Genomic DNA, 72089 nt, shown 5'->3' with positions numbered 1-72089 from the left:
TATATAGCCACCTTGTGTTCTGACTTTAGTGTACAAGTTTATTAAGTGTGAAATTGCATGAGCTGATATAGGTGAAGGAAGAGAAGAAAAGTGCTTCAAAACAATGACTCATAACTTCTAATCTTTTGATTATGAAGATCTTTTTGTGATAAGTGAGTTATGATACTTTCTTGAGTTCAAGAAGATACCTTATTCAGTCAAACGAAGGTTTTGCAGAAAGGATTGATCAGGTTGTGTCTATCTTGACTTTACTTTTTCGTGTATGGTTTTACACATTACTTGTTTGTACACGAATTTTTGAAGGCATGCTAGAATAGGTATTTCCAGTTTGGGCTAAGGGTAGGTTTCTCTGAGGCTTTTATTCAGAAAGGACCCTAGTGTTGGGTGCCTAAGTCTCTTTTTGGGGAACTAAGATTGCTTGTAAGAATTCTATATGCATAGTGGAAATCAAATTCAGATTTAAATTAAATAACTATATTAGCTTCTCTAGTGATAGAGAGTGAACCAGTATAAAAAGTTGTGTACTTCTGCTCTTGATCTTATCTTTCTTTCTCATTTTGGTCTTAATCAGTTTACTAAAGGTTCAAGAAAATATATTTTTGAAAGAAAGAACTTTATCAAAGGATATTGTGCAAAGGGCGATTGATTCAATATTGATTGAGTTTGGTTTATCAAAGATTTATGATACGATACGCGCAAAATAAGTTTTCTGTAATTCGGGTTTTAAAAGCTTGTTTTGTTTTGAAAACCAGTTCACCCCTCTTCTTAGTATCAGAGCTACGTCTTGTAAGTTACTCAAGATCACAGTTTTTCTAAAGATGGGCTCAAAACAAATCACTTTCAAAGAGGGTGCATCTTTAAATTGACCTCCTTTGTTTGAGGGTAAACATTTTTCTTTTTGGCAAAACAGAATGGAAATATTTATTCAATCAATTGATCCCGGTGCATCGAATGCCATTGTTAAAGGTCCTTTTATACCAACTAAAGAAGTGAATGGTGAATTGGTACATAAAGAATGGGATGAGATGAAAGATGATGAGAAAAGAAAAATGCAAGATGATCAAAAACCTAAAAACATTTTAACTTCTAGTTTATCTTCTGATGAATTCTTTCATACTGCAAGGTGCAAAAGTGCAAAGGAAATTTGAAATATGCTTGAAGTCACTCATGAAGGCACATCGAATGTAAAAAGAGCAAGAAAGCACACTCTTGTATCCAAATATGAAGTTTTCCGAATGAAGAATGGAGAAATCATTTTAGAACTTCAAACAAGATTCACCTGAATTGTGTATCATCTCCTTGGTCTAGGAAAAATGTTTGAAGATGATGTGTTGAACATCAAAATCCTCAATTGTCTTACAAGAACTTGGGAATCAAAGATTACAGCAATCAAGGAATCCAAGGACTTGGCTACAATGACGATGGAAGCTCTCTTCGGTAAATTGCTTGCATATGAACATGAGCTGATTCAACAATATCATGCAGAAGAAACAAAAAAGAAAAGAAAAGGAATTTCACTCAAAGCCAACTCTTCAAAGGAAGATTACAAAGAAAGTTCCAACAATGAAGAAGAGGCAGAGAATTTCAACTTAATGGTAAAGAAGTTTGGAAAATTCCTCAAGATATCCAAAGACAAAACTTCTCTAAATCCTCCAAGAAGATTGAAAGCAACAAAACCTTCACATGCTTCGAATGTGGTAAGCAAGGTCATATCAAATCTGAATGTCCTATCTACCTTTGATAACAAGTTGGTGAAAAGAAAGGAAAGAAGGACAGAAAACAAAAAGAAGCCTACATAGAGTAGGAAGATAATGCATCTACATCCTCCTACTCTTCTAGTGATTAAGAAGTTGCAAATGTATGCTTAATGGAAAAGTCAATGGATGACTCATCAACCATTGGAGAAACTAAGGTAAATTCTGAATTTGAAGAAGTTTTCAAAGCATTTAATTAAATGCATGATCAAGCTCAAAGGCTTGTTGTTCTAAACAAAAAGCGATCTAAAATTGCATATCACTAAATTGGCTTGAACACAAAGTGAGCTGAATAAATTGAAGCAAGAAAATGAAAAACTTGTTTCAAGCAATAAAGCCACTAATTGTGTTTGTATCTCTACTTCTTTCAACATGGATGATTACAAGTCTTTGCAAACTAAATTTGAAAATTTCAAAAAGGATCACTGTGCAAAATGTATGAAGTTGCAAACTGAGCTTTCCTATCTTAAAGATCTTTTTTGGATAATTGAACAAAGGAAAGAGTGATCTCAATCAAATGCTTAGTGTGCAAAAGCATACTACTGATAAGATTGGTTTGTGGTACAAGTCCAAACTCACTGACTTTGTGTCAAAAGAAGGAGGATATGTCACTTTTGGAGACAAAAATAAAGGTAAAATTATGGGTGAAGGAAATATTGGAAATCTGTTTAAGACACAAATAAAGAATGTTATATATGTTGATGGACTAAAGCATAACCTCTTGAGCATTAGTCAACTTTGTGACAAAGGCTTCAAAATTGAATTCAATAGGAATTGTTGTCTTATTAGTGAAGCTATGTCTGGTGAGGTTGTCCATATTGGCAAAAGGATAGGTACTATCTAAATGTTAAACATTGGACATGCATCATTTCATGAGCTTAGTTGTTTGGTAAGTAAGATTGATGATTCATGGTTATGGCATCGCTGGGTTGCACACATAAACACGCATCATCTAAATCATTTAGCTAGAAAAGACTTAGTAATTGGTCTTCCAAAACTCAAGTTTGAGAAAAATAAATTGTGTGAAGCTTGTCAAAAAGGGAAGCAAGTTAAAAACTATTTCCAAAGTAAAAACGATGTTTCTACTTCAAAACCCCTTGAACTACTTCACATTGACTTATTTGGTCCCTCTAGAGCTATAAGTTTGGGTGGTAATTACTATGGCTTAGTTATAGTAGATGATTACTCAAGGTTCACATGGACTTCGTTTTTAAAACCAAAATGAAGCTTTTGATGTTTTTTGCAAACTTGCCAAGGTGATTCAAATTGAAAAAGGTCTCAACATTGTTTCACTTAGAAGTGATCTTGGAGGAGAATTTCAAAATGAGTCTTTTGAAAAGTTTTATGAAGAAAATGGAATTCACAACAATTTTTCTGCACCAAGAACACCTCAACAAAATGGTGTTGTGGAGAGGAAAAAATAGATCCCTTAAAGAAGGAGCAAGAAACCTTCTAAATGAAACAAGGTTACCTAAGTACTTTTGGGCTGACGCTGTACATACCATTTGTTACACTTTGAACAGAGTACTTATTAGACCTATTCTAAAGAAAAATCCTTATGAGCTATATAAAGGAAGAAAACCAAATAAATCTCACCTGAGAGTTTTTGGTTGCAAATGTTTTGTTTTGAATAATGGTAAAGATTCTCTTGGCAAATTTAATGCAAAGGCCGATGAGGCTATTATTCTTGGTTACTCATTGCATAGTAAAGAATAAAAAGTATTCAATAAGAGAACTCTAAGTGTGGAAAAATTTATTCATATAGCATGTGATGAAACTAACTCTATTGTTCAAGATAATCCTTTAGAAGAAGATGCGGGTTTTAAGGAAAAGGATTCTTCTCTTGAAGATGAAATCAAATTTGAAGAACTTGAACAAACCATAACTCCAAAAGACTTTCCTAGAGAATGGAGAACTCAAAAAGACCTCTCCTTGGATAACATAATTGGAGAAATATCAAAGGGTGTCTCTACTCGTTGATTTTTGTGTAATAATATGGCTTTTGTTTCTTAGGTTGAATTAAGAAACATTGATGAAGCTTTGTGTGATGAACACTAGTTGATGACAATGCATGAAGAGCTAAATCAGTTTAAGAGAAATGAAGTGTGGGACTTAGTTCCTAAACCAACCTCTCACAAGTCAATCGGAACCAAGTATGTGTTTTGAAATAAACTTGATGAATCAGGCATCATAGTAAGAAATAAAGCAAGATTGGTTGCAAAAGGTTACAACCAAGAAGAAGGAATCGACTATGATGAAACCTACGCTCCAGGGTCAAGGTTAGAAGCCATAAGGCTGTTGCTTGCATTTGCATGTATCATGGATTTCAGACTATTCCAAATGGATGTGAAGAGCGCCTTCCTCAATGGTCTCATTGAAGAAAAAGTGTATATGGATCAACCACCAGGTTTCATGGACTACAAATATCCTAACCATGTCTATAGATTGAAAAAGGCTCTATATGATTTGAAACAAGCACCAAGGTCATGGTATGAGAGATTGAGCAGTTTTCTAATCGAGCAATCTTTCACAAGAGGCCTGGTTGATAAAACATTGTTTATTAAGAAAGTAAACAGTGAGTTGCTAATTGTTCAAATATATGTTGATGATATTATATTTGGTGCTACTAATGAAATTTTGTGTAAATAATTTTCCAGTTGTATGCAAAAAGAATTTGAGATGTCTATGATGGGAGAGTTAAACTTCTTCCTTGGACTCCAAGTCAAGCAAATGAAACACGGAACCTTCCTATGTCAAATCAAATACTGTACAAAACTAATAAAGAAATTTGGCATGGAAAAATGCAAAGAAGCATCAACTCCAATGACAACTTTAACCTACATTGACTTAGACGAGAAAGGTAAATCAGTGGATGAGTCAAGATATAGAGGTATGATTGGATCACTTCTTTACTTAATTGCAAGTAGACTAGATATCATGCTTAGGGTTTGCTTGTGTGCAAGGTATCAGGCTAATCCTAAGGAATCTCACTTAATAGTTGTCAAAAGGATCATTAAGTACCTTAAGGGCACAACCAATGTTGGTTTGTGGTATCTCAAAGGTACCTCCTTAAACCTAACAGGCTTTTTAAATTCTTATTTTGCAAGTTGCAAACTAGATTGGAAAAACACAAATGGGACATGCCACTTATTAGGAAGCTCTCTTGTATCTTGGAATTGCAAGAAATAGGCTTGTGTAGCACTTTCCACTACAGAAGCAGAGTATATTACAATTGGAAGTTACTGTGCTTAGAGTCTCTAGATGAAACAACAACTAGAAGACTTTGGAGTAAACCTTGATCACATTCCTCTAAAATGTGACAACACAAGTGCGATCAATCTAACTAAGAATCCTATCATGCATTCTAGAACTAAACACATAGAGATAAGGCATCATTTTCTTAGAGATCATGTTTTAAATGATGACTTCTGCATTGAGTTCATAGATAGTGAGCATCAACTAGTAGACATATTAACTAAACCACTTGCTAGAGATAGGTTCTTCTCCATTAGAAACGAACAAGGCATCTTACATGGATCTAGCATTGATTGACGTTTTGTTTAGTGCATATAATCTGTTGCATATTGCAATTTATATCTCTTGATTTCTCTTGAAGTATCTTAGTTTGTTGACATGTATGTTTAGTAATTTGTTTTTCTAATATATACATGTTTTCCTTGATTAGTTCATGATTTCTCTCTATTTTAATCGATTACTCTTCATTTTAATCGATTACTGTGTGTTTAAGTATATGATCAATTTTAAAACTTCCTATTTTAATCGATTACGCCTTGATTTAATCGATTACTGTCAGTTTTGAAAATCTTCTGTTTTAATCTATTGCCTCACGTTTTAATCGATTACCGTTTTTGCATTTGTGGTGTTTTGGTTTAAAACTGTATATTATAATTGATTACCTGTATGTTTAATCGACTACATGCCTGTAAGTATGAGTTTTGTGTTGATTTCATTCTGTTTTAATCGATTACTTAACATTTTAATCGATTACCATGGCCTCAGGGGGAGTTTTTCTAGCATAATTAATCGATTATGCTTATGTTTTAATCGATTACATATATCAGCTTTTGGTTTATGTGAAAACGATAGAAACTTGCTAGAACTTTTGGCAAGCGTACCAATTGTCGTTGTAGGTTTCACATTTATAAAAGAGTTTGTCTCCACAAGGACTCGAGTTTACTTAATTCATTCGGATAAAGGTTATCGGTTCAATGGTTATGCACAAATTTAATCGAATGTCATTGGTTTTGGTTTGATCAACTAAAGATAACTTTAAAGTAAAAGAAAAGTAAAAATAACGGAATAACGAAAATACGGAAATAACATAATTCAGTGCGTCAAAAATACGTAAATTATGGAAATAATAATAACAACTTAAATTAATTCAAGAAAACATAGGATTGAATTTCATGATTCATACCATTAGTATCCTAATAAGATTAACATATATGAATCATTTTCCAACATTACTAATGCACACATTAAATTATCCCAAGTCGATCCCTAGCACTTGGAACCTAAGAATATATACTAAATATCAATCCCTCGCATATGTAGAAAATATCCCAGCATTACAATTATATTCTCGTGCTTTTTGCAATCAAAACATTATGCTCTATTCCTAGCAACGTAACGTAAAGAGTAAAATCATTCGGTTCAAATTCTAAGATTACTTTCCAGTCTCAATTAAAATCCAATTTCATGACACTAGTGATCAAATTGAATCAAGCATTACGAGTAGAACGAAATTACCAATAATGAGTAGAAAAGATTAATACATATATAATATCAAAAGGGATACATAAGAGTACAAAGATTATATCCAATCCTCAAGAAAAACTAACCGATCATTGCACAGAGCACAAGACTAACAAGAGAAATGATGAAGGAAGTGATCCACGATTAGAACTCTGCAGCGCCTCGGCTCCACTTTTCCTCTTCTCTTTCTTCTTCCACGTTATCTCTGATATTTGAAGGCTACTGGATTCCTTTCTCCTTCAACATTCATGGCTATTTATAGAAAACAACCTAGGAGAGCAAACAAAATCGCCTAGGAGAATTTTACTGGTGAAGGCATCCACTCGCCCAGGTGAGTTGTAGCTCGCCCAGGTGAGTTGCCTGCTTAGGGCTGAAGTTAGATCTTTAGCTCAAGCGAGCTGGATGCTAGCCTAGGCGAATTTGGGGTTATAAATCTTTGTGAAAAGACCATTTTGCCCTTCATTTTGGCTTCTAGATCTAACAAACAACCATCAAAAACTACAAAATCATGGATGAATCCTTCATATTTAAACAACAACATTAGTAAATGTACAATATATATAAACAACTAGATTTAAGGGTGGTTTATGAGAAAACTATTACAATCAAAGGATAAGTGCCGACAATTTAATCCTAAAAATAACTGAAATTTGGCACTTATCAACTCCCCCAACCTAGAATCTTGTTTGTCCTCAAGCAAATTAAAGAAAAATTACAAATAAAAATAGTATAAGTAAAAAATAAATATGCTTAAAAAATTATGCACATTCTTTATAAAGAATGAATCCCCAAAATAATCAGAACAACATTTTTCAAAATGCAACAATGAGAAATGAAAGCACAAAGATGGAATTCAAAGAACCAAAAAAGAGATTAAGATCAATTCACATTTTGTTTCTAAAGAACATTAGAGGAAACACTGGTTGCATTCAAACAGAGGAAAACCTCTCAAAGGTGTATAAATCTCACACAGGCAAGTGTTTCATCTCAATTCTAATCACTGATATGTCATAAATCAATTTTGTAAGTCATTTCCCATCAAATCAAAGATAAATTGCATAATCATCATGGATCAATAGGTCTTTTAAGGTTGGGCCTGGTTTTGAAGGAAATCTTGGTTTTTCTGGATATTTAAACATACCTTGAGAATATGAGTATACATAAAAATCTAGCTAGTAAAATGAACAATCACTTCCTATCCCTTTCTCGTTTCAACCAAGTTATCACTTCTTTCTATTCAAATATTTACAACAACTCTGATAAAATGTACATGATTCAAACTTTTTATTTATCCATAAAGAACTTGTTTTTCCTTTTTCTTTTACTTTTCTCTTCTCTTTTCTTTTCTATTATTATTTTTTGTTTCTTTTTTGTTTTCCCTTAATACCCCTATTAAAAACAGAGTATTTACATCACATTAGCCACCAAATGATAGAAATCCCCAACAAAACACCTTTGCTCTCCTAACCTTGGGTAAGGTAGGAAACTTTTATCCTAGGTTAGTGTTCCAACAAAATATCAAGTGTTTGGCTCAAAGGGTTTGCAAATGGCAAAAATAATATACATTGGAATAGCTTTTTGCCCAGTGACTTAAAATGTAAAGAAAGAAAGAAAGCCTAAATCATATCCATGAATCATATGTTATGATAATAAGAAATTTATGCAAAATCGACTGTAGAACATATCAATGAGGACACTCAATGTAAAATCTTTGGTTGCACACAGTCACTAAAGCGTAAGGCCTGTTTCCATATTCAAATCAAATCAGTGTTTCAAAAGTTGTTCTTTTAGTAAGTCCATGCAAAAATATTTGAGTTCATTTGGTATTTGGGAAAGTCCTTCATTTTTTTCATTCTCAGTGTTTTCCAAAAAAAAATCCTTTTGTTCTGTTCTGATCCAAAAATAAGTTTGAAAAATATTGGTTATTGATTCTTTCCAAAACATGTTATGTTTAAGAAAATTTTTCTGTTTAAGTCCCAAAAAGAGTTATAATCTATAACTATACTAACAGAATATCAAAACACACATAAATTAGTCAAAATAAACTCGCGTAGGTTTTTCAAAAAATTCAAAACAATAAATAAGGTAATAAAGTAATGAAATTTAATACAACGATAAATAAACATAAAGACAAGTTCATGAATTTTTTAAGATCATGGTCCAGGAGCTCAATCTCCTTCAATGAAATAATCAATAGGATCTGCCATGTCTTCATCCTCCTCCTATCAAATAGGCTTGTCCCCAGGCCATGCAATGATAGCTTTAACAAAACAGATTAGAAATTCAAAAACATAATTTGTGAAGAAGAATTCTCCACCAATAAACCACCACTGTTCAGAGGCATAAAATATCATTACTGGAATGAGCGAATGATATCTTACTTTGAATCCATTCATATAGATCTGTGGGATATGGTGGAAAATGGAGATTATGTTCCATATGATGATCAATTGAATGAACTTTCTAGAGGACAATGGACGGAGGAGCAAAATCTTAGATTCCTGATCAACTCGAAGACACAGAATGTGATGTTGTGTGCTTTATCAGAAGAAGAGTGCACCAAGGTACACAACTTCAGAAGTGCTAAACAAATGTGGGACATTCTGGCAATAACATACAAAGGAATGTCACAAGTAAAGAAGAACAAACTCAATCTCCTCACTCATAACTATGAACTCTTCTCTATGGAAAAAGGCAAAGACATACAAAGTATGTTTGGGCGCTTTCGAACCATTCTCAATGAACTAAGATCCTTAGGTAGAATTTATGATAATGATGATCATATTGACAAAATTTTAAGAAGTTTGTCTAGAAAGTGGAGACTACAGGTAACAACACTAAGAGCCATAAAGAATCATGATTCTACGTCCCTTGAGGAACTTATTAGTACCCTCAATGTCCATGAACAAGAACTTCAGCAGGACGAATGACCTAAAAGAGAAAAGTCTTTGCCTCTTAATAGTTAGAAGAATAAGAAGGTGTCAGCATTCGAAGAACAAGTCTTGAGAAGTTCGTCCAAAGCTCTTAAAGTTGATGATTCATCTGATGGTGACTTTAAGGAAGACTCTAATGCAGATGAGCTAGCCTTCATTTCATGAAAGATCCACAAAATGTGAAGCAAAGGTGGCTCCAAGTGGAAAAATTCCTCAAGAAAAATGCCCAAAGAAAAGAAAGATAAAGAAAAAAGCTCCATAATTTTCTACGAATGCAAAAAGCCTGGACACTTCAAATCTGATTGCCCAAAACTAGAGAAGGGTCAGGACAAGAAGAAACACTATAAGACCAAAGAAAAGAAGGGTCTTTTGAGTACCTGGGAAGATCTGGATGACACTTCGCCTAATGAAGATGATGAAGAAGCCAACATATGCCTGATGGCAGATACAACTTCTGAGGAATCTGAATCAGATTAAAAAGATTTTGATGACCCTAAGTCTCTTAGAAAGACTTATCATGAACTTCTGTCTAACTTATCTATTCTTTCAAAGCTTACAAAAACTTGAGAAAAGATTTAAAAAATTTATCCAAAGATCATTTAAAACTTGAGAAAATCCTTTAGGATCAAATAGATATTTCACTAAACGAGTCCACTCAGACATGTGAAGCTTGTATAACCCTTAAAGAAAATGAGTTCAAGCTATGTCTTGAGATTGAGACAACTACCAGGGAAAAAGCTACTCTTCTTAAGAAATTTCAGGAGTTGGAAAACAAACTGAAAGATCTTTAAAAAGACTTGAAGGATCTGAATGAACTCAGTGATTATCAAAACAAAGAAAGAAATTATCAATGGAGATAATGTGCACAAGAACACAGATTATGAAGACCTCAAAATGAGTAAACATAATCTTTGGGTGGAATGTGAGGAACACAAAAGATCTGTGAAAGTTTTTAATGATAAGCTTTTAAAGAATTAAGAATTTAAGGGTCAACCTCAAGATGTTGTCAAATGGCTGACTTCGTATCATGGTTGAACAATGACAGATGAAAGGTGTATGTTCCAATGGCTGACTTCGTATCATGGTTGAACAATGACTTTTGGAGGAAATAAAAAAAAAGAAGGATAACCAGAGTGGGTAAGATAGGTATTCACCCCTACCCTTTACTGATAATGTTCTATTTTTTGAAGGTCTTAAGCATAATTTACTGAGCATAAGTTAGTTAAGTGATAGTGGATATGGTGTCTCCTTCAACAAAGAAGAGTGTGTCATTATATGTAAACATGAGTCTTCCCTATTCTTTGCCAAGAAAAAAGGCTACCTCTACAAGATCATACTAGGATAACTTAAATCAAAAGGTGTCATGCTTACTGTCTATTAAAGAAAATCATTGGCTATAGAATAAAAAACATACATGCAAGTTGGAGGCTAATCTCCAAACTTCAGAAAACAACCTTGTAAAAGACCTACCAAGTATGTCATATAAGGATGATTTACTTTGTGAGACATGTCAAAAGGTGAAACAGATCAAAAACTCTTTTTCTAGTAAAAACATTGTTTCCACCTCTAAACCCTTGCAGTTACTACATCTTGATCTGTTTGGTCCAACCAGAACTATGTCCATTAGTGGAAAAAGGTATAGACTTACATAGTGGACGACTACTCTAGATGGACATGGGCCATGTTCCTAAACCACAAGGATGAGTCTTTTGATATCTTCTTTAAATTCTATGAATGTGTTCAAAATGAAAAATGAGTATGCAACTATTCTGTGAAGAAAATGGAATTCTTCACAATTTTGAATATGACAAGTTTCAACTGTTCTGTGAAGAAAATGGAATTCTTCACAATTTTTCAACTCCAAGAACACCTCAACAAAATGGGGTAGTTGAAAGAAAGAATAGATCTCTACAAGAGATGGCCAGGACCATGCTCAATGATAATTCAACCCCTAAGAACTTTTGGGCTGAAGCAATGAATACTGCTTGTTATCTTCAAAACAAAATTTACATAAGACCTATCCTTAAAAAGACTCCTTATGAATTTTGGAAGGGACAAAAACCCAACATATCATTTCTTTATGCATTTGGATGCAAATGTTTCATTCTCAACACAAAGGATAACTTAGGAAAGTTTGACTCAAGAAGTAATAATTGAAAATTTCTTGGATACTCTGAAACTTCTAAGGCATTCAGAGTTTATAGTTTAAGAACCTTGGTAGTTGAAAAAGCTATTCATGTGAGATTTGATGAAAACAAGCCTAAGAAATAATAAAGATTTATCAAATCTAGATGAGTCTTTTGCTAATCGAAGATTGGATGACAGTTCAATAAAAACTAGCTTGTCCAGATAGAATTTAGAGATAGAAGCATCCAGTCAATAAGAAGTTCAAGAAGAGGTAAGAGAATCCATTCGAGGCATCATGAGAATAAATCATCCAGAAAGTAAAATCATTGGAGACCCAACAGGAATGGAACCCAAACACATTGATGATGCAATGCAAGATGATAACTAGATTAAGGCCATGTAAGAGGAACTTGATCAGTTTCAGAAGAATGATGTTTGGAAGTTGGTTGAATTTCCGAAAGGAAAGAAAGCTGTTGGAGCAAAATGGTCTTTTTCAACAAACTGGATGAAAATGGTAAGGTTGTATGAAATAAAGCAAGGTTAGTTGCTAAAGGATACTCACAACAAAAAGGTATTAATTACAAAGAAACTTATGCATCTGTAGCTCGTCTAAAGGCAATACGCATTTTACTTTCATTTGCAACTTATAGCAATATGAAGCTATATCAAATGGATGTAAAAGTGCATTCCTCAATGGTTTAATCCAAGAGGAAGTTTAAGTTGAAGAACCTTCTAGATTTGAAAGTGAACTTCTCCTCAATATGTTTTTAAACTCAACAAAGCCTTATATTTACTTAAGCAAGGCTTGGTATGAAAAAATAAATTCATTTCTCTTGAAAAATGGCTGAGCGAGGAAAGGTTGACATAAATCTTCCGCAGAAACTATGCTTCTCAGTTTTTATTAATGCAAGTATATGTGGACGGCATCATTTTTGGTGCTACTAATGAAATGCTTTGTAAAGATTTTTCAAAGCTAATGTAGACAGAGTTTGAAATAAGTATGATGGGAGAGCTGAAATTTTTCTTGGACTACAAATAAAGCAAACACTCAAAGGTATTTTTATTCACCAAACCAAGTATGTAAAAGAACTGTTGAAGAAATTTAACATGAACAATGCAAAAGAAATGATAACTCCAATGCATCCTACAACATACCTTGTATAGGACGAGGAATCAACAAAGGTGGATGAGACTCAATATAGAGCAATGATTGGCTCACTGCTCTATCTCACAAAATTCAGGCTCAATATTATGTTCAATGTTTGTTTATATGCAAGATTTAAAAAAGAATCAAGGGAGTTCATCTAACTACAATTAAACGTATTTTTAGATATCTTGTTGGAACTTCTAATCTTGGTCTTCTTTTTTAAAAAAGAGAAAGTTTCAGACTCACAAGCTTCTATGACATTGACTGTGCTAGTGATACAGTTGAAAGGAAAATCACAAGTAGAAGCCACCACTTTATTGGTGGTAACTTGGTTATGTGGATTGCAAGAAACAAGGCTTAACTGCATTGTCCACTATTGAAGATAAATATATGTCAGCAACAAGCTATTGTGCTCAACTTCTATGGATAAACAATCAACTTGAAGACTACAACATTTATGAGAGTAAAATTCCCATCTATTGTGATAATAAAGCTGTTATTAGTCTTTCAAAAACTCCAACAATTCATCTAGAGCTAAACATATAGAAATTAAGCATCATTTCATAAGAGATCATGTTTAGAATGGGACAATGGATTTACAATTTGTACCCACTGATGATCAGCTTGTTATCATTTTCATAAAACCCTTAACTAAAGAGAGGTTGATTTTGTTAAGAAATCGCCTTGGAATTATATTTGTTAATGAATGAATTAACTTCTATATGTGATCCATTGTTGCATCAAAGAACCTATCATCCAATTAGTATTAGCACACACTCACAACATTCAACATGTGGATGCTTAATCATGCATTTATTATTATTTTGCAAAATGCAGCATTTCTATATTAGAATATTGTAATGCTCTTTGCTAAGTCAACTCTTGGGTGGCAGGCTTAATGATTGCTTTTCAAAGCGCATAATAAACCTCAAAGACTCTTGGCATTAGTCTCATCTCTAAAACACTTCATCTACCTCTCTAAAATCTAAACCCTAACTCTCAAACTCTCTGCTATGGCCACCTTTGACTCCTTTGCTATTGAGATCATTCCAACCCTAGAGATTACAACCATACACACTGATAATGAACCTTCCATCCTTGTTGAACATTTTTCTGACATACAAGAACTAAAAGGTGGGTCTCAAGCTCAGCGAGACACTTCTTTTTTGTGGAGCAAGACATTTCTTTAACGAGCCCCAAACAATATACCCAAAACTCATCAGAACCTTTTGGAGGAATGTTGAGTTTGTAAACAAGAAGGTCATATTATCCAAGGTTCTAGGAATTAAGGTGTTGTTGTCTAGAGACTCGATTGCCAAGGCAACTGGTTCATTTGTGAAGGAAACACATATCAAGAGGGATGAAAGAAGAACTATGACTCTCATGTTACAAGGGCATTATACAAGGAGAATGCTGAGAAGCCAAGGGACCAGAAGATTATAGTATATGACCTTATGTGTGAGAAGGCCAAGATTTGGGCCAACATTCTTAATGATGCAATCCTCCCAAGGAGGGAAACCATCACCAGAGCCATGGCTAGGAGACTCCAAGAAGATTGGGCCAGAGATACATGGGTTCTCATGAGCCTAAGAGTATATTTTGGGCCTATGGGCTAAGTATGAGCCCACTTATCTTTTTACATATTAGATTAGGGTTTCATTATTTTTGGACCTTGTATTTAGGGCTCCATAGTGTAGGGAGGGTACCCTAGTAATGTAGGATTTTTGAACCCTTGTATTTTAGGGCACCTAGACTAGTTTTTGTATTAAGGGTAGTTTTCTAATTTCACATGCATTAAGTGCACTATTTGATGTGTGTGTATGGGGAGAGAAATTTAATTGAATTGGGAGAAGCCCAATCCAATTAAATTTTGGACTATCCTAAGGGGGAGGTGAGCATTTGCTTGCTACATCCCATTGCCACATCATATAGTCACACTTTGTGCATGTCCTTCATGCTTTACATGTCTCATGACACCTAAGCACACTTAGTGGAGAATCTTGGACTTGATCTTGAATTAGTGGGCTGAACCATAGCTAAAATTCACTAATCATAATTAATGAAATTTTGGCTCCAAATTTGGCTCCACAAATTCAAATTCAAATTCAAGTGAAATTTGAATAGAAATTCAAATTTCCCTTCAATTTTGTGACACTTAGGCTATAAATAGAGGCCTTGTGTGTGCATTTTTTCAACTTTGATCATTTGATAAATTATACTTCAAAGTTCATACCTCATTTAAGGCATAAATTTTGTGCCCTCTCCCTTCACTCATCTTCTCCTACCTTCAAGCTATTATCCATGGCTTCCTATGGTGGTGAGCTTGTTCTTGAAGTGGCATCTCCAATCACCTTTCCTCCTTCTCCATTCCACTGCCATGATCTTCAAGAAGCAAAGGACTCCATTGATGAAGAAGATCAAAGGCCTACAAGCTCCACATGGAGCTACATCGCTTAACAAGAGTGTTCTCCTTAAGGTAGGCTAAAAAACAACCTTGTAAGATCTCCACAAGTTTGTACTCTTTCACTTAATGGAGAATTTGCCCTTTGATCTTCCTCATAGCATCTACACCAACATTCTAAGAAACTTGAAGGGCTTATGTGGTTTGGACGACATCTATTATGCTACTGTCATCAATAAGTTGCTCTGGGATCAAGGCATGTATCATGTCTTCAACAAAATGGATGATGATTCTAAGGACAACCTAGTAGTCAAGGGTTCACTTGTTGCTAAACAACAAAAAATTAGTAAAACTAGCCTAAAGGCTATGAAGGTTTCTCTAGAACAGAGTCTAAAGGAGGCTCCTTAGGTGGACCTAGATGCCATAAACAAAAGGAAGCAGAAAAAGCTTGCCAAAGCTATCACTGATGAAGATCGAGGTATGAATAGCTTTGGGATTACCAAAAAAGATACAAAAGATTATGGTTGAGCAATAGAAGAAAAAAAATACAAGGAAGCAATCACAGAAGAAGGAAGAAGAGGAGGAGCTATTTGCATGGGAGCACAGGACAATGAAGAGACATGAACAATGTAATGCATTCACCAGTTGAAACATCAGTACCACAAAGGCTAAAGAACCTGAGTAAGACTAATGAAAATGACGAGGGGTTTGTACAAACAGCTTTCCAAAAGAGAAAGGTTGTAGCCCTAGTTGCCCCTGCCCCAAAATGAGCTAAGACCGTCCAACAAGCTTCAAAAACTCAAAGAACCTATCATTCTTTCTGTCATACCCAGACGCATTAAAACAAGGGCTACAAATGCCAATCCCAAGATTGGTGAAAATGAATGGATAGTCTCCTTCATTAGAAATAAGGAGGATTCTGCTTCATCCTCCTCAGATATTGAGTCTACTGATGAAACTCATATCTTTCATCTCAACAAACGTCAAGCTACCTCAACACAACCGTGTCCACCTCCATCATTTATCAATCTCGAGAAGTTCAGAAGAGTTGTTCAACAAAATAACCCTTGATATATGCTCAGAGGTTTTCTTTAGCATTCATTAATGGTAATTCACTATCTGAATCTTCATTTTCCAAATCCATCTCCATTGAACCTCTTCATAAGGAAACCATCATTGTCCAAGCCTTAGCATGGACGAGGTATGACTATGAGCACACACCATCTGAGGCCTTCAAGGCTCTTCCAACAGATAATATTGTTCATTAGCCACTACCACAATGGACACGCCCAGTGCAACCATAAGTTATCAAGATGTAACTGCATTGGCTAGCACCTGGCACCTAGCAACAGGTTTGTCCATCAATAGAGGTTACACCAACAGAAGCCTAGAGAAACCTTTAAAAGTGCAAGGATAAGAAGAGCACACAAGACAATATCCCCAGGGATTTGTTTGAGAAGCATAAAAGGGACCCTTCACAAGAAATGGAACCTCCAAAGAGTGAATTTTAGAAGAAGGTGTATCCAACAGATCTCTACCTCTCTTGGCAACCTCCATGCACAAATGTTTGTAAGAGATTAAGCCACTGCTTACAATGCTAGACTGCATATCTCAAGGTCCATTGACGTCAAGATCGTTACTGACTAGGTGTGTCCATGACTACCTGTTTGAGATGTTGCCAAAAAGAAAGGGTTCAAATTGTACTACAATGAAGAAATTCCCTCAAGGAATACGAAGGTGAAAGTAGTCAACTACCCTTGCAATTGGAGTTTCTTTTTCAGTGGAAGAAGCTTGTTCGTGCTCCTGATGCTTACAATACCAAGACCTTCAGGAATCAAATCGTGTGGATGGGCACTCTAAAAGCCTCCACCTCTGATTATGATGGAAGTGACAACACTGCGCATCATGATGATGCTTGCGTTTGCTTCATAAAGGATGACAACAACTACTCATTTATTAAGAGTCTACTCTAACTTCCTACTATTCAATATGGGGGCACTTACAACCTCAAGAAGATGACTGAAGAGCAGATGATAACTCATGTGACTCAGATCCATGATGCTCAGAAAAAGAAGAAAGCTGAAAAAGAAGAAGAAGCCTTAGTTGTTGCTTCTATGAAAGAGAAAGATGCCTCTGTCCAAGCTAAAGATGTAGATGGTACCATTGTACATGGGGTCATTAATGATCTTACCAACATCAGTATCATGGACAAAACACCTAAGGCATCCAATGCCGCCATAACTATTGAGGTTGTTCACCACGTCCAAGAATGTACGTCCAAGTAATCAACAACCTCAAATGAAGCTAACTCAACAGACAAGAATGAACCAAATGTTGTCATTGTCTACTCCACTAGTTTATGACTTACTCCTTTGAACTATGCACAACCAGTTATTGTTACAAGGGATCATGTGCAAGACATGATTGGGCAAGCTATGGAGTCATTTGTTGAACGCCAACACCAAGAAAATGAGCAATTTAGGCTCTTCGTGCAGAATTCCATCACAACTGAAGTCTCCAACCTTATTGATATCCTTATGCAAAACCTTCAACAAGCTTAGATGTCCATGCTTGGAGTTGTTGTTGCACCTGCACCTCAAACTCTTAAACCTTCACCACAACCCTTTGCTCCAACACCTCCACCTACTCAAACTCCACCACCACCGCATAAAAAAATTCAAAAAAGAAGAGGAAGTATTTCAAACAATGGATCAACATAAATAGGAGACAGGAAGGGAAAACCAAGTAACCAACTTATGCCTAAAGAAAAACCTTAGTGAGACTATCACCATGGTCCTGATAGGGGATAAGATATCTCAAATGGGGGGGGGGGGAGATCAGAAGCATCCAAGTAAAATATGAACACCTAGAAGAGGGTTGCTCATAACATGCTTACTAGTGAGAAGAGTATTGTACAAATAGGGAAATATAGATGTCCATGCTTGGAGTTGTTGTTGCACCTGCACCTCAAACTCTTAAACCTTCACCACAACCCTTTGCCCCAACACCTCCACCTACTCAAACTCACCACCACCGCATAAAAAATTAAAAAAAGAAGAGGAAGTATTTCAAACAATGGATCAACATAAATAGGAGACAGGAAGGGAAAACCAAGTAACCAACTTATGCCTAAAGAAAAACCTTAGTGAGACTATCACCATGGTCCTGATAGGGGATAAGATATCTCAAATGGGGGGGGGGAGATCAGAAGCATCCAAGTAAAATATGAACACCTAGAAGAGGGTTTCTCATAACATGCTTACTAGTGAGAAGAGTATTGTACAAATAGGGAAATATAGAGAAAAAGATGCAATAACAAATATAGAAGCAGAATCCTATACTAGCATACCCAACAAAAAGAATATATCTTTGATATCGACAAAGGTTTTGATCAGTCTCGTCAATCGCTATGAAGCTGAACAATTGAAACTGTTGTGGGGCTTAGGAATCCACGAGCAGTTAGAGCTTTATCAAAGCTATTCTCTATAGAAGATTATGAAGTAATCTTCCTTATGGAGACAAAAAAAGGTAGTGCAAAATTAGGCTATATAAAAAACATTGAAAGCTTCAAATATTTCTTTGTTGTGGATTGCACATGAAGAGGAAGAATGAAGTCGAGTGGTTTGGTGATGTTATGGGGACTGATATCGATTTTACATCTTGGTCTAGCAACCATATCCATTTCAGAATGATGCACTTCAATGTAGATTTATGGGTTTACTAATCGACCATATATGGATACCCTCAAGCAACACAAACATAAATTACTTGACACCAATGGAAAATGAAACATAGATAATCCTTGGTTATTTCAACCAAATCATAAATGTGGATGATAAAAGAAAAGGTCTACCACTTGATCTAAACCCGTTAACCTCTTTTTCTAATATCATTTCTTCTTTTAATCTCTTTTCTTAGGCTTAAGATACATGTGGACTAACCAAACGAAGGCACCATACCAAATTAAAGAAAGATTGGATCGGGCTTTATCAATGATGCTTGGAAATAGATGTGGAACGAAGTGGAAGTAAGATATTTTCCCAATCACCAATCGTACCATAACCCGATCTTGATTGAATATGGAGAATAGAAAAAAAATGAAGAGAAGAGCCAACACGTACAAATTTGAGAAATTATGGTTACAAGAAGATAAATTATGGTGCTGGATTCTTTGCTAGAAATAGATGAGTCTTACTGGATACAGAGGTCTCGGGCATCATGGTTATCTGAAGGAGATATGAATACTAGCTTCTATCATAAAAAAGGAAGTCAGAGAAGAAAGGTGAACTCAATTAAAAAAATCAAGGATGAACCAGGAAGAGTTTTCATGAAAGAAGAGGATGTGAGGTGTAACACCTCGCTTTTCGTAAAACAAATACAAAAAGAGTTTTATTTAAAAATTAATAGAGTTTTTAGAAATTAAATAAACGAGAAAAAAGGTTTTTGTAATTGAAATAATGGTTTCATAATATTAGAAAATAAATAGAGTAAAATGATATTTTAGAAAATAAAAGGATATTTAATTGGTTATTTATTTAATGAAAGAGTAAGATAGTGTTCCTTTTCATAAAATAAAAAAAATAAAAAAATAGAGTAAATAATAGGTTCAGAGTATCTTAGTTATAAATAGAGACATATTAGGTCAGTTTTTATATTTACGACATCTTTCTACGCTCTCTTTTCCTCCCAAATTCGTTCTCCCTTCTTTCTCCCCTAAAACCCTCTCTTTTTCCCACATACACCCAAAATTGTCCTAGTAAAACTACAATCCTGAACTTGTTAACCGTTGGATCATCCTTAAATTTGGATGCCACCTTCGAAACTCATTTTAGCACATTCTCATAGGTTAAGATTTATGAAACAATGTATGCACAGAGAGAGAGAGAGAGAGATATGTCCCTCACACATAGACTATGAAATTGAGACTCCAATCCCTTCTCCTTCTCTCTAACGCTTAGAAACCCTAGCAGAGCAACCAGATGAAAAGCTTGGGGAATCTTAGGAAACCACTAGAGACACCACTATTGCTACCGAACTATACATGTGAGCTCTCTTAGAGGTAAGGGATGAGTTTATCGCAATTAAGGTTAGAATGAACATCTGTAGGGATCCTTAGAGGATCAAATTAGGGTATTTTGGAATGTTTACTGTATTGTAATTCTCCCTTTATGATTATAATCACGAGATTATTATGTTTGATGGGCCAATTTATGCCCTAATGCAAATTGGTTGATAAAATTTAGTGCTTTTGGGGTTTTCGTGGTTTTGAACCTATGATTTTGATATAATTATGTGAAATTGTTTGAGGGGTTTTACTCCCCATGTTGTGAGAAGTATTTTTGTATAATTCTTTTGTGTTTTGGACAAGATTTACTAGATTAGCGTGAAAATTAGATTATTGGAAACGTTCTTTGTCATGTTTTGATCTCATAAGCTTATTACGTGTTGATGATTATAAGACACACACACACATACATGTATATGAATTCTTAAAACAAATTAGGAATTAATAATTTAAATAATAAAATTAAATTGAAGGAAATTAACATATTAAGATTCAACGATAAATACTTTCAATGCATTTTTAGTTTAATTATTTATTAACTCTTTTTAATTGAAAATAATATAGTTCAATTTAATATATACATGTTTTGTGCCATGTAAATATTAATATTGCGATGTAAGCTCCATTGGATCTTCTTCATCAATGGATTCCTTTGCTTCTTGGAAGATGAATGGCAACAGAATGAAGAAGGAAGAGAGAGAGGAGACACCACTTCAAGGAGAAGATGAGTCTAGAAGAAGCTCACCACCATAGGAGGTCATGGATAAGAACTTGGAGGAAGAAGGAGATGAATGAAGGGAGAGGAAGAGAAGAGCACGAAATTTTGTGCTCTAAAAGAGCTTTGAAATTTGAAGTTTAATTTTCAAATGATCAAAGTTGAAAAAATGCACACACATGACCTCAATTTAGAGCCTAAGTGTCACACAAAATTGGAGGGAAATTTGAATTTCAATTCAAATTTCACTTGAATTTGAAATTGAATTTGTGGAGCCAAACACTGGAGCCAAAATTTCACTAATTATGATTAGTGAATTTTAGTTATGGTTCAGCCCACTAATCCAAGATCAATTGCAAGATTCTCTACTAAGTGTGCTTAGGTTTCATGAGGCATGTAAAGCATGAAGGACATGCACAAAGTGTGACTATATGATGTGGCAATGGGGTGTAGTAAGCAAATGCTCACCTCCCCCTCTAAAATTTAATTGGATTGGGCTTCTACCAATTCAATTAAATTTATTTCCCAACACACACATCAAATATTCACTTAGTGCATGTGAAATTACAAAACTACCCCTAATACAAAAACTAGTCGAGGTGCCCTAAAATACAAAGGCTGAAAAATCCTATATTTCTAGGGTACCCTACCTACATTATGGAACCATAAATACAAGGACCAAATATAATGACATCCTAGTCAAATATGTACAAAGATAATTGGACCCAACCTTGGCCCATGGGCTCAAAAATCTACCATGAGGTTCACGAGAACCCTAGGGCCTTCTTTAGCAACTCTAGCCTAATCCTCTTGGAGCCTCTTGCTCATGGCTCTAGTGACTGGTCCCTTCCTAGGGAGGATTGCATCATACTGTGTGATGTTTATATCATTCATGAGGTGTGATAACATGTTGCATTGGGATTATAAAATTGTGATTGAGATTGGGTGTATGTAATAAATTGAGTATGTGTTGAATTGTAATATACATGTGTATTGAGATTTTGTACACATTGAGTTGTGAGCTATGAATTATACAATCACACGACTATAAGACCCTTTAAGGGTGATGAGTTAATGTGCGAACAATATTGTGATGGGATCCATTGTGGGAACCCGACAAGTTGAATCACTTTGAGGTGCAACGAGTTAAAATTATTTTGAGAACAATTGAGGAGTCGTGTGTTTTGTATAGTTTATAGATAAAGTCTTCATGTTAAAATGTTTTTTGGGTTGGACTTGAATCAAGAGGGAGAGGCCTTAATGAACTCCTTGGAGTCTAGGCCTAGGGGGTAAATACACCCGGTTTGAGTGCTCCTTTAAGCCTGTGTCAATCCCAGATGGTTGGAGCATTCTTGCAAAACAACATGAACCTAAATGGTCTCCCTATGATTTTACCTAGTGAGAGTGACCTGACTTACCAGTGTGTGGGCTTCCTTGTCATGTGTACTCCAAGGCACCCAATGAGGTTTTTCACTAACATGGAACCACATATAGGATTGAGTCTTAGTATATTTGTTGCATAATGCCTACGTAATGATCATTGTGACTTGTTATGTGATGGTGTGTAATGAATTGTGTAAGTGTGAGATGCGGTATTGTATTTGAGATGTGTTGTCCTAAATATGTGATTAATCGTGAGGGCGTGGAATGTGATTTGTGATTAAATTCCTGGACAAGTGATGTTGCGTGTTGAGTGTTGAAATGATGCAAACTGTGCCCAAGTTGAGCCTTGTTATACCTATATTGTTGTTATAATTATATTATTGTTATATTTATATCGTACATGTATGCTTCTGTTTATCTCTATTCGTTGAGGAATGTGATGACTCACTCCTCGTGTGTTTTTTGTGTTTGGATCCTATGATGATCTCGAACCTTGTGCTGGAGGACGTCGAGACACAATACTCTGATAGGATGTGATATTGGGGCATGAGTTTCTATTTTAATTGCATAATATTTCGAACATGTTATTTTACTTTATTTTATTCTGCTACTTCACTTGAGTTCTTTTCTAAACATGAATGAACTTGTTTTGAGTCGTAAATGATTTTGAGAAGTTTTATTTGGTAATAGTGAAGCGAATGTGAACCTTTTACGGATTTACTTACGATTTTATTGAATAAAATTGATTTAAATAGATTATGCGTTTTATATATTTTTCCCATTTATATGCATGTTGGGGTAGAGGGTGTCACATGAGGGATGTACTGACTGGTTTCTATTAACAATTATTCACCTTATCTGATCTAACAAACATGAAAGAAATGGTAGGTTCAATATCAAGAAGAGTTGGAGCAAAGGCTAATGATTTTCTAGCTTAAGGATTCATGGCTGAGGAAGTTAGAGATTCTTTCTTACAAATGATGCTACTAAAGCACCAAGTGTTGATGGTACTCTAGCTTTATTTTATCAGAAATTTTGGGGTATAGTTGGAGATGATGTAACAAAGCTAGCTCTATTAATCTTGAATGGAGAGGGAGACCTATTTGATATGAACAAGACCATGCTAGTTTTTATTCCAAAGTGAAAACAACCAAGGCATGTTAGTGAGTATAGGCCCATTAGTTTATGCAATGTGATATTCAAAATAATCACAAGACCATTGCAAATAGACTCAAACCAATGCTTCCAAATTTGGTGGATGAGACTCAAAGTGCTTTTGTTCAGAATAAATAGATCACGAATAAAGCACTCATTGTGTTTGAAATCTTTCACTTTTTGAAGAAGACCACGAGAAGAAAGGGGTTTATGGCCTTAAAAGTGAACATGGCTAAAGCCTATGATAGAATTGAGTGGCCTTTCTTGGAGTATATTTAGAAGAATATGAGTTTCCTCTTGTACTTGACCAAGTTGATCATGAGATATGTAACACCCTCAAAATTACAACTTATATTATAGAAAGTTTTGAGTTATTTGATCTGTAGAAGTATAATTGATAAAATTTAATTCAAGTAGTTATTAATTTAAAATTTCAATTATATGCTATTTTATGTGAAAAGTTTAATATGAATTAGAATTTATTTAGGACATGATTTTTACAATATGGAAAATTATACTGTGCAAGTTTAGATAGTGTAAATTCACATTGTGTAGATTTACTTTGTGCATGATTATTTGGATTACACTTGATCTGGATATTAGCACCATTGTCTAGGATGATTAGCTAGAGATTTACTTCATTTGGTAATGTAACATCCCATTTTTTCGTACATAAATTTAAAAAGCTTTTTAGTAAAAATAAATAAATAAATAAATAAATATAGAGCAAATAATAGGCTGAGTACCCTAGGTATAAATAGCTATGTTAAGTCAAGTGCCTCCTCTTCGCCTCATTTTCGTTTTTCTCTTTTCTTCTCTCATAACCCTCTCTTTTTCCTGTAGACCACCAAATCTGTCTCAGAAAAATGACGATCTCAGACTCATTCACCGTTGGATCGTGGTGAAATTAAATCACCAGGTTCGCAATCCAATTCTGAGAATTCTCACCGTTGGGAATTTTGATATTATGTTTGAGCTGAGAGAAATATCTTTCGCATTGTAGCCTTTTCCTTTCCCACAGAACCCCAAAATAGTCTAAGTAAAACTACGATCCTAGTTTCGGTAACCGTTGGATTTTCATGAAATTTTTATATGTGGTTTGAGATTTAATTCTGCACATTTTCACCGTTGGGATTTGTAAGATAATATTCACGGAGAGAGCAAAATGAATCACACGAAGATAATACAAGTGGAGGCTTTAATCCCTTCTCTGTCTCTCTGACGTTTGGGAACTCTATCGGAGTAGTCAGAGGAAAAAAGATGCTGCTATTGCTATCTGAAGACGCGTGAGCCCGCTTAGAGGTAAGAGATGAGTTATTCACAATTGGGGATCAGTGAGAATATGCGTAGGAATCCTTAGAGGGTCAAATTGGGATTTATTTTTGGGATGTTTTATTATATTAAAATTCTTCTTGTATGATTATGTGAGGGATTTTTACTCCCCGTTGATTTAGAAATATTCTTGTATAATTTGTTGTGCTTCGAATAATATTAGTGTAATAAATAGTTATATAGAATTATGAAATAATGATTGGAATTGTATATAAGTGATAAATCAAATATATGATGAATTGTACAATAACATATTACTTTGATATTATAATATTGTTATGGAGATTGAATATAAGTGCAAAGTTGAATGTGAGAAATTGTGAGATACACGTAAATATAAGATGGTTGATTGTGACATTAATTGTGTTGTGAGCTGTGAATTATATAATAACCCGACCAGTGTTTATATTGCGAAAAATGTTTATGCGCAGTGTTAAATAAAAAGTGTAGATTCCTAGTTAGGAACCAAAGTTAAATTGTAGCGCAATATGTTGTATGGTTTAAAACACAAGTGTGAGGTCGTGAGTATTGTATAATTCATGAGCAATGTCTATGAATGAAATATGTGATGAATTGTGGAATGACATGTTGTTTTGAGATCATAATATTGTTATTGAGATTGAGTAAAAGGGTAAAGTAGAACAGGTGTTGAATTATGAGATACGTGAAAACATGTGATGGTGGATTGTGACATTATGAGATGTGAAATTATGAATGAGTTTTGGTTGTGAATAAGTGTGTGATTAACTCTTGATGTGACATTATTTGTGTTGAAAGATGTGAATTGTACAATAACCTGACCAGTGTTATCTTGAGAAAAGTGTAAATACGCAGTGTTAAAGAGAAAGTGTAGGTTTCCTATTTAGGAACTAGTGTTAAAGAGAAAGTGTAGGTTTCCTATTTAGGAACTAGTGTTAAATTGTAGTGCAATATGTTGTACGTGTTTAAAACACAAGTGTGAGGTCATAGGTATTGTATAATTCACGAGCAATGTCTGTGTGCTAAAATGATTTTAGGGGTTGGACCTGAATCAGGAGGGAGAGGCCCTGACGGACTCTTCGAAGTGTAGGCCTTGGGGGTCACCGGGTTTGAGTGCTCCTTTAAGCCTATGTTGATCCCATATGGTTGGAGCATTCTCGCAAAACATCGTGACCCTGACTGGTCTCCCTATGATCTTACTTAGTGAGAGTGACCTGACAAACCCATTGTGTGGTGTGTCATGTTATGTACTCTTAAGCGCCCCAGGGTGGTTTTTCACTGACATGGTACCACATTGCATATAGGCTTGAGTCTTAGCATAACTGTCTCATGCGCTTGCTAGTTGTTTATTATGAAATTAATGTGTTATTATGTCTTGATCAGAGTGTGTGATTCTTGTGTAATGTGATTGATGATTGAAAAGTGTGATTGATGGATGAAAAGTGAACTTTGAATGACAAAGTGGCAGAATTACGTAAGTTACGTGTAAGTAAGTTTTATTTGGTTTATATGATATGTATATCTAGTTGTCTTGCTTCTCTATTAGTTAGGAATGTGATAACTCACTCCCCGTGTGTGGTTTGTGTTTGGATCCTGTGATGATCTTGAACTTTGTGTTTGGGGGAGCAGATGACTAGGTGAATTGCTTTAAGAAACCTTGTGCTGAAGGTCGTCGAGACACAACGCTCTGATAGGATGTGGCATTGGGGTATAAGGTTTTATATTAATTGTACGAAGTCTTAGATGGCCTTGTTTGAGCCGAGATGACTTTATTATTTATTTAGACAAGTTTGAATATGATGTAGAAGAAAGTGAATGTGAGCCTTTTATCCCTTTGAAAGGATTGTATTTAAAAATGTTTTAAAAAAAGTACTTTTAATTAATATTTGAATTTTTATTCCTTTGTTAGTATATATGTGAGGGGTAGAGGGTGTCACAGGTAAAATAAAAGTTTCTTGATTTGCCTAATCCTATCTTAACCATCTTTAGTTATAATTTCAAAAGGAAAACTACCCACTTATGGTCTAGAGCTACATAGTGTAACACCTTGAAATTTCATTCTCCATTTATTTTCTACACGTGTAAAAAAATCATTGTTCAAGACTAGACAATGGAATTTTTTTGCACTGTGTAATGTAATTTATTCTCTGTATGATATTAATTGTATAAGTGTAGAGTTATTTTTATTTATTTTTAGTGCAAATAATTTATTTAGTTCGTTGATAGAAATTTGGAAACTATCTAAATAAAAATTCCATCTGTAGCGAAATTGCACCGCACATTAAGCGACAATATAATTTAACTCTGTGTGAGAGTGTTCTCTGTGTGAGAATCACTTTGGGTACATGCATTCCTTGGGAGATTAGCATAATAACCTAAGCGATTAAGATAAGATTTACTAGTTTTGGTAAAAACCAAAAATATCCATTTTTGGAAAATCCTATCCCTTCCATTTTTGGTAGTTTTGCATAAAGCAAAACCACCCATTTGTGGTACGGCTTGGCACATTCAAATTGGCAGCCAAGTGTGGTCATTGAAAGTGTCACAAAGCCTTGTCAATGGAAGCCTACACCATAGTTATTGGCCTTTTTGAGAGAAAAAAACTCTTTTGCAGCCTTATCCCTTCATTTTGCATGCATTCAAACTTGAGGGAGGCGAGTTCAGCTGTACTTCTTCTTCTTCCAAGCTGGTTCTTAGTGTTATTTTGCCTTTGAGTCATCAATCTTAGGTAAATGAGCTCCATTCTTCATCCTAGACTTGAGTCTCGTCTCTCTTTCTTATTTGCTTGTATGTATGCATTTGTTGATGTACGTGGTATGAGGATTGCACATGCAATACGGTGGAAAGATTCAAGAGGACTGGACGGAGAGTAAAATAACTAGTGATTCTATTTCCTTCTGTGAGAATGTGAGGTTGCGTTGAGGAAATGGATGGTGGATAGAGATAAACTAGGGTGTAGTGGGTGAAGAGGTTAAAAAAACCAAGGGGAATTAGCGAGTGGTGGCTACTCGACTTTTGGTGCACTCATTTAGTGCGGGTAACTCATAGGCCTCACTTTGCTACTCTTAACGGACTCTGAGACTATGCTTTTTGAGTTAGGAGATGAGGGATCGGTGTACGATGTATCTGTATGTAGAGATTGCTCCTGATTGTCATCAACATGATTTTGTAAGACCACCAAGACTTTGTAGGATCGGTGGCAGTAATTGGGCCCAATGGTGAATTTAGTGTGATAGTTACGCACTTAGGATGCGAGAGTGTTGCTTGTTTAGATAACCACACGCAATGGTTACGTAGATTGTATATTTTAATTTTGTTTTACTATTGCATGTTGTTTGTGGCATTCGAGGAGTGGAGGACTCACCCTTGCAACCACCAATTTCAGGGGGAGGTCATGGAGCATCAGAAAATGATGCTCAAATGAATCAGTAGTTATCACTACAACTACACGATGGAGGAAGAGGTATGCCTCCACGCATATTTTGGATACATCTGGTGCCATATTTTGCTATTAGATGAGCCCCATGAGTCATTGATCACCATAGAGGAAAATGCTTCATATCACTACTCATTCAAGCGTACCTCTCAACATGATATTGCCCATATCATTTCCTACTACACTTACTTTGGACATGCACGACCAAACAACTCGTTGTGATTCGTGCAGCAGTTCTTCAGGCACGATGTCAATGGGAGGCCTACTAGATCTACCTTCCACCAGGATGTGGCGCCATTGAAGTTCATGAGGATGTGGGATATTTTAGTGATGATGAGGATCCCATGCCATGCGAGATCGCCTTCTACCAGGATGTTATTGGTGAAGAGATACTTAAGGAAGAGATTCTTTCAACCGACCAGGAATGCGATTCCTTGGGAGACAAGAGCGACCCTTCTGAAGATATGACTTCGCCCTAGGTAGTTGTGGGTCTTGGGTAGTGACTACTCTGAGTGAGGATGGTTTTCCCTTTTTGTTGTATATTTGGGGTGGGAGGATTTCTATGCTCAATGTTGTAATATTTTGTTGGATAAAACCTTTTGGTGATTTTTTAAGCATTTTGGTAGTACCTTCTATTCATGAGCATTTAATCATATTACACGTTTTAATCAAGCACAATAAATATATATGTATACATGCTCCTTCTTTTCCCAAAAAGAAAAAAAATATTGAGATATTTTGTCAACTTATAAATAGAAACTAAAATTTAATGATTCGTATTTTGCAATATTTATTATTTAAACAATTTTAAAGCTATATTTCAAGAAAAGAAATTGAGGCATTACACATAGCCATCTCCTCTCTCTCCTTCCACCAGATTTTCTTTCAATCAAAGTGACATAGTGACATGAGGAAACTTAGGAACCAATGGGAACTTGGGACCCTTGAAGCTTGGGCTATCCTAGACTTGCTTAACACTCCAAATTCACCTCAATTGAAGCTCAAGTTGAGCCTTTTTCATTTCTGGGGTCTACTAAAATTTTGGAAAAGAGAGGAGAAATAGTTATTGCTTTGGTTGCTTGCTTTCTTAACTCCTTGAGCTTCAAGCATTCCATTCTTCACAATGTTCGTGCATCCACTGAGGTATGGATGAGTTGATCCTTTCGTACTCTTGTTTCTTTTGGTTGGTTATGGAGTAGTTTCCACTAGATGTGTTGTAGGAGCATAGGAAGTTAGCTCTCCATAAATCAACACTTAGGTCCTTTTCTTTTAGATCTTGTGCTAAGATTGTTATACCTTGTGAATCTTTGTCATTTTGGGTGTTCCATGTTGTGGGTATATGTTTGGTATTATTCGGGTTCAACTTGGGTTGATTTGGAAGCCATTAGAGATGAAAAACACACTTTTTCAAGGTATTGCAACTGCTCACGCCTAAGCATGATGTTTCTCATGCTTAAGCGTTGCATTTTTCTCAAGCACTAGTGCTGTTGTCAGATGTTGGGGTTTAAGCACAAGGAAAGTGGCACTTAAGCGCCATTGTCTATCAGGCACTTGTGATTTGCTTCCAAATGGAATCTATGTTGGAATTTCCTTGTTTATATGGGGTTTTGGAATCTTATAAATGGGTTTCAATGTAATGTTTGAAGTATTTACCTTTGTTAAACATTGATAAGTTAGGAATTGAATCAAATTACGTATACTTGCAATTTAATCGCTATTATTAAATTGTTATTGAAATGAGTCTTGAAATCATTATATTGTACCATGATTTAATGAGTCTACTCCAAAGAGAGACCATTATACTTTAACATGATTTATTGATTATTGTGAATGGAGCTCTTTTAATTGTTACTATTGAATTATTATTAATTGAATTGAAGATCGGGAGGAATTGTGATCCCCAGGCAAATTGTGTACTGGAAACCTTAATTAGGTGTGTGTTTGTATATTGATGTGGTGTTGTTTGGTGTGATTAAGTATTATGGGATCCTTGAGCTGGGACAAGTGGACTTAATGCATGGGTGCATTTGTAGAAACTAGAATTTAATTCTAGTGATAATTAAGATTCATTGTGACAAACAATGAATAAAAACTTAATAAGAGTGTGAACCTAATAAATTATTGGACGTAGTAAATCTTAGGTACCTTTGCACATTGGAGTACATATGTAAGGATTGAACTTAGAATAAGCCTTAAGACCTTTTCTTGAAGAAAATGAATTATGATAAACCCCACATAATCTTGAGAGAATGGAGGATTTCATAAAACTTGATAAAACATGGGTGTGACATGAATTCAATTCATGGAAGGTGTGAGAATTCCTTAAGGCATTTCTTATAGTTTATGGTGTACTAGAAATAGTTTAATGCCTTGGTTGGAGGAAAAGGAGGAGAAGTCCTCTTCCCTAACAGTGTAAGAATAGTAGTCGATACAATATACTTGTGACGTCTCATGATGAGATGGCATATATTGCAAGGAATGCAAGGCAAGTCATGGATGGCAATTGGAGAAGTAAGCATATAAGTAGTCCCGTGAAAAGTTCAGCTTGTGTTAAGTGTGAATGATGAGAGGTGGGATTGGAATAATCACCTAGTGTGGTGATTTTTTATCTTTGTGTTGAGGAGTTGAAGGTGAAACCTTGAGCTCATGTTTTGTTCTCCAACCACCACCAAGCACCTGTGATTGAAGAAACCCACATAAGCGAATAAAGACAATCCTAGTGAGGAAAGTTGTTGAGGAGTTAGTCGTCAAAGATTGGATGATCACATAGAATAGTACTTGAGGGATGGATCGCTAACTTGTTGTTTGTTGGGGTTGTGGCATCGAGTTTGTGGTTGTGCTTCCATAGTGTCAACTTCGCAACCTCGACAAATGTGAGCAATAACCATGTTAATGAGACCTTGTCATTGTACCGTGACAAGGGTTGTACTCCAAATAGTCATCCAACTTAAATTGTGTAAAACCACTGAGTTTCAGAAGTTCCAATGATAGCAAGCTCATGATGTGATAAGTTTAGAATATATTAGAAGTGTGAATAGGATTGCGAGTGAGACTGGGAGAGGATCACCTCGTGGTGATCAGTATGTATGTTTGTGACCATAAGGTCGTTTGCTTGTGGTTTTAGAGGAGATGGGTGACTCACTCCATACACCCTTTGTTTTTCAGAGAAGGATGAAGGACTGGATGTCAACAATGAAGATCAGATGTGAAAGTTGCGATAAGCACTAAAAAAGCACTTGTACTTGTTCTAGAAGAAGAAAGATTTGCTAATGATGTCTTGAGAGTTTTAAAGTGGGTATATAAGGGTTGAGTTTTCTTTGAGTCATTGTTTTGAGTCTCAATCTTTTCTTGTACAATAGAGGGTAGATTAGGTTTTAATATTATGTTGTTATCATTATTTTATGTAACTCAGATGTATCAAGTGTCTATTTTAGGAATGTAAACATGTGTTTTAATTGTATAGTGTAGTTGCTTAACAAAGCATAATAGAGAATGTACAAATGAGCTTTTATTGTTTTGTGTTGGTTTAATGGAAATCAAATATTTTATAAATTAAATTGTTTCTTATTGAAAGATATGATATTAATGGACACCTTATTTTATATATAACGAGTATTAGACTTATCATTTTAAAAGATCTCCGGTAATAATATTTTTTTAAGCCACGACAAAAAGTTATTGGACAATTCATTTTAAATTAATTCTTTTACTTCATAATTTGATAAATAAATTTAGAAAAATCATAATACTACTAGGGGTGTTACAAGATACGTGACCACTGTTCTTTTCCTGTGATGTTGAATGGCCAACCACACACAGACTTCATCCCTTAGAGGACTATGACAGGGGACCCCGTCTCCCCCTACTTATTCATCTTGTATGTTGAAACATTTCCAGCCTTGATTAAAAGATCAGTTGAAAAGGGTTCCTTGCACGAATTAAAATCTATCCCCAAGCACCTGTGATATCTCATCTCTTCTTTTCATATGACAACATTCAATTTGCACGGGCAACAAGGAAGGAAGCCACTCACGTCTATGAAATTCTAAAACAATATGAAGATGCTTCTAGACAGAAAGTCAATCTCAACAGGTCTAAATTATCCTGTAGCTAAAATGTACTTATCTTAGACAACATGAGCTCTAACAGCTTCTTGGTGTTAAGGCTATTGATAGTCATACGACATATTTCGGTCTCCCTACTATCATTGGTAGGTCTAAAGCCCAAAATTTTCAAGTTGTCAGAGACCAAGTGTGGAAGAAGCTGAAGGGGTGGAAAGAGAAGACCCTATCTCAAGCGGGTAGAGAGGTTCTCATCAAGGTGGTGGTCGAGGCTATCCCTTCTTATATTATGGGATGTTTCAGAATTCTTATCTTTATTTGTGCGAAGATTGAGAGCCTAACAACTAAAGTTTTTGGAGTAGAGATATGCAAGAGAAGAAAATCCTTTGGTTCAGTTGGAAGAAACTTTCAAGACCCAAAAAGCAAGGAGGAACAGGATTCAGAATGACGACAACTTTTAACAAAGCTTTGCTAGTGAAACAGTAGTGGAATTTGCAAGGATTCCTTCATGGCTATGGTGCTAATGTCCAAATACTTTCCCTATAAAGATGTGATGCAAGCAAAAAAAAGACAACGACCCAATTACACTTGAGCCAGTATTTGTGATGCAAAAAGGATTATGGAGGAGGGCACCATGTAAACGGTGCGAAATGGCTTCAAAATAAATGTGTGGACTGACAAATGGGTACCAGATGTGTGGCATAACCAAATTCATAGTCAACAACCACAGGGGAGTGATAATAATCTGAAAGTCTATGAGCTTATGAATCCTCATACAGGTAATTGGGGTGACGAAAAAATCAGAAACTTAATCCTATACCCAATGGTGGACAAGGTGTTGGCTATTTCTTTGAGGATCAATCTATGATTGATGTGGTGATCTGGAAGCACACAACAGATGGAATTTGCACTGTGAAATTTGGATACCATATAGCTTTGTCTTTAATGGATGATGCTGAAGCTTTTTCCAACACTCATAATGAAACCTTATAGGGAAATATATGGAAGATACAAGTTGCACCAAAGTGTCTCAATTTGTTGTGGATAGCATGTAGAAATATATTACCAGTAAGAGCAAATTTGATACGGAAGATGCCACTAATGGATCCAATCTGCCCGTACTATGGAGAAATGGAGGAAACGATGGAGCATATTTTCTTACAGTGCCTAGAGGCGAAATCTGTTTGGTTCGCTAGTCAGGTAAGTGGGGAGGATAACAGCTGACCCAAATGTGCAGTTTATCACGTGGCAAAATGGTTGTTTAGATACAAATGGTATGCTTTTTTCTTTTTTTTTAAATAGCCAAACTCATCCTTAAAAGAGTAAGAGTGAGGTGATGATAAATTAATTTCTGATAAATAAAAGAAATATAAAATTAGTCCTTTAATTTGAAAAAAATGAAACAAGTTAGTCCTTTAATTAAATTTGTGAAATTATTTTATTATTAAGTTATAAAATTTAATGACTAATTTAATAAAAAAATATAAAATTTAAAAATTAATTTGTTGTTAAATTATCCGCGGAACTAATTTATTATATATTTTTTTTTGCATATTCAGAAAATAAATTTAAAATTTTTATCTTTTAAAATTTAATTTGTTAGAACCTCACACTTTGACCAATTTAGCTATTTACCTTTTTTTTTTCCAGAAATTATGTTCCCTGCTATGGTCTATATGGCGAAGGAGAAATGAATGGATTTTTGAGAAAAAATGGATCCCTTTGGAGATTGTTCTTGACAGATCATTTTGGGTCATTTGCCCAAAAAAATTTCATACGCGGGCTCACCATGGGGACACCCTATCAGCTGGAAATCACCAATGGAGAATGACGGGGGAAAATTAACTTTGATGCAGCTCTGAAACAGGGTAGAGGTATCTGAACGGGATTCATTTGTAGAGACTCTAATGGAGATACTTTGGCAGCAACTACGAAACTTATCCCTCATTGTTATCATGCAAAAGTGGTCGAGACTTTTATCCTTGAGATGTGTTTTAATGTTGGCAGCGGAATTATCCTTTACCATCGTCCTCATGGAAACTGATTGTTTGCCTTTGAACCAAGCCTGGTTCTGTGTACAACAAAAGGAAAGTCATCCTATTTTGATAGTTTTGTTGATGATTGCAAAGTTATTGCTAGGATTTTGGTCAGTTTGATTTATCCTTTGTAAAGTGTAGTGGCAATACAGTTCCAGATACACTTGCAAATTTAGCTTTTGAATATATTGAGAAGGTCTGGATTGAGGAGGCACCTCATTAAATGTACATGATCATTTTTTGCAATGAAATCCAGTCTTTAACGAGAAAAAAAACATGTATTTGATTTCTCGTTTCCATTATCATGTTCAAATGCTAATTAACATGATTTTGCATATATTTCTGCATGTTTGATGTTGAAAAATCAATTTTACATGTAGATATTAATTTTGAGTTAAAGTAATTTTAAATAATTTTTACGTTAGATACAAAATTTATAATATTGAATTTCACTACTAACTCTTATAATAAAAATATCTAAATATAAATCATTATTTTAAAATTAATTTTATAAATAATGTGTTTGGTTAACCATAAAAAAAACTCAATTCTCTACTCTAAATTTACGTCAATTATGAAAAAAGACACAAAAACTAATGTAATTAACTTTTCCTTTCAGTGCTCTGGATCCACATTCAAACATGCAGAAAATCAATTTTACTCATTGTTTCAATGTTTATCCAATTAAACCCACACAATTTATTTAGCCAATACTCACCAAAATGCACACTAAAATTTAGAGTGAATTGTTTCTAACACAATGTCAAACATCATGGTGGATAAAAATAAATGTTTAAGAGATAAGACTCATTATGGGAATACAGACATAGATGGTAGATCAGCCAATCATTCCTCGAGCAAGCATATCAAACACGCAGTACATTGCTCTTCATATCTTTTACCTCCTTCATATTTTCTCAATATATGATTTTGCCTGAATTGTAGTAGCAGGTGCGGCCAGGTAATGATATTCCTCACTTTTTTCTTTTGTTTTTTTCCCCTCTGACGTTGATTTGAATCTCATTCACATATTGTTTCACTAACACGGAACCAAGTGATATTCTTTAATTGGCACTTTTTTCTTTTGTCTTTTTCCTCTCGACGTAGACTTGAATGTTTATTGTTTCACTAACACGGAAGCAAGTGGCATCTATGCATGAGGAGGACCACTCCAAAATTCAGGGCATTTCAAAAGAGTAGGACCCCTTTATTTATATGTTGCAATAAATGAGGTATTTATTTTGCAATCTTAAAGCTCAAGGTCGTCGTTTAAGTGGCTATTGGCATGTCCACATTTTTGTCGTAAATAGCACACAAATTCACTCTTTAAATATATAAAAGAAAAAAATATATATAAAGAAAAGGAGTGGGAGATGGGGGAACACCACTCCTCTTATCCCTTTAAAGATGAGGTGAATCTATCATTTGGATTTCTCGAGCTATTTTGGCCCTTCACTCTAGATATGTGTGGATAACACAATGTGACACTCATTTGTGTATGCTCTCTACTATATAAAACCCCCCCTCAAAAATATCTTCCCCTCACGTGTACTTTTTCCGTTTGTTTTCTTTCTTCTATTCCTTTTCTTTATTCTCTTTGTTTTTTCCATAACTAGCTACACGAACACAATGCATGATCACAGTCTTCAATACCCTCTTCCTTGTTTGTATTGCCACCCTTATAGCTATATTAGGATGGTAATATCATATGTTGCACACTTAGTTTACTTTATATATTATTGCCTTGATTATTTTATAGTATAAGCTCCAAATTAATAATAACCTTTGTGCATGGAAAATATTAATGCAGGTTCAAAATCTCATAGAGAGATGCATTCTCTTTCACATGAGCCAAGACCAGTGCGTAAGGGCACTGGCAGAACATGCAGGGATTAAGCCACTTGTTACTGTTACAGGTCCTTATCTTTTTCTCATCACTCGAGTTTTCTGGATAGGTGGCTCTCAAAATAAATGAAAGATAGCACTTGTGTTGTGAAGTCTATGTTACACTTGGTGTTTATCCCGAAGCATGATTGTGTGAGTTAATTTATTTTTGTGTTCCTTTGTGCAGTGTGGAAAGAGTTGCAAAAGGAGAACAAGGAGTTCTTTAGAGCATATTTGCAAGTTACCACTCCCAGGCCATTATTCATGAGTAAGATCTAAACTTCCATGTCCTTTCGAGGATAAAGCTGCGTTAAACTTTTAAACTAAGATGTTTTAAATTTATAAACTAATTATAATTAAAGATTTGTATGCAACTCAACATTAGTTTATGACCATAAATATTTGTATAATTAAGCTTTTATATGTTGTGCATGCAATACCATAAATAAGTTATCTGCAGCATACTGATATCAGTTATTGTTTGTTTCCTTTTTAAGGTAGATGTTTTCAAAGGAGACCAAATTTGGCAAGAAGGAAACACTGGAAATGATTAAGTGAATAATGGCTGAATAATCCTGCAAGGGAAAAGTGAGCTGGGTTACTCAGTCACCATTTAGTTAAAGATGGATCAGGGAAATATTACTGATGACTAATCATAGCCTAAGAAATTTATTAATCAACCTTATTTGGTCAGTATCTCTCTAAGGATTTGAGGATGCAGATCCTCGTTCCAAGCACATATAGTGGCCAATGGTTGTAGTTCTTCAATACTATAGATGCTGTTCTCGAAGCCATTAAAGAAATAAATTGTACCATACTAGTCATTAGCTTGGTGTGTAAGGATGCAACATAACTGGTTGGAATGTTTTACAATTACTTTTTTGTAATTTTCCAAGTTTAGTTGAGATTTCCTTTGTGTGTGTGTGGATGGATCCTTATTAATTTCCAGCATTTTGATTGTAAAGGAAGCTGTCAAAGGTATCATTTGCAGACATTGTATAAATTTGACAGCTGTAAAGTTAATTCAAATGAACCAAACTTAATGATAGAAACTTGCTTTTGCCTCTATAAGTCTCTCTCTCTCTCTTTCATTTTCTAGTTCCGGACACCATAACTTACACCAAATTACCCTTTTGACAACTTGCACTGGCTGATTGAGTTTGAGAATTTATATTAAAGGACTTTTTACTTAAACCGATAAACGTTTGTGTAATCCGGAAGAATAATGAAGCTGATATGCTCAATCACAAAGGTGTCATGAGTCAAAAGTCAAAACTATCACCATAAGACACTTTCTTAAGTCTAAAAAGTCTCAAAGATAATAAATGTTTTATAATTTCCCACTCTCTTGGGAACTATGTGTACTCCATCATCATTTACACCCATATGCATGCAAAATGGTTAAATTGTTAAGTAACAATAAGATATGCTAACTAAAAGGAATAAAAAGTCAGAACTGTTAATTACTACTACAAGACAAATTCTAAAGCGCAAAGTCTCAAAGATAGTGAATGTTTTTATAATTTCACACTCTTTTGGGAACCATAATCCATCATTTACATCCATGTAAATGGTTAAATTTTAAAGTCACGATGAGATATGCAATGGAAAAGAAAGAGATAGCAAAGGCGCGCGTAAAGTGAGTGTGAAAAAACAAATTCAATATTCAAGTCTCAAATGTTAGCTATCTATCCTACTCAACTTTTTCATTCCCGAGAGCGTCTTTCTTCATAAGGCAAGCGATGTAGTAGAAACTTTAATGTTAAGACAGAAAATAGATTGTTGTTTTGTGTGTTGAGCCTTCACTCAAAAGGTGTCCTTTCCCAGATAGAATTCCTTGGAGCCTTTCTTCCACGGAAACCTTGGCCTTCTTTATCAACCTGAAAGTTTCAGAAATGAAGTCAAATCATACATACACTCATTACAATGGAAAAGTACTACTATTAGAAACAGGGTAGGCTTACATTACATTACATATACACAGGATAGTAATTAGTCCACATAACGAAGATTGCTATTTTATATTCAATATTGCTGCCTTATTTAGCGAGAGTATAATTTCTTGGTGACCTATAGCATCTAGCATCTCGTTTTAGTAAGTGCAACCAATTGTTTAAGTATTAAGGCCACCATTCGCCTTTAATAAGATCCTTGTAAATCAATTGCTTGTACTATGTGTGCTCCAAATTATAACTATCTAGAGTACTTTTGAATAAATAAACGGCTCTATGTCACATTAATTGGTCATTATCATGATGATAAGTGTTCTCTATTGAATGAATTATTGGAGCATGGTTAAGTACTTGTACTATTTCTCTGTGACATAAAAAGGACCAAGTGACACTATAATAGCATATAAGAAAGCAAACAACAAAGAAGCTCCTATTAACAGCAACCTTTAATTTCCTAAAGTAACGTGTTTATTGTTGAATAAACCTCAATTACATCCTTAAAATATTACTCTCTCTAGTCCCAAAAGTAAAATATATATATATATATATATATATATATATAAAAGAAATCTCCAAGTATATATTAGAAATCATAATATTTATATGGTATTCTAAACATAGAAAACTATCAAATTGGTCCTGAACATTTGTAGAATATATACCAACTTAAGAACTAAACTAATGAATATTCAATACATGGAAAAATTACTTATATAATTTATTACTTTTGAGATTAAATAAGAGAAAAGATAATATTTCAAGGAGTAATGATGGTTGATTAGTTTAATATTACTAAATTTTCATATATTACACAAATCCACTATATTTTCAGTTAATTTTCAACCAATTATGCTTTTTCTACCTCAATTGCATCACGAGGCTCTTGATGGGAGTCCAGATCCACAAGTTGCTCTGTCCCGTTACAGCTGTCTGCTTCTCCATCACTCGGTGACGGAGGGAAATTGGCCCACTAAAATGACCAAAAAATATATATAAAAAAAAATAATCAGTATTTATTTATTTTATCTGATAATTAAAAGTACCATTCTTCACGAAATACTCGTGGTTCCATTCAACACTTAATGTTAAGTTACTGTGCAGTTAATTCAGAAACCTTACATTTTTTGCCGCAGTGCTGAAAGCCTCCTTGTGGGCCATGTTAGGGTTTTCAGCCTTAAGCCTTTTAATCTCTTCTCTGCATTGAATTAACATTAACATCAGAATTATTCAAAATTTTAAATTTATGGTCTATAGTCTCTGAACACAACTTTGTGTGATTAAACATTACTTGATGAAACGGTTATAAGCAGATGGTGTTCTTTGTCTCTTCTCTGGAGCTGCAAAGATTACAGTCATAAAAATAGATAATTAAATTTTTAAAACGGAACAAGCATGGTTAACAAAACTTTCTGCAAGCTCAGTGTTAATTATCGCAGTTTAATTTTTTCGTACGTTTATGCACGAAATCGGAAATTTGGGTCACGTTCTCTTCTTCACAATCCGAATTGGTCATTGTGGATGTATTATAGCTGCTCAAACTCTTGTTTGCACCATCTTCTGAAGCACCTTCTTTTGGCTGGAGAAAGGAAATATTCACAAATGCATTTAAAGTTAAAAATCATTAAATAATATTACAAATTTGACCCCATCAAGTAAAAAATAAGGTTGAAATATCTTCTTTTGTTGCTCGAAAATATCACAATTTTATTTATTTATTTTAGTCTTCATAAAAAATTTATTCATTTTTAATCTCTACCCATAACAAAATGATGTAGTTTTAATCCCTTTTCATGCATGTACTAAAAACATGTGTAGTAAGAGACTCAACTACATTAACAAAATGTAGAGATAAAAACATGTGTGGTAAGAGACATGTTATTTCTTTTGTTAAATGTAGAGATAAAGAATAAACTTTTGTAGAAGCTAAAACTAAAAACCGTATTTTTTTTTTCATGGATCAAAAGCATATTTCAAATTAAAAGCAAATATGTGGGTCAATGGACTCACCAACAATTACTACTACTAATGATAAAGAAATAGTTAACAGAGAACTGAAAAGGTAAACAAAGACCTCAAGATGAGTAAGGGAAGCTAGAAGGTGGAAAGGGACCAAGGAAGCTTTCTTCATGTTGACAGAGAGGAGGCTTGTGCAGTGGCCGCATCTCACGGTCACCACTGTTGACAAAATGCTGCATGGAACGCTCACCTGTACCTCACAAAATTGCAAAGTGGAAGCAAAAAGTTGAAGTGTGTGGAAAAAGAAGAATTAAAACCAACACATGGAACTTCAGTACGGCATGCATTACCATTAGTATTGTTGTACAGAATCCACATTGTACGTAGCATATCTGTTCTGGAAGATCAAAGAGGTGGTTCAGTGTTGACATGGCTGTTCTGCAGGGTGAGTGGAAGTGTAATATGAGTGAGTGAGAGAGATTGAAGAATGAAGATGCATGTAGCTCATTTTCCACAAGGAGGAATATTTATAGGTGAAAAGTTGACAGTAGACACTGGTAATCAGCATCTTATCTCCCTTTAATGATTTGAGGTAGGGATACTTAATGGTGATTTAATTTTTATTGCCGGAATGCACTCCAACATTGGTGCTAAGGACGAGGAGAGTTTAAGTTTTTCAACCCTCACTCTTGCTATTTAGGGGTTGAGAGCGAAAATTACAGTCACACCCTTATATAGAAGATCGTTTATATATGATATGGTTTTACCTGTTGCTCCAATATTAATTTGATCCCTTCTCTTTTCCTATTGGCCTATTGGATTTAAAAGTATTACATTTGACCTTTCCAAAGTGAGTAGTTCACTTGGTAAAGAAACTGTAACATTTCAAGCATTAATGAAAAAAAAAAATCAAGAGGATAGATTTTACATGCATATTATTCCAAACTCCCTACCTCTCCCTAGTAGTACGGTGTGATCTCTTGCTTGTCTTTGGTTTCCCATCTCTTGTCAATTGATGATACACATCGCTTTTGAATTAACAAGAAGTAATTTCTGAGATTTTATTGTTATTATATTTGTGATGCACATATATACAAGTAATAACTACTGTTGATTTTCTCTTCCTTAAAAAGTGAGAGCTCGGTTTATGTGAGCAAAATGCTCAAATTATTACCATTGGTAAAATTTCTCCTTCGGTTGCAGTGGCCCAAAGTTCTATGGTACTTTGCTGAGTGGCTTAAAAGTACTTGTTTGTTTCATGTGTTGTTTTCTCTTTTATTAATTGATACTCCTACCTCTCAAGTCCACTCCTTGTCCTAGATCAAATTCAAAGTGTAGAAAGTTTTCCCCTAGAAGGAAAGAGAAATTTCAGAAGGGTACATCTAGAACAATAGTAGAAGGTAAATAGGCATCTTAGGATTTGTCTTTCGTGAAAGACAGGGTAATTGATCATTGAAAAAGGAATCTCCCAACTTTCGGTGCTCTCTTGGCATTCATGCATCCCTTCTTTCTTATGTTTTTGTTTCACATTGAGGCTAGAGCTTGTTAGCCACTTGTTATTTTGATTCAAACCATTTCTTAATTATGTTTCCTAACTGAATGAAAAAGTGGTGCAAATACAGTAGCTAGTGGCATGAAAATATCAATGCTTTTTTGGATGTGCAAGATGGAAGGCTTGTTATCAGGGATTTGATGAAGATCTTATTCAAAATATCTTTGAAGTGCATAGGATTTGTTTCATGAACTTCATATACAATAGAGGGGAAATTTAATATGAAAATTGCTCTTGTTTTCTTTACTGCAGACAAGTATCATGGGTTAATCCTGTTCCAGGAAGCCAATTCCCACGATCTAGAATGAATGTGGGGCCATTTGTTATCACAAAGGACCAAATTATGTTAAAAGAATCTTTATAAGTCATGTATAATGGTCACGTCCAACAAATAAAATGAATGAAAGTTGTGGGGTTGGTGGGAATCAAGAGCCGCTATATACTTCTCTTTGTTGCTTTGTTTTCTATGTCTATGATCTCATACACACGTATATAGAATACATATCCTTGTTAATTTCTTGAGTACAATATCTTGATGATTATTTTCATTTCACTTTTTCACACTTTGACAATTTGGCTTTACACTAAAGGATGGTCCCTATATGTTACCTGTTCATTTATTGCATGTGCTCGTATGGATCTCAATCTTGTAAAAGCCTCGTGGCTCAAAGAAAAAGAAATAAAAGAACAACCTTGTAAGAGCCAAAAGACAAGTACCCTTGTCAACTTTCATGTTCATTTGGAACTCACCAGTGTGTGTTTGGAACACCTCTTTTATGGAAATGGAAAGAATTTGCTTGAAATGAAAAAAAAAATGATTTTATGAGCATTATCTTTGAGTGTTTCTAAACAATTGAAAATTTCTAAAAATATTTATTACAAATATTCAATAAAATAAATACCTTCCTCCGTCAATTTTTTTAAGTCCTGTTTGTTTGCTATTTTAAAAAACAATATTGGTTGTCCCTTCATCACATTTCAAAGAGTTTGTATAATATAACACATTTTATTTTCTAAGAAAATTATTCTAGGCACTTGAATAGAACACTTTGAAGAAGAGGCCAAGGAAACATCTCTAAGTTGTTTCTATTTAGTTTTTTATAAAGTTATTGTTTCGGGAATAATTTCTAAAACTTAATATAATTTGAATGAAAATTAAATTTGATTGTTAAGGATGTAAAATTATTAGAAGATGGTTTATTTAGAAGAAAAAAAGTGAAAAGTGAATCTAATAAGCTATTAGTTTTTTTATTTTATTAAAGCTCTTAATTTTAATTTTTAAAACCAACGTAAATAGATGTTAACAAAACCCTTTTAAATTAAGTAACCATACCATTCGTGCTGTCTATTTGCAGTTAACTTTATAAGAAAAACAGCATAATAGCATAAGTGGTTACATTCTCTGCTCTCCCAATGTAAAACAAGAAAAAACAATAGAGAGAAAAATATTCGTTTATTTATTTTTATTCGCAATTAAATTCGTATTTATACTTGATAGTGTGCAATTTTTTTGGCATAGAAACTAAACTCAGATAAAAATGGTATGAAAGAGTTCTATACAACTAAGTACAATTTTTCTCGGGAGGGATCAAGCTGCAATTAGTAGATCGATATCCTTTGCTTATAAATCTATCTGAAGATGGCATAAAATATATCATCTGTTTGGTGGGATTAGCATGTGAATAACTTAACTCCCCTCAAAAGTTGTTCTTCCACATAAGGTAAACCTTGACTTGAAGTCCTTTCACTCACGGCCGGAAACTTTTGCTTTGTACATGGAAGAATCTGATAAAAACTGTTAAGCGGAAAGCCATGCACACCCATTTCAGGGAATAAATCAATTACTATATAGCTACGCAGTAATTAAATTGAGATTTTGACACATATCAGAACCCATAAAATACATTACCTCATTATTGTGGGATGTAAAAGTGAATCAATTAAGTGATCAATATCAAGAAAGAGACTGGCATAACATTTGAAGTTTTGAACTGATGAGTGAGGGGATCAAATAACATCAAATCATTAAACCATGTGATCATGACACATTGAGGTGTCACTGTTGTCAATTAAGGTAGGGTCTCTGAAGTTTCTGGCTACTCTGTAAGCAGTTATTCATCACTTCGTTTGATGTATTCGGTCACCAAGGTATTCATGCATTTCAATGCATGGTAATGAAATAACATTTTTTTTTGTGGACAGAAAATAACATTGTTTGGAGGCATGAAGTTTGTCTTAATTTTTCTCTAACTAATGTTTTGCTTTATTATATGAAGTTGTAAATGCTTAGACTACACAAGATGCGGCTTTTCTATCATTTTGGTTTTTTTATAAAAAAAACTATTTACTATTTTTGGTGGGTCAAAAAATTATATATTTATCAATATGAGTGATTTATGTCACGTTGAATGTTGGTGACAATAGTCAACAGTATTCCACCCACAAGGCATCACCCTAATTTGTCACCTTTTCAGGTGGACTGTCAAAATGGGTAGCATCACGCTGGTTCACTCTGTTAAGCGCCATCCTATGTGTTGTTTTCAATGGAAATTCACTTTCCAATGAACATGAACAAGTAGCGCAATACTGTTGACCGCCACAAGAAGTGTCATCTTATTCGTTGTCATCAACTTTTATAATTTTTAGGGTTTAGGGTTTGTGTTTAAAAATTGTAATATTTAAGTAATTGTTTTTATTTGGTGTTTAGGTTTTTGGTTTAGTGATTAGGGTTATGATTAACTACAATAATATGTTAACTATCATGTAAACCAATTTATATATATATATATATATATATATATATATATATATATTAGAAAAATACAGAGATAATTCAATCTAAGCTATCATTGAGAAGAAACAAACTTAGTTGAGGTCTTGAGGACAAGGAAGATCCCAAATCACCAAGGGTTGAGATTGACGAACTATGAAGTTAGCTAAATTGAGCTATCTTATTGGTTTCTCTATTAACACACAAGGTAAATGAACTGACTACTAGGGATCCAGGAGTTGTAAAATACTGCTCACAAAAACTTCATGCTTATGAGAAGAAGGACAATAATTACTTCCTCTATTTTAAATTATTATTTTTATACAACAATTATAATGAGAAGAATGAAATATGTGGTAAACGAACATATAGTCCATGTCACACACAATGCATTAAGGTTTTCAACATGTGCAAAATACCCCCTTCATTAATTTTATGTTAAAATTTGACAGTGATTAACATACAACTAACTAGCTTCCATATGTCAATGCTGTAAAAACAAAATAGCTTCCATATGTCAAAAAAAAAAAAAAAACTAACTAGCTTCCGAAATTATCCCTAGGAGAAAAAAAATGTAAACTCGTCCATGTTTTATATTTATTTATTAAAATTTAACAAATTCATCACTGCAGGGGTAACATATGACTCATTTTATTTTAAAATTATTCTTACTGCAACATCCCAACTTTTGTAATCTAGATTAAAAAGAATTGTTATTTATAAATAAATAAAGTTTTAGAAAAATGATCAGATTTTATAAATAAATAAATAAGGAGATATAATTATTAATTAAAATAATGATTTGAGAGAAAATAAAAAGGGTATTTCATTTATTTGTTTGATAGAAAATAAAATAGAGTTTGTTTTTATAAAATAAATAAATAAATAAATATAGAGCAAATAATAGGCTGATTATCCTAGGTATAAATATAGAATATTTCATTTATTCATTTTCGTTTTTCCCCTTCTCCTCTCAAAATCTTTTCTTTTTCCCGCAGTCCACCAAACTTATCTTAGAAAAACGACGATCTCGGGCGCATTCACCGTTGGATCGTCGCGTAATTTGAGCACCACGTTTGCAACCCAATTTCGAGCATTTTCACCGTTGGGAATTTCGATATTATATCTGAGCTTAGAGGAAAACCCTTCGCATGGTAGCCTTTTATTTTCCCGCAAAAACCCAAAACTGTCTCGGTAAAACTACGATCCCGGTTTCGTTAACCGTTGATTTTCATGAAATTTGGATATGTTGTTCTAAATTCAATTGCGCACACTTTAACCGTTGGGATTTTTGAGATAATATTTGTGGAAGGAGAAAAAGGAATCGCATGAAGACAGTATAAGTGGAGGTTTCAATCTCTTCTCCGTCTCTCTGACATTTGGGAATTCTATTGGAGCAGTCTGAGGAATAACTGGAGGAATCTCAGGGAACCGCTAGAGATGTTACTATCGTTAGCTAAAGACACGTGAGTCCGCTCAGAGGTAAGGGATGAGTTTATTGCAATTGGAGGTTAGAATGAACATGTGTAGGGATCCTTAGAGAACTAAATTTGAGTTTATTTTGGGATGTTTATTGAATTATTATTTTTCTTTATGATTATGAATACAATATTATTGTGTTCTATGTACCAATTGATGTCCTGATGAGAATTGATTGATAAACTTGAGTGCTCTTGATGTCTTTGTGTTAACCCATGATTTTGATACAATTGTGAGGAACTATTTCAGAGATTTTACATTCCATGTTGTGATAAAATCTTTTGTATAAATTGTTATCTTGAGGTTATGAAATGATGATTCAAACTGTGAGTATGTGATAAATTGAACATGTGACGAATGATGAAATACATGTGTATTGAGATGAGATGTGTGTATTGAGTTGTGAACTATGAACTGTGCAATCACACAATTGTAAGACCCTTTAAGGGCGACGAGTATTGTAGGAACCCGACGAGTTAAAATGATTTTGAAAACAATTGAGTAGATGTGTGTATTGCATAGTTCATAGGTAAAGTGTATATGATTCATGAGGTGTGATAACATGTTAAATTGAGATTATACCATTGTGATTGGGATTAAGTGTATGTGATAAATTGAGTATGTATATGATTGAGATATATATGTGCATTGAGTTGTGAACTATGAATTGTACAACCACACGATCATAAGTCCCTTCAAGGGCGACGAGTTAATGCTAAGTCCCTTTTAGGGCGACGAGTTGATGTTAAGTCCCTTTTAGGGCGACGAGTTGATGCTAAGTCACTTTTTGGGCGACGAGTTAATGTTAAGTCCCTTTAAGGGCGACGAGTTAATGATAAGACCCTTAAAGGGCGACGAGTTAAAATTATTTTGAGAATAATTGAGGAGTCGTGTGTTTTGTACAGTTCATAGATAGAGTCTGTGGGCTAAAATGTTTTCTGGGTTGGACCTAAATCAGGAGGGAGAGGCCCTAACAGACTCTTCAGAGTGTAGGCCTTGGGGGTCACATGGTTTGAGTATTCCTTTAAGCCTATGTTGATCCCATATGATTGGAGCATTCTCGCAAAACACTGTGACCCTGACTGGTCTCCCTATGATATTACCTAGTGAGAGTGACTTGACTTACTATTGTGTGGTTTGTCTTGTCATGTACTCCTAGGCGCCCGACGAGGTTTTTCACTGGCATGGTACCACATTGCATATAGGCTTGAGTCTTAGCATAACTGTTGCATACGCTTGCTAATTGTTTATTATGAAATTGATGTGTTATTATGTCTTGATCGGAGTGTGTGATTCTTGTGTATTGTGATTGATGATTGAAAAGTGTGATTGATGAATGACAAAGTGATGAAATAGTGTGAGATATGCTAAGTAAATTGTATTTGGCTACTATATGTTGTGTTGTTTCTCTCTAGTAGTTAGAAATGTGATAACTCACTCTCGGTTTACTGTTTGTGTTTGGATCCTGTGATGATCTTGAACTTTGTATTCGGGGGAGTAGATGAATAGGTGGATGACTATGAAGAACCTCATGCTAGAGGACACAGGAACACCACACTCTGATAGGATGTGACATTAGGATATATGTTCTATATTAATTGTATGAAACTTAGATGGTCTTCTTTGAGCCGAGATGACTTTATTATTTATTTGGACAAGTTTGAATATGATGTAGAAGAAAGTGAATGTGAGCCTTTTACCCATTTGAAAGGCTTGTATTTAAAAATGTTTTAAAAATAATTTTAATTAATATTTGAATTTTTATTCCTTTATTAATATATATGTGAGGGGTAGAGGGTGTTACACTTACCACTCATATTGTCTCCCTCGTCACCCCTTTTTCACCCAAAATATTTTACCTCTAATACTTTTATCGTAACCCGTCAACACTCATTGCTATATATTGCATGAAATTAAATCGAAGATGCATTTATATTTTTTTTTAATTTAGGAATTTAATTAAAATTGTCCAAAAAAGTTCGCACCTGCATTATTATGTGTTGAACGTAAATATTTTAAATTACTTATATGGATTTGCTAAACATTTACCCACCTATTTTTTAAAAAAAAGAATTTGTTATAATATGTGAATGTACCATTAAAATGGATATATTTTAATAAAATCTACAAATATTTATCAACTACACTTATCGTTTTAAAAAGAGAAGTATGATAGCAACTTATATTTTAGATAAATTTTAAGACAATTATAGTTATTATTTGGTAACACACTCTAAAAAAATAAGTGGGTGAGTATTAGCCGTTGGTCATGGTGGCTGAGTAATACGAGCGACAAAGCAAGAGTTAGACCAGAAATGTGTGTTAGATACACTGTTTTTAAGGATTTATCCGCACAGTATGTTAATCCCCGATGATATAATAAGCCCTTCCTATCATGAATAAGAAACAGAAATTCGCAAGAAAAATAAAAGAGAGAGAAAAGAAGACAAAGATGTTATTTGTTTTTGGTGTGTAAAACTGATGGTATATAGCGGTATTTATAGGAATGAAGAAGATAAATGACTATTAAAAGTTTTAAATATAAAATGGTGAGTGTTTGATATTTGAATATAACAACTTGATTAGTATTTTTCTTCCAATATTATATATCTCATATTCAAGTTTAATATTTGAATATAACAACTTGATTAAGGGACTTGTTATGTTATATGTCAATTTATGTTTTTTATTTTCAATATAATTTCTCATTGAAGACTCCATGTTTATGTTTAATCAATGTCCAATTCAATTGTTAGCTAGCATTTTCTCAAAGCTAAGCCTTAATTAGTATTGAGCATTTTTTTTTTTTTTTGAGTCCTGGTGGGTGTGATTTGAATGGCCACCGTCCATGCTCCTCATTTACTCACCTCACGGTTGTCGTTTAATAGAAACAGTCAAACAAAGGGTGAGGCACGCACGCAGTTGCGTCACTTCAAAAACCGTCCAATGACTAATTGTCCCGCGCCTACACCTTATCCTACTCACACAACAAATTCATCAGTGGTATTATCATAAATATTTCCATCATCCAGTGGCAATTTTTACTTTACACGTCACAATAATAATGCCACAGGAGCAACCCCTCTTCTCTCTTTCTTTCTTCTTTTTCTTCAACATTGCTAAGTTAAAATAAAAATAAAAAGTCATCAAACTAAGCTTCTAACTTCTAAGTCACAGCAAAGCAGTGGCGTGAATTCCCAGGTGCCCTTCATTCTGTTTGGTTTTCTCTGTTCTTTTTGTTTAGCAAGATACAGTTGGTGGTAGGTGATGTTCAACTGGAATAATCGTTTCCTACACAACATGCACTTATGTTATTTTGTATGTCATATTTATGTTTTTTATTATTTTTCTAAATCATATTCTATTTTTCTTTATTTCAATGTTATATTATTTTTCTAGTATTAGTGGAAGGATAGCTGCTTAGGTAATTGCCCTTTTTGGAATGGATGATTATGGTTTGATTAAACCGGTTTGAAAATTAATCTATACATGTATTTTATTGCATATGGCTAAGGAGGAGCTATATGCTATTTTGAGGAGTACAAGGAGCATGTTTGTGAATGATTTATTTAAGTCAACGGAATTGGTAAATCTGTGGTTTTCTACAATGATTGGTAGTTAGGACTTAAGAACTTCACTGATAGAGATTGAGGAGTTTGGCTGTTGATTTTGTGTTGTTATAGAAATTTTGTTTCATGATCATTTATCAACCACTATGCTTTGCTTTTGAAGTTTTTTTTGGCATTCATCAATTACTGGCATATTTTACTGTAGACAATTACTGAATCATGTAAATGGCATTTCTTTGCAGGGGCAAACACAAAAAAAACAGGTTTGTTATTAAGATTTATCGAAAATTGGGAACTGCATCAGAATTCAGAACGAGGAGATGAGATCTGAAGGGCCAAGGGCCATTACTATTCATGTAACAGGATTTAAAAAGTTTCAAGGGGTTCCTGAAAACCCTACAGAAGCCATTGTGAATAATCTGAAGGAGTATGTTGAAAGGAGAGGCCTTCCTGCTGGTGTTACTCTTGGGAGTTGCACTGTGCTTGATGTGGCTGGGGATGGTGCACTTCCCCAGCTATATCAGACCATGGAATCTGCTATCTCCAAAACAGATAGTGTGAGCAATGCAAATGTTGTATGGGTTAGTTTTTTGTCCCACTTAGCTTCTTGTAACATTAGATCTCAAATTCTCATTTGAATTGTTGATCAAGGTTTGCCATTATAAATGTAATTAATAGTATTATGCAGAAGTTTAAAGTTATCATTTTGAGAAGATGCACTTGCTTTAGAAAGAAAGTCTCTACCTTTTCAATTAAACTATTCAAGTATACAGCCTATTAGCATTTATTGGACTTGAAGAGTAGTTATATTAGCCTTAGAAGCGGAGTCTCCATTCCATGCCAATGAGGCCATGTAATCTGCATTTTGTTTTCATTATCACATTAATGCCTGCAGTTGCTGCAGACAAGGTAGCACATTGACTGAATGAGAAATTTTTTTGCTTCATTATAATTGATACATTTGTTTGGTGTTATCTTGTTTCTCTCCATCTGTTGCAAGCTAACCTTGTTTTTATAGTGAAAGTATATGACAATAGTTGATGAGATCATTCTTTTTATCAATGCGAAACCAATTTTCAGTAGATATTTGAATAAAAGATATTGTTAAGGATGCATTTTTATGATTTCATTCTTATGCTTCAGCTTCACTTGGGGGTGAATAGTGGAGCTGTAAGGTTTGCCATTGAGCATCAGGCAGCAAATGAGGCCACTTTCCGCTGTCCAGATGAGTTAGGATGGCAACCTCAGGTGAGTCATGATTCTGCTTTTATATTTTTTTTATTGTGAAAGCTACAGAATTTTCCTTTACATTTTGAAGAATGAAAAGTACTCCTATATGTTCTGCATATCCTAAATTCATCTTTTGTTTTTCAATTTTCTTTCGCAGCAACTACCAATAGTCCTTGAGGATGGAGGAATTTCTCAAACCAGAAAGGTAAATTGCATTAAGTTGTAATTTATTGGACAAGTTCCAATTAAAATTATAGGGTTTTGTAGTAATGAAACAAGAAGACTATTGACATCATTAGATCTTGCCATAAAGTGGTAAAAGCTGAAGAAAACTTGTATTTATTTCTTGATGTTGATTTAACCCATTGAAGGGAATTCTTTCCTCAGTCCTCCATCCCGTCCTAGAAGGAATTAAAAGATACAAAGAGCAAATGATGTTGGTTAAATTTGAAAAAACGAGATAATCCTGGATAAATCTGAAGTCGTGTATAAACACTTTCAGATTGAATCAAATTTCGGGGTTCAACCAAAATTGTTCAATCGGATAAAATCAGAAGATTATAATTCAAGAGTTTTGTTTTGGTCTTGTGAGTTTTTCACATCGTTATGCTTTCTGAACCAGGATGATTATTTATAATCAAAGAACAGGTGGTTTTTGGCGGTTGATGGAAGTTATTTATTTTTAAAAATTGCCGTTAATGGAAGTTTTAGTAACTTCCATGTAACTTCCAACCGTTGATGGAAGTTTTAGTAACTTCCATGTAACTTCCAACCTTTGCCTAAACCGAACATCTCGTTATTACATTAAAACAAGCGTGCACTCTTATTTTAACATAATAAAGAGATCAATTACACTAAAATGTCCAACAAACCTCCCCCATTTTAGTGTAATTACCGATCAAATCACCAAAGTCATAACATACCACAAACTACTGCATAGATGAAATATCATGACGATTGAATTTCATCTTAGCAAATTACACGTTTCAAATATTCGAATATTAGGGTGTCACTAAGGATTGAACCCTTTCTATTCATAATGAATACATGAAGATAATCTGCACAATAGTTTATAACATTACTCTTGCTCGACACTAGTTTTACTAGCCTGTGTCCCTATCCTTCATAAGCATATCAAAGCCAAGTCCCAGCTTCTTGAAGCGGCTAAACTTCATGCTTATATAGGTAGTCCTTTTCTTTCTTGCACCTGCAAATGCAATTTTTCAAAAGGACCATTGAGAAGTTATACTTCAACCTCCTTAACTTACAGAACCGAACACATTCCTTTTGGGATACTTTCGATGATGTGTTCCAATCTCTACATGTTAAGCTTTCCACATTGAATTCAGCACCTAATGTCATATTAGATGGGAATTGGGTATCTTAACATAAGAGATTTCAGATGGACTTTAATCCTAATCCCACAGCCGACCTTTTCACGAGATCTCTACTTAACCCTTTGGTTAAATGATCGGCCAAATTATGCTGAGTTCTCACAAACTCCACTGATATCACACCATGCATGATTAACTCCCGAACCATGTTGTGTCTAACACCCAAGTGTCTAGACTTCCCATTATACACTTGACTATATGCCTTAGCCAAAGTTGCCTGACTATCACACCTGATAGACATGGGAGGTATAGGTTTGGGCCACAATGGAATCTCATAGATTAGATTTCTTAGCCACTCAGCTTCTTTACCAGCTGCTGCTAAAGCTACAAATTCAGATTCCATTGTTGAATTTGTAATGCAGGTCTGTTTCTTGGATGCCCAAGAGATAGCACCTCCTCCAAGGAGGAATACCCAACCACTTGTGGATGAATAATCCTCCATATTGGTTATCCAACTTGCATCAGAGTAACCTTCAATAACCGAAGGAAATCCAGTATATATCAAACCATAGTCAATGGTTCCCTTTAAGTACTTGAATACTCTATTCATAGCTTGCCAATGATGAGAACTAGGATTACTTGTAAACCTACTGAGTTTAGCAACAGCATAAGCTATATCAGGCCTAGTACTAATCATTGCATACATGAGTGATCCTATCGCCCTTGAGTATTCAAGTTGAGACACTGCTACACCTTTATTAGGTAATAGCTTCAGGTTAGGATCAATGGGAGTACTTACCGGAGAACAATCTTTAAAATTAAATTTCTCCAATATCTTCTCAATATAATGTGATTGAGAGATGGAAATACCATTGTTTCCACATTTGATCTTTATTCCTAAGATCACATCCGCCTCCCCCATATCTTTCATATCAAACTTAGAAGACAAAAATGCCTTAGTTTCATCAACTTGATCTTGGTCAGTACCAAAAATCAACATGTCGTCTACATACAGACAAATGATAACTCCTTTGCCATGAGTATCAAACTTGCTGTATAGACATTTATCTGCTTGGTTTATAACAAAACCACTAGACAACACAACCTCATCAAATTTTTGATGCCATTGCTTAGGCGCTTGTTTCAAGCCATAAAGAGATTTCATCAGTTTACACACCTTATTTTCATTTCCTGGCATAACAAACCCTTCAGGTTGTTTCATGTATATCTCTTCATCCAATTCACCATTTAAGAATGCAGTTTTCACATCCATTTGGTGAATCATCAGATTGTGGATAGCAGCAAGTGCTAACAACAGTCTAATAGTGGATATCCTAGCAACAGGAGCATATGTATCGAAAAAATCAATACCCTCCTTTTGCCTAAAGCCTTGGATAACCAATCTGGCTTTGTACTTGTCAACAGTACCATCCACTTTCATCTTTCTCCTAAAGATCATCTTACATCCTAATGGCTTACATCCAGGAGGTAAGTCAACCAATTTCCATGTATTATTTTGCATGATGGAATCCATCTCACTTTGGATTGCTTCTTTCCAGAATACAGCATCCCTTGAAGCCATTGCTTCACTAAAAGTCTTTGGGTCTTCCTCAACATTAAGGCAATATTGATATTGAAATTCAATATCATTCCTTGACCCTTCAACCAAATAGAGTTGAAAGTCATCACCAAATGACTTAGCCTTTCTTACTCTCGTACTCTTTCTAGTTTCAGTACTAGTTGAAGGTATATCCTCAATATTAACTGAGACTTTCGACATGGAATTCATGTCCTTTGGCCTAGGTATAGATGTAAACCTTTGTTCATCAAAGATAGCATCCCGTGACTCTATAACCGAGTTCACAGCAACAGAATCATTAGATTCTAGCACATAGAATCTATATGCTTTAGAATGTTCAGCATATCCAATAAATATGCAATCTATACCTCTTTCACCTATGGTTTTCCTTTTAGGTTCTGTAAGCCTGACTACAGCCCTACATCCCCAAATTTTGAGATAACTCAAATTTGGTGTCTTTTTGTGCCAAAGTTCATATGGGGTAACCTTATTCCTTTTGTTAGGAATTCGGTTCAACAAGTAACAGGCTGTCAACATAGCCTCACCCCAAAATCCTTCACTTAAACCCGAATAGGATAACATGGAATTCACCATTTCTTTCAAGGTTCTATTCTTCCTTTCGGCTACACCATTCTGTTGTGGTGTATAGGGAGCTGTAGTTTGATGTATTATTCCAGTAGATTGAAAATAAACCGGATCATAATACTCACCTCCCCTATCCGTACGAAGAGTTTTGATTAGCCCATTTTGATGAAGTTCTACCTCTTTCTTATAAATTTTAAATTTATCAAGAGCTTCATCTTTTGTATTTAATAAATATACATAACAATACCTTGATGCATCATCAATAAAAGTAACAAGATATTTTTTATGACCTAATGATGGAGTAGCATGCAAATCACACAAATCACTATGAATAAGGTCTAAGACTTTAGTCTCACTTTTAACATCCTTAAAAGGTTTCCTAGTGATCTTGGTCAACATGCAAGTTTTGCATTTTTCAATGTTCATATCAAAAGGAGGAATCATACTTGTTTTTGACATATCTTTTAATCTTTTGTAATGAACATGTCCTAATCTAGCATGCCAAATTTCTGATTTTGTCATATTAGTTATAGAACTACACGAGGCCATACAAACAGATTCATGAACAAAAGGAACATCAATGTTTAATTTAAACATTCCATTACAACGATAACCAAATCCAACAAACGAACCATGTCTTGACAAGATGTACTTGTCACTTTCAAGTACTTGCTTGAAACCACAATTATTTAAAACCATACCAGACAATAAGTTCTTACGAATACCAGGTACAAATAAGACATTATCCAAATACAAACTTTTTCCGGAAGTAAAAACTAAATTCACACAACCTAATCCTAGGATTGGTTCAGTTGCAACATTGCCCATCTTCACAATAGAGCCATCATCGATTGGTCTAAATTCCTTGAACCAACGACGATCTTTGCACACATGGCTTGTTGCTCCCGAATCAAACCACCAAGCAACGTCATCATCCTGCACATAGAATGCATCAGATATTAGTGATACATAATTTGAATTCGTATTCGAATTAAAATTATTCACTACAATCTGACCTTGTTGCTTTTCAGGATCATTAGACCCACTTGGACCAGCCTTGTTCTTTCCTTTGAACACCCGGCAATCCCTCTTTAAATGACCAGGTTTCCCACACTTCCAACATGACAATTTTGTCTGTTTGTTTGGACCTTTGTTCTTATTTCCTTGAAATTTTCGTTTGTTACCTTTAGCATTGTAATTTTGCTTAACTGTTCCACTTTCCTCTACCATATTAACGGAAGAGGAACCTGCTACGGTTTTATTATTGACTTTGTCAATTTCCTGAGCCCTCAGCGACTCCTCAATCATGAAATGACTGCCGAGTTGAACCAGAGTCAACTCTTCCTTCATATGTTTCAAGGTATGCTTGAAGTCTTTCCAAGAAGAAGGCAGTTTATCAATTATAGATGAAACTGCAATGGATTCATCCATTTTCAAATCATGTTGAGTAAACTGACCCAAAATCCGCAGCAGTTCATTATATTGCTCCATAACAGGCCTCGAATCAATCATTTTGTAATTAAAGAAATTACTAACTAAGAATTTGTTACTTGAGGCATCTTCTGCCATATACTTGGATTCAAGAGAATCCCATAATTCCTTAGCAGACTCAACATTTTGATAAATATCAAAGAGAGAGTCAGACATACCGTTCAGAATGTGTCCACGACAAATGTAATCGTCGTTCTCCCATTTCGAACGCTTCCTTGTTTGATCCAGAGTTTCGCCTTCCATATACACCGGCATCGGTGTACTCAGCACATACACCACATTCAATGTTGTCAAGAGAAAATGCATCTTCTTCTGCCATCTTCTGAAATCCTGCCCTTCAAACTTGTCCAACTTTGCAAACTTGCTTGTCATCTTCGAACTATCGTTCGTCATCTCGAAAGATTTGATTCAATCTTTTGTTGGTTAAATTTGAAAAAACGAGATAATCCTGGATAAATCTGAAGTCGTGTATAAACACTTTCAGATTGAATCAAATTTCGGGGTTCAACCAAAATTGTTCAATCGGATAAAATCAGAAGATTATAATTCAAGAGTTTTGTTTTGGTCTTGTGAGTTTTTCACATCGTTATGCTTTCTGAACCAGGATGATTATTTATAATCAAAGAACAGGTGGTTTTTGGCGGTTGATGGAAGTTATTTATTTTTAAAAATTGCCGTTAATGGAAGTTTTAGTAACTTCCATGTAACTTCCAACCGTTGATGGAAGTTTTAGTAACTTCCATGTAACTTCCAACCTTTGCCTAAACCGAACATCTCGTTATTACATTAAAACAAGCGTGCACTCTTATTTTAACATAATAAAGAGATCAATTACACTAAAATGTCCAACAAATGAGTAAAAGGGAGACAAGCAAAACACAGTTTTATACAGAGTTGTGTTTGATTGCTTTGTGGTTATAGTCTCCTATGTCTAGAGTTCATTAACAAATCAAATGTTCAAAATTGATGGAAAGTTTCCTTACCAGAGGAACTCACAAAAGATTGCCTTGATCCTATCTCTCATTCACAAACTGATAAAGAGGGAAGAGAGTGTTGTCTCTCATACTTGCATGCTATTGTACCAATGCTATGAATTTTCAATTTAATGAAGTTAACAATTAACACCAGCTATGACTTTTTTGTTTCTTGTTTTTCCTTGCTAACTTCTTACCAATTGTTTGCTGAAGACTTCTATGCACGTTGATGCAATCTTGAAATCCTTGAAGAAGGGAGCTTATGACGTGATGATATCAGGCAATGCAGGACGCTTTGTGTGCAACTATGTGTATTACCACTCCCTCCGATTTGCGGAACAGAAGGGTAACAAGTCTCTATTTGTCCATGTTCCCCTATTTGCAAGAATTGATCAAGAAACCCAGATGCGGTTTACAGCCTCTCTTTTGGATGCCATTGCTTCTGCATGTTAATGCAATACTGAATATGTTTACAAGGATTGCCATGTCCACTTGTATATCATCTGTCTCAAAGAGCAATGTAATTATAAAGCAATCTATGAATGAATGAACTGCAGAGTTCTTTTTTCTTTTCTTTTGGTAAGATGAGACTTTTACCATTCATAGCACGTCTTTAATGTATAATGCGTCCATACGTCTTAAACTCTACAAAAATTTCCTGGAAATTGCTGAAAATTTGGATCATTGTTAATATTTGGGTGTTATGCTAATGTTTTAAATGCTTTGTAACCAAGTTTCACACCCCCACTATGTAGTTCAATGCAGTTCTATACAACACCTAGGAATAGGATGGTCTATACTCTAGACATTTATTCTATTGGAAGGAAGCAGAATGATTTTGGTTAGCTATGCCCTTTAAAATGTGAATGTTATGGAAAGGCATAGGTTGGTACTAAAGTTAGCATATGTGGGGATTGTCTTCCAAGCACGGTAAAGGATCATCAACTTTTTGTGGTGTGTTGCATTTAAGCTTTTTTAAAAAAAAAAAAAAAATTGTGGTTTCCATAAGGAAATAACTTGCAAAGTTGGAAACTTTGCAACTGATAATGGAATTTTTTTTACAAGTAATAAGTGTTGAAATTTATATAATTAACAGTTTATATGCGTACACTTTTAGATTAAAAGTTTTTATAGTAACAATTAGTTAAAAAAAATTGGGAAGACAAAAAAATATTATTTTAAAGATAATTTTATAAAAATCAACAAATTTATATTAATAGTTTGTGATTGAACAATATTTAAAAAAGATATGCTCAAATTACATATATTATTTATTCTATAATTAATTGTGTCAACTAATTTCATGAATAAATTTACAATGTCATTTGTCCAAAAATAATAATTTGGCTTAGCGTAATTTTTCAAAATTCTTCCAAAGATATACATGGGAATTACTTTGATACTTGATAGTCATTTTCTTTAAGAGTATTGAATGTGTCACTTCGTCCACTACTACAAAAAGTACATTTAACATCAGCAGATTTACATCGGTTTTCTACAAAACCAATGTTAAGCTAAACACAGTGGCATATTTGTAAATAATGTATATTCCTTAACATTGATTTTTCGGAAAGCCGATGTTAATTAAAAGACATTAACATCAGTTTTTGAAAAACCGATGTTAAAACCATTAGTTAACATCGGTTTTTGAAAAACCGATGTTAACATATCATACGATAACATCGGTTTTTCGGAAAAATCGATGTTAACATGTTTTAATTAACATCGGTTTTTGAAAAACCAATGTTAAGGTATGATATGTTAACATCGGTTTTTTTTTTCTTCAGAAAACCGATGTTAACGTTAACATCATTGGATTAACATCGGTTTTTGATTGAAAACCGATGTTAGACTTATATTTCAAAATATCAGAACCCGAGCCATACTACTTTCCTCGCGCTCTGTTCTTCGCTTGTTCTTCTTCTTCTTCGTGACTGTGAGTACATCTTCTTCAGCTTCTTTGTACAGCTTCTTCAAAACCATGACACGTTGCCACGCTACCTAGGTACAACTTCTTCTTCTTCTTTTTTGTAACCACAAGGACCTTAGTCTTTGTTGTCTTTTTCTTCTTCTTTTTCTTCTTCTTCTTCTTTGTTTCTTTGTTTGGGGAACTTGTGCTCACTGCAAGGATGTTTGTTTGTATGTGTTGTAAGGAGTTGGTTTGTGGAAGTCATGCTTGCAGCAAGGATTAGGTTTTTGCTCACAAGGTGTCATTTTGAGTGAGGTAAATTGTTTCATGTCTAAGCTTCATTTCGTCTAACCTACTAGGTCTGTGTTGTTTCGGTTAACCTTAGGTACATTTCGTGGTGACCTGATCGAGGTACGAGGAAAGCTTCATGTCTTCGCGCCATTGTTTTAGATCTCATTGCCATTGTCACTGTTTGGGTTCGAGGTAAGCTTGGTCCCTGTGCCTTTGTACATCTTCAAGTTGTTTGGACTTAATCTCTAGTTGCCTTTTTGTTTTCAATGTATTTGGTTCAAGAGTTGTTGTAGTTTTGATTCATTCTGATTTGTAATAAGCCTGAGCTCTTGATTGCATTTCTGGGGCATACTTACATTCAGTTTTGTGATCATGCATGTAGCGTTCCATTCCTTCATAGTTTATTTTGCCTATTTTAAGTTTGAAGATTGAGACTTTAAAGTGTTAAAGAGATTAAGGACATGTTATAGTTAGTAGTGTTTCTTAATTTGCTTAATTCATTACAATCTCGATCATCTCTTGTATCGCTATCAACCAGTCTTTTCCTTTTCTATATTCAGTTTTTATACTTCAAGAACTCCTTTCAAATAATTTTAAAGGTTTGGTTTTAGTGAGTATAGAGTAAACAGGAAGCTAACTCTTCATTTTCAACACCTATTCTCAAGAAGTTCAGCAGTGTAGTCCTAATTAACAAGCTTTGAATATCTAGAACCTATTCTAGTATACATGTTCCATTTTGCCTATATATGCAGTCCCCAATTATGCAGAAAAGGTTATTTATCTCATAGTTTAGTGTGACCAAGCTAAGAAGTGATAACAGAATAAGACTTCATTTAAAATTAAGTATTAGTCACATGTTACGTTCTATAGTGCAACCTTATCATTCCCTCACTAACATAGTACCAACCTTACCTACCAGTCACCACTAAGCCTTATAAACATAGAATTATGCACAAAAATGGTATCTAGTGCCTTGATTCAGTACCATACGTTGATTACAGAAAGATATGCTAAGTCCCTGTGGCTTTTGCTTACACTTACTAATATCTAACCATGCCATACTCATCCTAAATGACACCATATGTGGCCCTATAGTTCTATCTGTTTTAAGACCCACCATTATGAAGAAAACAAGTGATAACACCACAAGCTAAGAAAAATACACATCCTTGGTTGTAACAACCAAGGATCCAAACCAAGCACACACACGTCACAACCAGCAAATACTTGAAACCCATGTTCTCAACTCATTTGGTAATTAAACACGTTAAAGACATTTTCAGCAGAAACAATGTAGAATAAGCTACTTAATAATCATAAACAACCAATAAATATTTATCTACTCTCTATGTCTTTAGTTCTACAAATGAAGTCACCAATCTAATAGTCTGATATGTAATATTAATAGAGATAAACTTGAAAAAGAAAAAATGATAGTTGATAGCAATGATTCTTAAAGCAAGGGTATTGAGAATGAGTTACGTTATAGTGCAGTGCAGGCACGGAACTACAACACATAGGTGTAACATACCATTCATATATAACTGTAACCATGATACGGTTCCTTGCTATCGAATATTTAATTTATTTGTTATCATTAGACACATGAGATGGTGAAACTTGTATCTAGGCATGCTGTCTTATTTCCAATCATATATGGTTGTATGATATTAATTTCATGCTGGCATTTCAGGTTAGAAGTGGTATTATTTAAAATTATTGGTTTTGTGGGTGTTCAGTATGATTTGACAAGTCATAGGTCTTGAATAATGTGAATATGTTCTTTGCTCAATTATATTTGGGGATGCCTTAGGTGTTGAAATTGGGGATGCCTTAGAAGTAGGTAGCATTGATTTCTTCTTAGTCTTGGCTGCATTGCTACCCTTACTCACAGACTTAACCTGTCCAAAATAGATGATGAGAAATTAAAAACCAGGCTAACCAAATACCCAACCTTTAAGAAAGAACATTAATGTGATGGATATATGAATTAAAGCAAACCTTAGATTCCTTTGGATGATTCAATTTCACATCTTTTACTTCAACTTCTGAAGCCTTTCTTGTCTCCTTGTACAAAACATGTGAAATTTCCTTCACATCTTCAGCTTCAATGTTGTTGTTAGGACTTTCCACTTGTTTCTTGCATACATTTTCAGGTTCATCTATCTGGTAGGAACTATGTCATCTACTTTCCAATTCCTTGTTCTGTACCTGAACTGATGAACTTTGGTAATCCCTTGAAACTGCAAATTCCTCCTCATATTCATTAACATGAGTCCTATGGATCTCACCAACAGAACTGGTTTCATGCTTAACCCCTTCACTAGAACCTTAAGTGTTGTTGGATATATCATGTTCTGCATCAGTGTTACCACTCATATCTATTCCACTATGTTCTTCTAATCCGAAAGAATCTTTCTCTCTTTGCTTCTCCTGAGCCAGCAATTCGGCTTTCCGGGCGACAACCTTCTTGGAATGAGCTCCAAAGTAGGCTTTCTTCTGGGCCACTGATCTAGGTGTGGCACACTTCTCAACCTCTTCCAAGTACTTGTTAGGAGAGAATGAGGACCATCTCTCCTAAGACAAGGAATTGTTCTCAAATCTACCAAACGAAATAGACAATTGCAAAGCAGGATTGGAAGCAGCAGCACCCTCTCCCATCTGCTTCAACATCGGGGGAAAAAAACTTGTGTGCATAATTGAAGACAACCAACACAAGAAGACAACTCACAAACAACACCAAAAATTTTAATAGTCATAAATTGGGATATGTGATCCAAATCCAAGTCCAAGACCAACCATAGAGCAAGACAGATTTGCAAGGAACAAATAATAATAGTAATGAAAAAAGAAATCAATTTCTAATCTGAAACAACCTTATGAATAATGGGGTTTACCTTCTTATCTTCAAACACTGTTGTATCCACAAGAAATTCACCCATGAAAGTAAATTAGTACTTAGCCACAGCCCCAAAGACACACGAAAGCAATGCACAGTGTGGCCTGTAAAGAAGCAATTGGGGAATAATCATTCCTGGATATCTCACTGAAAATACCAGGAGTAAAATTCTCACAATGGGATAAAAGGAAAGAGTCTTGAAAATAATTATGCAGCAAATGATGAGTAAGGGAATAGCAGGGACATGTGCATGTGGATTTTGGAGGGAGAAAATATCAGAATATGATAATACTCTTTTTTTTCCTTCTTTTCCTTTACATCAATTTCTACTTCACTTTTTCTATAGTAACAACACCCTTTGTCTGCTTCTGGTACTCGAGGAAACTTCTAAGATGAAAAATTCAATCATAAACAAACCAATATCCCCCAAAAGCAAGAGCTTCATATATAACCGTGATTGCATTCCTAAAGAAGAGTTAACTTTTAATGGTAATAAGTACCAGCCTCTAATTCAATCATATATGGCAATTCTCTGATCCCCAGCTACACAATATCCAGTTAAAGGAACAAGATTGGGGTGCTTGATTCTACCAAGAAATTATAGGTCTCTTGCAGCCTCTTCATCTGTCAATGTAGAACCAGCAACCAAAACTAGATGTGGAATTAGAGGTTGTTTATTTCCAGCTGCAATAGACTGAATAATATCATCCTGTTTCTGCTGCTTTTCTTTAATTTCTTTAATCTCAGTAACCAAAGTTGTATACAAAGGTATACTAAGCATAAGAAAACATATACAACAACTTCTTTTATCTATTTAACTTTGGAAACAAATGTTGTCATTTGAAATAATCAACAAAAAATACCTACGCGTACAAGTGTATGATTCGTGACCTTGGACAAGAGTCATTTCAGCAAGCACATGCCCCTGTGTATGAAGGATTACAGAGTGACTCAAAGAAGCCTTTGTATCCGGGGTGCAAAAATTCCTTGACTCTATTGTCGACGGTGTTAAGTCTGGTTAATGTCAAGGCCAGATATGGGTGAAGTGACAAAAGCTTTAGTTCACTGCTTCAAGTAGTGCATGATCTGCTTCTAGAGGAAAACACATTGCCTAAAAGCTACTATTAGGCCAAGAAGATACTGTGTCCGATGGGTAAGGAGTATCAAAAGATTCATGCTTGTCCTAATGATTGCATATTGTTTAGGCATGAATTCAAAGAAATGTCCAAATGCCCTATGTGTGGGGTGTCACGGTACAAGGTGAAGCATGATGAGGACTGCAGTTCTGATGAAAACTCAAAGAAGGGCCCTCCAACGAAGGTGTTGTGGTATCTTCCCATCATTCCAAGGTTTAAGCATCTTTTTGCAAATGAAGACGATGCAAAAGACCTTACCTGGCATGCAAATGGGAGAAACTTTGATGGAATGGCCCGTCATCCGGCTGATTGCTCCCAATGGAAGAAGATTGATGCTTTGTATCCGAAAGTCGGGAAAGAGGCATGAAATCTTAGGCTTGGACTAGCCAGTGATGGAATGAATCCATGTGGCAATTTAAGCACTCAACACAGTTCATGCCCAGTTCTACTAGTAATTTACAATTTGCCTCCTTGGTTGTGCATGAAGCAAAAATACATGATGTTGTCTATGGTGATATCGGGCCCAAGACAGCCAAGAAATGACATTGACGTTTATCTAAGTCTGTTGATTGAAGACCTGAGAAAGTTGTGGGACAAGGGGGTTTTAGTGTTTGATGGGTTTCACAAGGAGACTTTTGAAATGCGTGTAATGCTTTTTTGTACCATTAATGACTTTTCAGCATATGGGAATCTGAGCGGTTACAGTGTTAAGGGTCATCATGCATGCCCCATCTGTGAAGAAGACACAAGCTACATACAACTGAAACATGGTAGAAAAATAGTGTACACAAGGCATCGATGTTTTCTAAAACCTCATCACCCTTACAGACGATTGAAAAAAGCTTTTAATGGAAGTCAAGAGCACGAAATTGCACCGATACCGTTCACTGGTGAGCAGGTCTTCTAGCGGGTTGAACACCTGCATATTGTATTTGGAAAGACCCAAAAGAAGGATAAAAGTAAGAGTTGCATATGGAAGAAGAGGTTCATTTTCTTTGATCTTCCATATTGGTCTGATCTAGATGTTAGACATTGTATCGATGTTATGCATGTGGAGAAAAATGTATGTGACGGTGTCATTGGGACGCTCCTTAACATTCAAGGCAGGATGAAAGATGGTTTGAATACCCATCAAGATCTAGCTAACAGGGGTATACGATCATAGTTGCATCCAAGGTCTGATGGGTAAAAAATATACTTGCCTCCAGCTTGTCATACTTTGTCCATAAAGGAGAAGATAAGTTTTTGTCAGTGTCTGCACCGGGTGAAAGTCCCACAAGGATACTCTTCAAATATTAAGAGCCTTGTGCAGTTGAAGGAGCTTAAGCTGGTAGGGTTAAAGTCTCACAATTGTCACATGTTGATGCAACAATTGTTAGCCGTGGCCATACAAGACATTTTGCCTAACAAAGTAAGGCTAGCCATAACTCGCCTGTGCTTTTTCTTCAATGCCATATGTAGCAAAGTCCTTGATCCTGTCAAGTTTGATGACCTGCAAAATGAGGCAACAATTATATTGTGCCAGTTGGAGATGTATTTTCCTCCTAGTTGCTTTGGCATCATGGTTCACTTAATTGTTCACCTGGTCAGAGAAATCAGATGTTGTGGTCCTGTTTATCTGCACTGGATGTACCTGGTTGAGCGATACATGAAGATCTTAAAAGGGTATACCAAGAATCTACATCGTTCGGAAGCATCTATTGTTGAAAGGTACATTACAGAATAAGCCATTGAATTTTTTTCAAACTACATTGAAAAGGCTAAACCTGTTGGCTTTCCTAAGTCTCGACATGACGATAAAGTGGGTGGTAAGGGTTCAAGAGGACTGTATGTCATCACTCCAAGTGTAGAAGATTTGTTAGAAGCTCACTTGTATGTGTTGAACAACAGTAGTGAATTTTTTCCATACATACTTCAACATGAAGCTTTAGTCAAAAAAAATAATCCAAAAATGTCAAAGAATTGTGTGTTGAAAAAACATAACAAAACTTTCTGTGATTGGTTTAAAGATACAATCTTTGCTGATGAAACTGCCTCAGAAACATTAAGAAAGCTAGCATATGGGCCTATAAGAAATGTTATAACTTGGCAAGGATACAACATAAACAAGTATTCCTTTTACACAAAAGAACAAGACGACAAAAGTACAATGCAAAACAGCGGGGTCACCCTAAGGGCTGAATCTCAATACTTCGCAAGTATGCATGATGACAATCCCTGTGTAGCTTCCATCCCTTACTTTGGGTTCATTGATGAAATTTGGGAGCTTAACTATGTCAAATTTACTGTTTGTGTTTTCAAATGTAAATGGGTTGACAGCAACACCGTTGTGCAGACGAATGATGTAGGATTTACGTTGGTAGACCTAAAGAAACTAGGTTACCGCAATGACCCTTTCATCATGGCAGAACAAGCTAAACAAGTATTTTATGTACAAGACCCTTCTGATGAAAGGTGGTGTGTGGTTTTACACGGAAAATAATGTAGAAGATGATGATTCATACATGGACACTTATGTTAGTCCTTTGTTTGGAAGAGGGATAGGAGGTTGCTGCATGTCAGAACTACTAGAAGAAGGTCCACCTGCATGAAAATTTTTGTTAGCTCCTTCATGATCAGGAAGCTTTCTCTTTTGTGCAGCTAAATCATCCTCTTTTTCAGGTGTAGAATGAAGCTTGACAGGTTCAGGTGCAGGTGCTGCTACTGGTGGAGGCACTTCAATTTGCTTGCCAGACCTCAAGGTGATGGCACTCACATTTTTCGAATTCTGCACAGTTTGTGAAGGCAATTTATCAGAATTCTGGGATTGAGCTTGGTTCAACTGAGTAGCCATCTGCCCCATCTGATTTGTCAGACTCTGAATGGAGGCTCTTGTCTCTTCCTAAAATTGCATATTTTGGATGGTCATTTGCCTCACTAACTCCTCTAAGGAAGGTTGAGGAGGAGCCTCAGTTGCTTGTTGTCTTTGTTGTTGCTGCTACATTGGAGGAGGAACATATGGCCTGCTTGGACCAGTAGCATTCTAGAAGGGAGGGGATAGGCTGTTGTTGCTGCTGTTGTTGTTGCGGAGGATTTGCCCATCTCAGATTTGGATGATTCCTCTAACCTGGATTGTATCTGTTGCTTGAAAGATCATAATTATTCTGTTGTTGTTGGTTTTGCTGCTGAGGGGGTCTATTATAAATGTTTGCAGCATAGGCTTCAGGTTGCTCATTGACTCCAGATTGCTACAAAGAAGGACAGAGATTTGTATGGTGATCAGCAGAAGAACATAGACCACAAACTCTTGCAACAGTAATAGGTGAAGATGTAGATTTCTGATTTATGGCAAGCTGAGTTACTAGGTTGACCAAGGCATCAAGTTTTCCCGCAAGCTTCTTATTTTCAGCAGATGAAGATGAATCCATGGCCACATCATGGACTCCTCTAAGGACAATAGCATCATTTCTTGCACTGAATTGTTGGGAGTTGGAAGCCATCTTCTCAATCAGATTCCTAGCCTCAACAGGGGTCATATCACCAAGAGCTCCACCACTGGCAACATCAATCATACTCTTCTCCATGTTGCTAAGTCCCTCATAGAAATATTGCAGAAGGAGTTGCTCAGAAATATGGTGGTAAGGACAGCTTGCACACAATTTCTTGAATCTTTCCCAATACTCATACAAGCTCTCCCCACTAAGTTGTCTGATGCCTGAAATGTCTTTTCTGATGGTAGTGGTCCTAGATGTAGGAAAAAATTTCTCCAAGAAAATCCTCTTAAGGTTATCCCAGCTGGTAATGGACCTGGGAGCAAGGTAGTACAGCCAATCTTTTGCCACTTCCTCCAAAGAATGAGGAAAAGCCTTTAGAAAGATATGATATTCCTAGACATCAGGGGGTTTCGTGGTGGAACAGACAATATGGAACTCCTTAAGATGCTTTTGAGGATCTTCACCTGCAAGACCATGAAACTTAGGCAGCAAATGTATTAGTCCAGTTTTGAGAACATATTGAACATCCTCATCAGGATATTGAATGCACAAGCTTTCATAAGTGAAGTCAGGTGCAGCCATCTCCCTAAGAGTCCTCTCACGAGGTGGAGATTGAGCCATGTTCTCAGTATGAAAATTAGCAACCGAATGCTCAAAATTAGAATGTTTAGAATCACCAGCAACAAAATGCTCAGAATGCACAGAATGCTCAAAATGATCAGGATGCACACTATGCCTAACTAATCTATGAAAGGTTATATCTATTCCAGGATCAAAGGATTGTAAATCACCTAGATTGCCCCTAGTCATGCACTATATGCAGCAATTCATGTATTTCTCAAACAAGCACCAAAGGGGGTAAAACTACAACTATACTCAAACGATATCCAAATGAGCTGAAAATTTGTGAGCAACACCCTAAAATCTTGAAAACTGCCTAACTATGAAAATTTCAGACAAAAATTCAAAGTCTAACTATGAAAACTACCTAAGGAAAGTTTAGAAAAATAGGACAATAATACTTGAAAAATAAAAAATAAAAAGCTTAGTAAACAACTGATTTTTCAAGTTTGGGAAACCTCAACTGGCAGTCGGTTGTCATGACATGGGAAATTTTTTTCTACCCCAAATGCATATATAATAATAGTCATTCTAATAACCGGAGCAAAAGTTATGGCCGTTTTAAGTTTTGCTAAAAACAAGTTCCCAAAATTTTTGTATCTCTCAAAATTCAGCCACACCAAGTGCTTCTGGTATTTTTCACACAAAATATGGATCAAAAGAAACTACCACACAAAAAATTAGCCAAAAATAACAACTCTAGCTATCAAAACAAAAATCTCCAATTAATTAGCAAAATTTGGGTACTATTCACACCACTCTAAAAAACAGAACAGGGGGCACCTCTGAAAAACAAAATAGAACGCTACACACCTGAAACACACACAAACAACTAAACAACACTAAACAACGGAACTACACACAAAACAACTAAACATTGTAAATTAATTACATAACACATATTTTATAAAAACACACAGAAACAAACACAAAGGCACAAAAACATAATTATGAACCTTTGGACCACTACTCCCCGGCAACGGCACCAAATTTGATCGGAGTCGTATCCGAATCAAATAAACATTAATATGTAGTATGTAGGAAGTGAGCCTAGGTCGTCTCCAATGAACAATGATCAACCAAATGTTCATATCATATATTAACAAAACAGTAACGAATTAGGGGGGGTTTGTTTGCTTTTGTAATTTAAACAGCAAGCAAACTTGAATTCAAAAGATAACATAACTAAAACATGTTGTTTTCCCTTGATTCAAAAGCAAGTCTCTTATCCTAGGTTACAAGAATTTATCCCTAATCAGTTCAACCACTTAATCCAACCCGAAATTAATTTACTAAGCGAAAATTAACACAAGGCTGTCATTATGTGATTAAGCAACACATACACCAATTAATCCCTCTCACATGTCCATTAAGTATGAACGTTAATTAAGCACAAAGACAATTAATCAAGCATTAAGCATGCATGGATTAATATCAGCAATAAAACAGAATAATTGGTGAAGGGGAAAAACTGATCAGAATTTAATATTAAGAACAAAACCTCAAAGAGAGCTATGCTTAATCCTTAAGAGAAAACAACACTATGGATTCAGCCTTCCATTAACAGCAGAAACGAAAACAAAACTTAAATCAATAGCAGAAAACGAAGCTAGAAATTGAAGCAGAAAACGAAACTGGAATCTCTACGTGAACAGTGCGCGTGAACAGTAACACCAAAGAGAAGCTGAAAAATGAAAACCCTACAAAACTACCTACGTGAACAGTAACACGAAAAACCTCTTAAAACCCTAGTAGCTGGGTTCACTAAAGGTCACAAGGGTCCAAAGCTTACAAATCTGATTATTGGGCCCAATAAGGTCTGGTGGCCCAATTATAAAAATACAGCTAAAAAACGAAATGAAATAAAACTGGACGACAAATAAAATTGTCTGCTCTCTTCAAGTCCAAGCCGATTCAACCCAATTCCGGATCCAAGCCCAATTGCTTATAATTCTCTTGAAATTAAATTAAAACACAGAATTAGTCAAGTAGGCCCAAATGATAAAACTGCATAATTAATTTGACAATTAAGGCTAATCAGTGATTAAAATGATAACAGAAAGGGGTAAGAAATAGGAGAAAATAATGACACATCAAGGATGTTTCCTCCACCTCTAGGAACCTAGGAATCACTCCTAAACTTAAAATCTACCTGTTCTTCGTTCAGCACTAGGCTCACGTAGTCTATTCAGACCCCCCTCTTTCATTCTCTGCAATTCAGGCTTAAAAAGGGTTTTTTGTCCGTGAAGGCGCGCTTAGTGCCATTTTTGCGCTTAGCACGAGTAAGTGAAATTTGGCTTAGTGTCATTCTCGCGCTAAGCGCGGAAGAGACAATCTTCTCGCTGAACGAGCTGATGACGCACTGAGCGCATGATGACATGGCAGATTCTCTTCAATATTCATCTCACTCGCTAAGCGGCTGATGTCTCGCTTAGCAGTTGAGTCTCGCTAAGCGCATGGTCCAGGCTTAGCGAGACAACAATTTTTGCATCTTCAAACTTTTCTCCTTTTTACCTGGAGTTGAAGTAAAATTTACATTAAATTCATATGGAAAGCTTCTACTGAGCAAATATAAAAACTAAACAAGAAATATTTACAATCCTACCAAAAAGAACCATAAATTGGAAGAAATATATACATTTTTGAAAACTTTTCTATACAAAAGTTAGTCGTAAAAGACGACTAACAAGAATCCTAAAATATGTTGAGAAGCATATTTCATTATATTATAAAAGATTGCCTGTCTATTAGAATTTTGGGACATAACAGTGGAAAAATATCAGTTTCTCCTTTTTCTTTCAATCCTTGATAAGCTTTTTTTACTGGTGGATATATAGGAATTCATTTTACTTTTGAAAGTGCTTGAAACTAGAAAAGATTTGAATAATTGATATTGATTGCATAAAGTTTATTTAATTTCATATTGTCATGTGTATTTATTCCTTCAATTTCTACGTTTGAAGTCTGTGAATAGCAAAAAAAAAATCCAACAACAAAAATAACAAAAATAACCAAAAAAAAGTATTCTACATCGGTTCTGGGAAAACCGTCGTAGAATTAAAAGCTTTCTACATCGGTCGTCGCACGTGATCGTCGTAGAATTAAAAGCATTCTACACCGGTCGTCGCACGTGACCGTAGTAGAATGAAATGCTTTCTACATCGGTCCTTCTGACGTGACCGTCTAAGAAATATACACATTCTAAGATGGTTTGCACGACCGTCATAGAATAGCTACCCCTTTTTATGACACGGTCTACGACGACGATCGTAAACCGATGTAGAACGCCCCATTTAACCGATGTAGAAAGCTGGTGTTGTAGTAGTGACAATACATTAATTAGTCAATTTTGAATAGTCAACGTTAGAATTATTTTTCTAAAAGTCATGTATTAATAAACATAGCGAAATATAAATAATGTATAAAGACAATACTATACACATCAAATTCCCCAAGAATATGGTATACAATGGGATGTTTCCATTTGAAGAAAAATAGTAGTTAAGAATATGAACGGGTTTTGGTTGAAAAACAAAATTATGTTTCTTCACCATATTTTATGGCTGTTTATTAAATGGAAAGTGAAACTCACAATAGTCTGTGATTTCTAATAAGTAAATTTTAATTAATAAAGTAAAATGTGTTAAAAATATATATTAAAAACAAAATTATTGTATGATTTATAATCACTACTTGCTCATGGTTTGAACAATCTTTGATACATATCCAAATTTTATCAATTCCATTTTTATAAATTAAAAGACTCAATTATATGCTATGTACATTAAACAAAACTACAGAATTCAATTAATATATAAATGCATATGTATATTTAGGAATATTATAATATAATATTAATTTAAAATTAAAACCTAAAGCAGCCTACGTATATTAAGAAATATTATAATATAATATTAATTTAAATCAAAACATGAAGCAGAAGCCTATGTATATTTAGGAATATTATAATATAATATTTGTTTAAATTCAAAACATGAAACAACATGAAACACTTATCGCAATTCAATGAATATATGCATATTAGATGAAAAAATTATGGACAACCAAACATGCAACAAAACCATTTGGCTAATTGAAAAAGGATTTTAACTAAAGTCATAATTAAAACTATTTAACCCAAAAATAGACAAAACTGCAAGGATGCATATTTTTTTTCATACAACTCTATCAATATCTACATAGTTTTATTCCATTCTTGTGTAATCAAATTTGTACAAGTGAAAATCAGTCACAATCACAAGCAAAAAATTTAGGAAAAACAAAATTGAATTTCAAGAAAAAGAAACAACCAAAAATAATCCAAAATTGATCCTTTAGGGATCCTACACATGTTCACTCTAATCCCCAAGCGTGAGTAACTCATCTCTTACCTCAAGGTAGTCGCTCAAGCATTCTTTGTTAGCAATGATGAAATTTCTAGTGCTCTATAGAGCTCCTCCCTCGATTACTCTGTTAGGGTTGTTGAGCGTCAGAGAAAAGGAACATAAATGTTTTATAAAGTTGCTCTGGGTTAAAAGTTTCTTTATATAGTGAGGGGAGGGAACTGATGACCTAATTCTTTCTCTAATTTATTTTTATTTAAAAGAGAAGCCAAAAGGAATGGCTGATGACATTGAAATGTTGGCCTCTAGCACAACAAGAGAAATGTTATTACCTCGCTCCGTAGGGCGTAAAAATTAATCTACAGCATGGGATCACTTTGATAAATTGCTAGACCCCAATCTCTTATCCCAAGCTAAATGTCAACATTGTGGTGCTTTGATCGAATATAGCAGTGAAACAAATGCCATGCGCACTCATTTAGACATATGCAAGAAGAAACCAAACATCATGACCAAGAGGCAAAAATCAAATTCTTCTTCAACGATCATTACTCCTTCTTCCTCTTCCATGATTGACCAAGAAGCATATCGGATTGCATTGGTCAAATTGTTTATGGCATTGGAGCTCTCCTTCCGTATGGTTGAGCATGAAGCCTTCCAAGAATTTGTTAGGATTATAGCACCCTCTTTTGTGGTCATCTCACACACTACCTTGGCATGGGATATTCTTAGTCTTTGGAGTAGTGAAAAAGTAAAGTTGAA

General features: G+C 34.9%; 3 protein-coding genes, 1 non-coding gene and 1 pseudogene across 7 annotated transcripts; 3 read left to right on the top strand and 2 right to left on the bottom strand.

Annotated features, from left to right (window-relative positions):
* Window positions 1–35809: 35809 nt before the first annotated feature.
* LOC114395851 lies at window positions 35810–37250 on the top strand. Of its 2 annotated transcripts, none has more exons than XM_028357718.1 (4): window positions 35810–35998; window positions 36111–36216; window positions 36372–36452; window positions 36686–37250. In XM_028357718.1, exons 1-4 carry the CDS (start codon window positions 35930–35932, stop codon window positions 36736–36738), a joined length of 309 nt encoding a protein of 102 aa, XP_028213519.1. In that variant the 5' UTR covers window positions 35810–35929; the 3' UTR covers window positions 36739–37250. The 2 variants fall into 2 exon arrangements, with proteins under 2 accessions (XP_028213519.1, XP_028213518.1); XM_028357717.1 differs by having other exon boundaries at window positions 35822–35998; window positions 36682–37250.
* A 345-nt stretch (window positions 37251–37595) lies between these two features.
* LOC114394746 (axial regulator YABBY 4-like) lies at window positions 37596–40634 on the bottom strand. Its single transcript, XM_028356424.1, has 7 exons — window positions 40443–40634; window positions 40208–40342; window positions 39589–39712; window positions 39425–39473; window positions 39256–39331; window positions 38999–39106; window positions 37596–38064 (listed from the first exon to the last, which is right to left on the bottom strand). Exons 1-7 carry the CDS (start codon window positions 40521–40523, stop codon window positions 37987–37989), a joined length of 651 nt encoding a protein of 216 aa, XP_028212225.1. The 5' UTR covers window positions 40524–40634; the 3' UTR covers window positions 37596–37986.
* An 8278-nt stretch (window positions 40635–48912) lies between these two features.
* Window positions 48913–57346, top strand: LOC114394960 (pyrrolidone-carboxylate peptidase-like). Of its 3 annotated transcripts, none has more exons than XM_028356637.1 (5): window positions 48913–49094; window positions 49705–50043; window positions 50606–50710; window positions 50850–50897; window positions 56869–57346. In XM_028356637.1, the coding sequence occupies exons 2-5, from the start codon at window positions 49783–49785 to the stop codon at window positions 57106–57108; spliced, it is 654 nt and encodes a 217-aa protein (XP_028212438.1). In that variant the 5' UTR covers window positions 48913–49094; window positions 49705–49782; the 3' UTR covers window positions 57109–57346. The 3 variants fall into 3 exon arrangements, with proteins under 3 accessions (XP_028212438.1, XP_028212439.1, XP_028212440.1); XM_028356638.1 differs by having other exon boundaries at window positions 48913–49153; XM_028356639.1 differs by lacking the exon at window positions 48913–49094 and adding an exon at window positions 49187–49211.
* A 1169-nt stretch (window positions 57347–58515) lies between these two features.
* Window positions 58516–61528, bottom strand: LOC114397086 (annotated as a pseudogene).
* A 4970-nt stretch (window positions 61529–66498) lies between these two features.
* LOC114397793 lies at window positions 66499–66606 on the top strand. The gene has a single exon (XR_003663417.1). It is a non-coding gene; the product is annotated as a small nucleolar RNA R71 (small nucleolar RNA).
* The last annotated feature ends 5483 nt before the right edge of the window (window positions 66607–72089 follow it).

Source organism: Glycine soja, chromosome 18 (assembly GCF_004193775.1).
Source record: "Glycine soja cultivar W05 chromosome 18, ASM419377v2, whole genome shotgun sequence".
Taxonomy (NCBI): Eukaryota; Viridiplantae; Streptophyta; class Magnoliopsida; order Fabales; family Fabaceae; genus Glycine; species Glycine soja.
The sequence above is the reverse complement of the archived record's forward strand: the minus strand, read 5'-3'. Positions and strand labels throughout refer to the sequence as shown.

What these genes read in the sequence shown, in the direction of transcription:
- LOC114395851 (XM_028357718.1), top strand. Translation starts at nt 35,930, where the DNA reads ATGCATGATCACAGTCTTCAATACCCTCTTCCTTGTTTGTATTGCCAC. An exon ending in CTTATAGCTATATTAGGATG is followed by an intron (nt 35,999 to 36,110) that starts GTAATATCATAT and finishes ATATTAATGCAG; the next exon opens with GTTCAAAATCTCATAGAGAG. An exon ending in TCCCAGGCCATTATTCATGA is followed by an intron (nt 36,453 to 36,685) that starts GTAAGATCTAAA and finishes TTTTTAAGGTAG; the next exon opens with ATGTTTTCAAAGGAGACCAA.
- LOC114394960 (XM_028356637.1), top strand. Translation starts at nt 49,783, where the DNA reads ATGAGATCTGAAGGGCCAAGGGCCATTACTATTCATGTAACAGGATTT. An exon ending in AGTTAGGATGGCAACCTCAG is followed by an intron (nt 50,711 to 50,849) that starts GTGAGTCATGAT and finishes TTTCTTTCGCAG; the next exon opens with CAACTACCAATAGTCCTTGA. An exon ending in GAATTTCTCAAACCAGAAAG is followed by an intron (nt 50,898 to 56,868) that starts GTAAATTGCATT and finishes TGTTTGCTGAAG; the next exon opens with ACTTCTATGCACGTTGATGC.
- LOC114394746 (XM_028356424.1), bottom strand. Translation starts at nt 40,523, where the DNA reads ATGTCAACACTGAACCACCTCTTTGATCTTCCAGAACAGATATGCTAC. An exon ending in TCAGCACTGCGGCAAAAAAT is followed by an intron (nt 39,107 to 39,255) that starts GTAAGGTTTCTG and finishes TGGTCATTTTAG; the next exon opens with TGGGCCAATTTCCCTCCGTC. An exon ending in AGCCTCGTGATGCAATTGAG is followed by an intron (nt 38,065 to 38,998) that starts GTAGAAAAAGCA and finishes TGAAACTTTCAG; the next exon opens with GTTGATAAAGAAGGCCAAGG.